Source organism: Macaca thibetana, chromosome 9, assembly GCF_024542745.1.
Source record: "Macaca thibetana thibetana isolate TM-01 chromosome 9, ASM2454274v1, whole genome shotgun sequence".
Classification (NCBI taxonomy): domain Eukaryota; kingdom Metazoa; phylum Chordata; class Mammalia; order Primates; family Cercopithecidae; genus Macaca; species Macaca thibetana.
In genome coordinates, this window is record NC_065586.1 from 80,795,354 (window position 1) to 80,867,442 (window position 72,089).

Sequence of the window (72,089 nt, forward strand, 5' to 3'; positions counted from 1 at the left end):
TATTGTTTCTGAAATCTAGCCATTATGCATGAACTGCATCAAGATCACCGTAAATATTGGCAAGTCGATCAAGACTGTTTTCTGAAGCAGGTATTGATGACATTGGTTGAGCTAAGAATATAAAATATATTCTGGCATAGATATTGATTGTATTAGTTGAATTCAGTGTTTACTTTTCATGAAGTTATAATAATGACTATGCTACTACAGCTGTTAAGAGAAAAAGATTCCGGTAAAATTTAATGAATAAATAGATGAGTAGTTTGCTAATTCATAGTTAATAAATAAGTTTTTTTTCTCCAAAATGGAAAATGATATTTCTCTGGATATTTTTTCATAACAGATTAGCTAGGGCTTCCTTGCCAATACAATACTTAAAAAGCAAAAGCTGAGTAAATCAAGGAAGTTTTTGGTATTTCATGACATCAAATAATAAGGTCAACTGATTTTTTTCACCAAAGTTACTAGTGTTAGACACAATCTACTTAAATTGAGTGGCAATTTAAACTGTACCTTCATAACACTAAAATAGCAGATCAACTCGACAAGAAAAGTATAATCAAGCAGACTAGACTCACACATATTTGACTGATTGATAGAACTTTTCACTTTTAGCCTTTCATTTCAATGTCTTAGAGTCTTGCCAACAACTCCTAAAACCCCAAAACCTGTACACAAAGAAAAGCGAATGTTCAACATGAGAAGATTTGACTTTTGCTCTATGATCACCCAGAGATTAAATGTACCATTGAAACCACTGGATGCAGCTTCTCCATTCCTGTCCTTCAAATTATATCTTTTTAATGGGCTCCGTCACACTCAACAGAGAGCCTGGCCAGCCCATGGTAGAGTTGGAAAACACACAAAGACATTTTTTAAGTATCCTCCAAATTCCTGATCAAGAGCCCATCACTTTTCTGATAACAACCCCCTTCCCTTCATATGTTGCCTTTCAGGTGACTAGTGGTGTCAGTGCCATACTCTGCTCAGCCCCGTATTTCTCAAAATTCAAGATCAAAATACTTTCTCAACCTTGAGAAATTCAGTGCTTTAAGTCATTATCACTTGTGAAAAATATATCAAACTATTTGAATCTATAAAGCTAAATTCTGCTAATGACTTACATTCTATACAACTGTTACACTTTATCCCAGGAGTCTTTGATACAAACCAGTGGCCAGTGAGAAGACATTCACATTACAATTAGGCTGAGAGAAAATTGTTTGTTGTGGAGACTAGGTCCTTTGAGCGCACTTAGTATATGGAGGGTTGACTCTGATTCTCGAATTAAAAATGTTACTCAAGGGTAAAAATTCTGCACCTCAGAATCGTCCACATACCTTTTCAAATATAGATATCCCAGGGATTCTGACTCTGTGTGGCTAGAGTAATAACCAGACACTTACTTTTCTTTTTCAAAAAAAGTACCAGAGATAATATTGAGGCACAGTAACACAATTGAGTACCACTTGGACAAGATTCTGGTTTTTAGATCATTTCTGAGGTCCATTCTTTAATTAGGTTTCTCTGCTATGAAGCAAATCATTCCTCTCAATCATAAGAGAGAAAAAATTGCAGTAAGCTATTTCTCTCAGTCTTTTCTTGGGCACCAAAATGCATATGCAGAGATTTTCAGTAGCAAACACAATGATCTGTCAGGGTTTAAATCCAGATTTCCTTTTTCCCCTAACACTCCCCATTAATGAATGGGCAGCAGAGCCCTAGATGACTCTGCTCCATTACTGAAATGAATAGGCAGGCCTCATAAAAAGCATCCTTGGCCAAGCCATTCATATTGTAAAAACTAGTTCCCTATGGACTGCAAAGTACATGTCCCTTTCGATTAGAGCATCCTGTGTGGCTTTCATGTGTATGGGTGACTAATTAAGAGAGCTCATCATTGCTGTCAATAAAACCGCTCTCCTTGACAACTCGGCAAATCTTAACAAGAACATTTCTGCCATCTAGTGTTCTAAGCCAGCAAACAATACTCTTAGCACCTGGAAGGGCATAGCTCTTATCTGTCAGGCCTAAATGAGTTTTTAGTTTCTGTTGCCAAGGTCAATTCAGAACTGCTTGGGGGAGGTAAGGAAAAATAATATTTCTGGGAAAAAAACCTTGTACAATATTACTCTCACTCACTCAATGAACTTGGACTCCAATGAAGTAGATCATTAACATCATGATCCATTTTTGTGACCCACATTCTGATTAAATTTGGCTTCATAAAATAAACTTCTAGAATATCAAATGTCCTTAGAGCCTCACCCATGCTGTCGGCAGCAGTATGTAATTTGCACATGAAGCTTGTAAACCCGAGAATCTTGGCTCTGCTTTGTAATGTAATGGAGGTTTCCCAGTAACAATAATTTGATTTAATGTTCAACAAGAGGTTAACAGTGAGGACTACAGTATTTTGGTGCTGAAATTCACATTTCACAAAATACAATTCACATCAAAATGCTCTTTCCATATAAAAAGCCTCTGGCTCACAGTTCAGGAGGCTGAACATCCCTATCTCTCCAAGAAATAATGACAAAAGCACTTAATCTCTCACCTTGGGTTCCCCAGCTGGAAAAATGATAAGCCTGAAGTTACTCTCAAATTCAAGGAAGTGGTGAGAAATAGTTCATACACAAAAATTTTGAATTAAAGAAGATATGCATGTATTGTGGGCTGTACCAATGCCCTTTCTCCAGCCAGAAGAAGAGTCATAAAACTGTTTATTATTATTATTATTATATTATTATTATACTTTAAGTTCTACAGTACATGTGCACAACGTGCAGGTTTGTTACATATGTATACATGTGCCATGTTGGTGTGCTGCACCCATTAAATCATCATTTACATTAGGTATATCTTCTAATGCTATCCCTCTCCCATGCCCCCACCCACTCAGTGCTGAAACTCCCATTGCAGAACCCTCCTGGACATTCCAAGTGACAGATTGCCTACCACCTCCAGAGACCACTGATCCCATTCTAGGATGCCTCTAATATTGAATAGCTTTAGCACCTAATGAGCTGAAATTATCCCTCCACCTAATACATGCACCCAATGCCTTCCAATATCGGGTGCAGGCCCTGGAGTGTGATGTTCCACTTCCTGCGTCCAAGTGTTCTCATTGTTCAATTCCCACCTATAAGTGAGAACATGCAGTGTTTGGTTTTCTGTCCTTACAATAGTTTGCTGAGAATGATGGCTTCCAGCCTCATCCATGTCCCTACAAAGGACATTAAGTCATCCTTTTTTATGGCTGCATAGTATTCCATGGTGTATATGTGCCACATTTTCTTAATCCAGTTTATCATTGATGGGCATTCGGGTTGGTTCCAAGTCTTTGCTATTGTGAATAGTGCTGCAATAAACATACATGTGCATGTGTCTTCATAGCAGCATGATTTATAATCTTTTGGGTATATACCCAGTAATGGGATGGCTGGGTCAAATGGTATTTCTAGTTCTAGATCCTTGAGTAATCACCACACTATCTTCCACAATGGTTGAACTAGTTTACAGTCCCACCAACAACATGAAAGTGTTCCTGTTTCTCCACATCCTCTCCAGCACCTGTTGTTTCCTGACCTTTTAATGATCGCCATTCTAACTGGTGTGAGATGGTTTCTCATGGTGGTTGTGATTTGCATTTCTCTGATGGCCAGTGATGATGAGCATTTTTTCATGTATCTGTTGGCTGCATAAATGTCTTCTTTTGAGAAGTGTCTGTTTATATCCTTCACCCACTTTTTGATGGGGTTGTTTGATTGTTTCTTGTAAATGTGTTTAAGTTCTTTCTAGATTCTGGATATTAGCCCTTTGTCAGATGGATAGATTGCAAAAATTTTCTCCTATTCTGTAGGTTGCCTGTTCACTCTGATGGTAATTTCTTTTGATGTGCAGAAGTTCTTTAATTAGATCCCTTTTGTCAATTTGGGTTTTGTTGCCATTGCTGCCATAAAACTGTTAATGGGAAGAGAGATCACGAGGTAATGAATTCAAAGCCAAAGGAGTCTAAGGGTGACAACCAGGGTTTCTCTTGATCCATACAATTTCACTTTTCTTTATTAGAGATTTGAAAAATAATAACTACAGCTAATGATTGTCATCATAAGAATTTGTTCAACCATTATTATGTGAGTATTCTATACCTGACCTTTGCACTTGAGATCATCATTTACCAAAAACGACAATAAAGCTAAATAACATCAATTGAGCATCTAGTATTTGCCAGGCATTGTGGCATACATACAAATCTCATTTATTACAATGATCTTGAGAAGCAGGCATAATTTCTTTTCATTTACTAATGAGGAATTTAACATTGATAGAAGTAGCTACATCAAGATAGCACAGCCAAAAAAATGATAGAGTCAAAATTAAAGTTAAGTTCTGTTCGATGCCAAAGATCCATTCCAAAATCCTGTAGTTTTCCAATATTCATGAGAGATGAAAAGAGCATCCAAAATCCTAGCTCCTTCCTCTCCTCTTAAATTCCATTCATTTTTTGCTCTATGAGCCAATTGTCTCTTTAGCTCTAGTTGCCAGAAAAAATGTTCATGAAGATTTCCAAGTTAAATAATAAGTCTCAAATATCAGACACGATTGATTTTATGTTGACAAAAAACAATACTTTCCTGATTTATACATATCATGACAAGAAAACATACAAAATATTTTCAATTAATGCTAAGATTTTATCAAAAGTTTTTCCTACATTATAACTTTCATACTTTGTCACTTTCATACATTATAACTTTCATACTTTTTCACTTTCATACATTATAACTTAGGCCAAATCAATTCTGCCCAAGACTAATTTTTTAAAATACTTATTTTATCTATCACTTAAAATGCTCCAAGACCTTCAAATTCAAACTGATTAAGCACTTGAGGTAATCCTCAAACCAATTCTTATTTGTTTTTGAGACAGAGTCTCGCTCTGTCACCAGACTCGAGTTCAGTAGTGCGATCTCGGCTCACTGCAACTTCCGACTCCCTGGTTCAAGCGATCTCCTGCCTCAGCCTCCCAAGCAGCTGAGATAACAGGCACGCACCACCGCACCCAGCTAATTATTGTATTTTTAGTAGAAACAAGTTTCACCATGTTGGCCAGGATGGTCTTGTTCTCCTGACCTTGTGGTCTGCCTGCCTCGACCTCCCAAAGTGCTGGGATTATAGGTGTGAGCCACCGCGCCTGGCCAAACCAATTCTTGTTTGCCAGGCAGCCATTGTTACTCTGTATTCCGTGAACTTTCCTTTCAAGTCAGCCTCATTTATTAACTTATCAGAACATATCTTGCTTACTCTTCTCCGCTACTTTGCTTAGGAAATTCCCCAGGTCTGGAATAACCTTCCCTATCTGGTACGTGTGTCCAGATGCTCCCAATATTTCTAGACCCAGCTTTAGCCCTATCTCTTTTGTGAGGGCTTCACCATCTTGTTAGTTCTCGATACTCACCCTGTACTATAATATCCCACAGCTCTTAGTTTCTTCCTACTCATATGTAGAGCATATTTTATGTGTATATATGTTTATTCCATTTTACTATAAGCAAAAATCTTATGCTTTGGGGCAAAGGTCCAATTCTGTTCCACACAGCATTATAGTTATTCAGCATCTACTCAGATATAGGCACAATTTAGAATACTTCGTGTTCTAATTTAAAGTATATTATCTGACAAAGGGCCTAAAGTAGGTGATTAGAAAATATTGGCAGAAGAAAGAAAACTTTTTTGAAGACATGCTATGATCTAGGCACTGCAGTAGACATTTTTATATAATTTATCTTATTTAATCCTAACCACAGCCCTAGAGGTAAAGTTGGGTTCTTTAAACTTTTGTAGATGATATTGATATTATAAAACTGTAAACAATTCTCCAAAGATTACATGTGTGCAGGAGTTAGTATCAAACCTATAGTTTCCATTTCTGAAATCTATGCTTTTTTTCTTCACTGTAGTAGAGTTTTCTTGTATTTAGTCTCAGAAAAACAATCTTTTGAGATTGTCATATGCCTGAAAAGGCCAGAAGAGAAATAATGTAGATTAGTAAGAGTTACCAAGAAAATCTCTTGTTGAGCAAAACTCAAGCTCTCTAAACAAATACTTGCTTTTAAAGAGTTTGTTTTTTTTTTTTTAATTTTTGCCACTAAACACTCCCCTAAATTATCAACAAGATTATAGTACTTTATTTTAATACAGTAATTTAAATTTAGTTGTAATTTTTTTCTTTAAATTTTAAGGATATATTCAGTGCTTAATCAACCATTTCCCATGGATTTACTTATATCAATTTTTTTACCCATATGAATTGGACAGTTTCTGTGCAACAGACACACCTCCAATGTAACATTAGATTAAATTCCAGTTTAGCTAAGGATTTAAAGCAGGATAAATACACAGGGCAGGAACGGCTATACCTTAGCCTAACGTAGCTTCCCTTAAATCCCAAGTCTCTATCTGAGCCACAAACAGGGGTCAATGACACTGCTAGTAGAATCTCAGCTGGATGAGAAGTTTATTTCTTGTTCATCTACCTGACTTGGTGCCCTATTTGGGCTGCTCCCTAACTCTCTGACTTCTTGTTGGGTCACTAATGGGAGGTGTTGGCAGGGAGGGGATCATAAAGTAGAAGGAAAAAGAAGGCGGCAATTTGGATATCATCACCACTCTGCCATCTCCTCCCACACAGCAGCATTCACTTCCTGCGCTCCTGCAGTTTGGCAGCAGCTGCTGGGGGGTCGGCTTCCATGGCTTTTTCTCTGTGTCTTTCAGCTTCCACTGTCTCTTTGCCCCTTCCTCCCTGGCTCCAGCAGCTGGGTGTCTCACTATGTCTTGTTCATTCCTTGAACCATGCTCACAGATCTGTAAATAGCTCCTTTTTTTTTTTTTTTTTTTGAGACGGAGTCTCGCTCTGTCGCCCAGGCTGGAGTGCAGTGGCCGGATCTCAGCTCACTGCAAGCTCCGCCTCCCGGGTTTACGCCATTCTCCTGCCTCAGCCTCCCGAATAGCTGGGACTGCAGGCGCCCGCCACCGCGCCCGGCTAGTTTTTTGTATTTTTAGTAGAGACGGGGTTTCACCGTGTTAGCCAGGATGGTCTCGATCTTCTGACCTCGTGATCCGCCCGTCTCGGCCTCCCAAAGTGCTGGGATTACAGGCTTGAGCTACCGCGCCCGGCCAATATCTCCTCTTTAATAAACCATTGTTAATTTAAATCTTCTCAGTTAACCCTCTTGCTTCCTACCAGGCCATTGATTTGATATATGTAATTAGAACAAATTATGAACTACAACCACTTTTATTTCACTTTTGGTTGTTTCTGTAGCTTCAAATTTATACCCAGAATCTGAAATGTAAACATTTATAATTCATGTTTTTACAACCAAATTATTTCCCAAATGCCACAAACTAACTATATTCTCAGTCCTGGCTCAGAATTACTCCAGTTCTTCATAAAAAATAGTTTCTTTCTTTCTACCTGTACATAAAGACCAACAAAACCCATCAAAATAAATATGTCTTTGAATTACAGATGCTCATATCTAAGTCAATCAAAAGAGAGATTTCTTGCATTTCCAGTTTGAAACAAAGACTAAAAGTATTACATGTTTTTTAGGAACTGAATATTTTCCTTTTCCCAGTTTTGTTCATTTTTGGCCTTCATCTTTATGGCTTCTTTGGAATTAGTTTCAAGTACACCTTGTATCGTATACACTGGCTAGATTAACTAGTTTGTTCCTCTGGACCAAAATAGTTTGGAGAGGGAGGAGGAGTAAGGGAGGTTGTGGTTAAGGATGGGAGAGGCTACATCAATAATTAATACAAAGCTAACACTTAGTGAAATACCTATTACTGTGTAATTACTAAGTAATTACCATTGCTTTCAAAACACTGTATATTTTTAAGTCATATAATCCTGAAACTAACATGAGATCTTGTTTTTGGCATCTTGCATCTGAGGTGAGAAAGACAGGAGAGGAAAAAGAACATTTTCCTAGGTCCGACAGCAATAAATAACACTGCTAGGACTTGAATTACACAGCCTGCAGGCAGGTCTAAAATCAAGGCTTTTAATCACAGCACTTAAATGCTATTCAGATATTAATGCTTATGTTCTCCCTTCTCTGCTTGCTCATTTCAGCAAAACAGAAAATAAAAATAAATACAGTCAACCCTCCACATCTGGGGGTTCCATGCCTGTGAATTCAACCAACCATGGATCAAAAATGCTCAGAAAAAAACTGCATCTGTACTGAACATGTACAAACATTTTCCTTGTTGTTGTTCCCAAAACAATACAGTAAAACAATGATTTGCATAGGATTTACATTTTATTAGGTATGATAAGTAATCTAGAGATAAGTTAAATTATATCAGAGGATAATGGTATGTTATATGCAAATACCAGGCCATTTTATATCAAGAGCTTGAGAATTCCTGAATTTTGGTATTCACGTGGCATCCTGGAATCAATCCTTCACGGATACCAAGGGACAACTGTAAATAAATGTATCTGATCATACTACCATTTAAACTGAAACAAAATAAAGCAGAAATACACCTCTGAAAAATAAAGCCATTTTAGAAATGTCTGACCTATTATCAGTGGTGGCATAAATGCTCCTGAAACCTAGTTCCTGAAAGCAGGCTCTTTGCTATGGTGAGAAAAAAAAAATCCCCAAATTATTTTTGGGTCACCATTTATGTTACAAGCCTAGGATGGCTGCCACGGCTTTAAATGTGTATACACCATTGTCTCTCAGACACAATATTTTTCCTGGTTATAAGATATGACCTACACCATTGTATAATAGTTGCAATTCCTTTCTACTAGTTAGGACAATATTTGTAACAATTTTGACAGTATTGGTATTTAGAGGTTGATTGCAACATTTATACACATTATACCATGCCAAGCAATTTAATGTAAAAGTTTAAAAAAACAATATGTACTAAGTGCTTAACCCAACATTTTCTTTGTTTTCAATTCATTTATAACGTACTTTTTAACCCATGTGGTTTCCCAGCAGACAAAATGTGTTCCTGCTACACGACACCCTTAAGGGAGCTTGAGGGTAACTGAGGAGCTCCAGGGTTTGGTCAGTGGTTCACACACCTGGCTAATCATCAGAACAATCTAGGCAGAGTTCCACAAATACAAGTTCCCAGGCTCTACCCTGGAGCTTCTGATTCTAGTTCTAATGAAGCTCCAAAAATTGCAATTTTTTATCTCCCTAAACAATTATGATGGTTTGTCAGTATGAAGATTTCACCTGTGAGAGGATATGAACAGTCTACGAACTTCCAATTAGCCTGGAAAATATTTATTTTTATGAAGTTCATTGATGAGATCATTGAAAGGACTTATATGATCTCACAGAGTATAGAAGCCAAAGGATAGCATGCAAGAGCAGGAAGATAATGCCGGCAAGCAACAGGGCCCTCAGATTCTCCCAGACATAGCTCTTCAGGGTCATCCTTATGCCCGCAAAGAAATACTTTGTCTTCAGATTAGGTGACAAGATTTGTACAAGAAACCTTGGTTTAGGGGGAGCTCCCTAACAATTTGCTTATATAGACAAGAAAGCTGTCTAGCTAATTATGCTGGTGAAAACCATCAATAATTCAGCTGGGCCTGAGTGCCACCTTAGGAGGTTCAAAGTTTAAATTACACTCTATAAATGATTATTTATTCCACTGCCCTGATCTTGGCCAAGAGTCAGCAGTTGATTTCCATGTTCCCCAGAGATAAGCACAGGGCTGTTCTAGTCCAACTGCAAATTAACTATATCCTATACAATTCTATAGATCCAATTCTCCCTACATGTGCAGCCCTGAAGTACAGGGTTGAGTGCAGTTAAAGGAGATCTGTACATGAGCCAGGGTCAATCTAGGGCTTTAGCAACAGGTGGACCCTAATATTTAATCCTAACTTGGTTCTTAGGTCTATTTATCATTGTCAAATTTCTGCTTACATTACCTCTGTTTTTACATAATGTCTACATTTTTTCCATTAGGACCCTTAAAATATGAATCACAGTTATTTTACCTTCCATCTCTAAGTCCAACATTTCTGTCATATCTGAGTCTGGTTTAATGCTTGCTTTGCATTTTCTGTGTTTTTCCTGCTTTTTAGCATACCTTGAATTTTTGTTGTTATTGAAAGCTATATACATATATTTGGAAAAGAGAACGAGACACGGTAGGCCTTTAGTGTGAGGTTGTATCTTAACCTGGCTAGGATTTGGGCTGTGTCCAGTGTTTTCGGTAGCTGTAGGTGTCGAGTTTTTCAATTATTTTAATGTCCTTGTTTTTGTCTCTGGTGTTGTCTTTAGGTTTCCCTAAGAACTCCTTCTTAAATAGAGTCTAAAGTTTGCAGGTCTTTTGGCTACAAATCTACTGTTATTATATTAGATCCCCATTGATTTGGTAGCAAGGAGTGGGAGAAAAGAGAATTCTGTAATCTTGTGATTAAATCTCAGTTTTTTAGCAGATCTTTCCATGAGGGCTGTGACTTTCACAGTTGCTTTTACCTTTTTTTTTCTCCTCACTTAGGTAAGACAGAAAGGCTGTGGGTGGCTGGAATTGGGTAATTGCCCTTCTGTCTACATAAGATAAGGCTCTGATAAGATCTTTTTCAGTGGAGCGTAGGACTTTGTTACAAGAAAAAAATGGTCATATTTCAAAGTGGTTACTTTTCTCCTCCCCTTGCCAAAGACTAGAGATGATTTTTCTCGCTTCTTCATGATGAGAACTTGTTGGGGTTCTTGGAGGTAAAAACCTCTGAATATGCTGAAACCCTGCTAAGACTGTGGCTCCAAGGAGTTTTTTATTCTTGAGCTATGTCACAATCAACTTACGGCAATTTATCTGAATTACCATTCAGGTGACCCATCCAGTTTTTAGTTCCGTGGTTCCTGCTCCAGGTAAGCTGATGTCAGTTGTACTCCGTATTCCTCTGTCTCCATATTTCAAAATGGTAGTTTGTCATGTGACTGCAGTTGTCTGATGGGTCCCAGAAAAGTTGTTGATTTTCAGTGTCTTTAGCTTTATTCCTGTTGTAAGGATAAGGCTGATGATTTCAAAACTCTTTACATGTTAGAATTGGAACCTAGAGTACAAAGATGTTTTTTATAAAGAACTTGTGACTCTATTTTGGAGTCAAAATTAGAGGAAGTAACAGCAAAATATTATACCAGCCATAAGTTACAATTCCTTTTGTATTGTAGATGATACATTTAGAACTTAGTTCATTGTTTTCCTGTCTATGTAAAAGCAGGTTTATAAAAAAAACACTAATAGTATTGACAAGATTATATGGTAATATTTTCTTAATTTAAAAAGTTTTAAAAAGACCTTTTAGAACCTTTTTGCTAAAAAAAAAAGATGCAAAAATACTAATTTATGACATACTAATATTAATGTCCTGTCATTTTCTAGAAGACAAGGACAAACTGATACATCATGAAAAGAATTTATTTAGCCAGAGTGAATATATTCTTCTTTATCCTCATTGTCTTTATAGAAACCTCCAAATGAGCAGCAGTGCGCATCTATAAAGGCTACATGGACAATTCAGAGAAAAAAAAAAAAGTGAACATGATTTGATAAGAATAGAGTACTATTCTAAAGTAGAGCAAATTTCTAAAATCTTTCACCTCTAACACTTTCCAAGTATTCATTTATATGAATTAAGTGTTGACTGGTGTTTCCACGAACTTACCTGTTTCTTCAGTGTAAACCATTTGGAGTCTTTGGATGCAAGTAAACACTATGAAGCATATTATTTTATTCACTTTTGCTATAAATTTACATTAGCTATTCCATTCAGTTCATCCACATTGTCTGAATTAATGGCATGAGGCTCTAATTGTTGAAGTCTGAATAATGTATCCAAAATATATTTTATAAAAGTTTTTTTGGCTGGGCGCAGTGGCTAATGCCTGTAATCCCAGCACTTTGGGAGCCTGAGGTGGGCAGATCACGAGATCAGGAGTTTGAGACCACCTTGGCCAATGTGGTGAAACCCCGTCTCTACTAAAAATACAAAAATTAGCTGGGTGTGTTGGCGGGCACCTGTAGTCCCAGCTACTTGGGAGGCTGAGGCAGGAGAATTGCTTGAACCCAGAAGCAGAGGTTGCAGTGAGCCAAGACTACGCCACTGCACTCTTGCCTAGGCAACACAGTGAGACTTTGTCTCAAAAAAAAAAAAAAAAAAAAAGTTTTTTTTTTTTAATAGTGGTATGAATTGTAACTATGTTCTTTTATATTTGTCTTTGACTAAGAGTGATGATAAAGTCTCTACCTTGCTCCTAACATTTGAAAATAAATTACTATGATGCATTTGGCAATACACATGTACATACAGACATATGGAAATAATATTTGTTTAGGATCACAAAGGATTTTATACTGCCATTTTTCATATACTTCACAACAAAGATAGTGATATTTCTTTCTTTTTTTTTTTTTTTTTTGAGACAGTCTCGCTCTGTCGCCCAGCTGGAGTGTAGTGGCGGGATCTCAGCTCACTGCTAGCTCTGCCTCCTGGGTTCACGCCATTCTCCTGCCTCAGCCTCCCAAGTCGCTGGGACCACAGGCGCCCACCACCGCGCCTAGCTAATTTTTTGAAGTTTTTAGTAGAGATAGAGTTTCACCGTGTTAGCCAGGATGGTCTTGATCTCCTGACCTTGTGATCCACCCACCTCGGCCTCCCAAAGTGCTGGGATTACAGGCGTGAGCCACCGCGTCTGGCCAGATAGTGCTATTTCTAAGTTTTCTGGCAGGATGATATGCCAAGCAAGGAATGATTCAATTACACATTCAGAAATCATTCAGTTTTACATATGTGTGACAGGGGAATACAGATTAGTTGGAAAAGAAAATGCATTGTCACCAAAAATAGCATTTATTTTATCATGCGGATGTTATTGCTGCAGTTATCTGTCAGGAATATCATGTTTGGCCCTTTGGGATTTCTTTTGTACTATAATTTCAAGAATTTGAAAGTCATATTCTTTCTGCATGTTACAAAGTTACTCTTTTTCATATCAAAAATTGATTCTTTTATGTGAGTTTCCCACTTCAGCATAAATTGTTTATTACTAAATGGCTTTGTAAGGTTGCAGGAAATACACTTACCTCTTTAATATCCTTTTAAACCAAAGTGGAATGGAATCCACAGGGAACATTTAGTTGTATTAGGAGACTGGAAAATTTGACTAACTTGCTATATTTTTTTGTGAAAGGGTTGATAAAGGAAATTTTCTAAGGTAGTTTGATCTTTATTAAATCTGTTTTTCTACAAAGAAAGCCAGTTTCTACAACAATTGCCAATGTTACTTGAAAGTAACGAGGCAAATGTGTCCTCTGTACTTTCTCTGCACAAAAGTAGAAAAAAACGAAAAGGAAAAGTTGAACTTTTTCTCTCATTATATAAAACTGTGATCATTCAGTAGTGTTGTGTGCAGTGATCTCTCTAGAAATTTGTTGAAACAAATAGTCATCCTCATCTGCTACTATAGATATAATTTTGATAAAGTACCATACCAAAACAATGTAAAAATAATTGTGACACATGTACTATCTTAAATTGCAAAGTATGCTAATGGTTGTTATAAGTCTGAAGTGGGTCTTGGAAATTCTCCTTCTAAATCACACCCACTTCCTCAATTTCACGGCTCAGGAAGGTTGGCTCTGGAAGGATACAAAAATAATAAAATAGTGCCTACAAGTCCATGTTTCCTGACTTTCAACCCCAATGCTCTTTCCAAGTCAAATATCCGTTAGCTTACCTAACTAGCCTGAGCATGGGATGGTATCCAGCTAATAGTTACTGAGTGTTTGACATGTTCAAGAAAGAGAGGAAACGTGTCACAGAGAGGGAGACATTGGCAAGACAAGCTAAGGAACAGGTCACCAAGAACCAAAAGCAGCAGAGAACACCTTATGCAGAAATAGAGGAATTAGCTAAGTACCCAGAAGGTGCAGTATTTATGAGCAATAGATGGGTACAATTTGAGGGGTTTCAGTTTCACCGAGTGGAGTACTCACATGGTAAGCGAGAAAGGAATTGGTCAGACCCATGGAGTGCATTCTGATAGTCTCTGAGAGGAAATAACAAGGAAAGTGAAAAATAATTGGCTGGAAAGGCAAAATGATAGCATTCTAATGATAAGTTTGACTTAGTGCTAGCAAACTTATGAATCCTTGCCCATAAATCTTCAGGCAGTTATCCATTCTCATTAATCTAGGGGGAACTGGGCTCTGTTTGGGCTCTGCATATCAAATATTGCTTTGGTATGTGGGCCACAGGAGCCCTGCTACTCCTGCCACACATAAACCAGAGGTTCCGTGGACAGTCATACTGGCTCATACATGCACTGAAATATTGATCCCTGTATGGCTCAGAGAAGCTGAGTGGAATCTGAAGCACTTGAAGCTGGATTAGCAAACAAGAAACATGCTATGAGAGAGAGAGTGGAAAATAGGAGGTAAGATGATAAAGGGAATATAAGGCAAGCATGCATTCATATTCTATAGTCACCATAAGAAGCTACACATGCAATAAGGATGCACAGACCCTCCGTAAACCAGTTCTGATAGCATTCTTCCTCCACTCTGATGTGATTGCGCAAAATTGAGGTGGCTCAGCTGAAGGGTAGCAAGCTGATCAGTGAGCACCAGTACAGATTTACAAATGCTCTAAGTAAATGACATTTGAATACCAGTCACTGGCTTTTTCAAACAAGGTCATTTATTATAAATAAAAATCTCCCAGGAGGGGCACAGTGGCTCGCTCCTGTAATTCCAACACTTTGGGAGGCCAAGGCGGGTGGATTACTTGAGGTCAGGAGTTCCAGACCAGCCTGGCCAACATGGTGAAACCCTATCTTTACTAAAAATACAACAAATTAGCCAGACTTGGTGGCACATGCCTGTAATCCCAGCTACTCGGGAGGCTGAGGCAGCAGAATCACTTGAACCTAGGAGGCAGAAGTTGCAGTGAGCTGAGATCATGCCACTGCACTCCAGCCTAGGTGACAGAGTGAAACTCTATCTCAATGAAGGGGTCCAGCCCCTCAACACCTGTGGGTGTTTCTCATCAGGTGGAATGAGAGACTGAGAAAAGAAAGAGACACAGAGACCCAGTATAGGGAAAGAAAAGTGGGCCCAGGGGACTGGAGCTTAGCATATGGAGGACCCATGCTGGCACCGGTCTCTGAGTACCCTCAGTATTTATTGATTATTATCGCTACCATCTTGGAAAGGGGTATGTGACAGAACAACAGGGTAATAGTGGGGAGAGGGTCAGCAGGAAAACATATGAACAAAGGTCTCTGTGTCATAAATAAGGTTAAGAAAAGGTGCTGTGCTTTGACGTGCATGGATACAAACATCTCAGTGCATTAAAGAGCAGTATTGCTGCCAGCCAGCACGTCTCACCTCCAGCCCTAAGGTGGTTTTCTCCAATCTCAGTAAATGGAACATACAATCGGGTTTTACACCGAGACATTCTATTGCCCAGGGACGAGCAGGAGACAGATGCCTTCCTCTTATCTCAACCACAAAAAGGCCTCCTTCCTCTTTTACTAATCCTCCTCAGCACAGACCCTTTACCCCTTTACAGGTGTCAGGCTGGGAGCCAGTCAGGTCTTTCCCTTCCCATGGGGCCATATCTCAGACTGTCACATAGGGAGAAACCTTGGACAATACCTGGTTTTCCTAGGCAGAGGTCCGTGTGTATTGTGTCCCTGGGTACTTGAGATTAGAGAGTGGTGATGACTTTTAACAAGCATACTGCCTTCAAGCACTTGTTTAACAAAGCACATCCTGCATAGCCCTAAATCCATTAAACCTTGAGTCAAGGCAGCACGTGTCTCTGCAAGCACAGGGTTGGGGCTAGGGTTACAGATTAACAGCATCTCAAGGCAGAAGAATTTTTCTTAATACAGAACAACATGGAGTCTCTTATGTTTACTTCTTTCTACATAGACACAGTAACAGTCTGATCTCTCTTTTCCCCACACTCAAACAAACAATCAAAAAAACAACTCCCATTGTCACATGGTTAATGGGTGTTCCTTCAACCTCCCAAACTCTCTATCAATATGAAAGTTGCATGGTGAGGGAAGTGACTCCCTCTCCTGGAGCACACCCCTAAGGTGTATCCAGTTGCACCAAGTCACCCGTTCTGTGATGGAGTTAGGAGACCAACTGTATGCATTCTGCTAACCTTTGCTTCCCCAGTAACCCTGATATTTATGCTTAAACCCTATGGCTTGACACTTTTTGAAAAGCCCAAGAGATAGGAAGTTTCTTCATTGTATGGTTATGCTCTGGCTTTAAACTAAAAATTGATTGCAGAGAGGCAGAATTGTGGGAAGGTAAACATTAGTCTTTGGAGTCACAGTTAATCTTCAGTTTAAACAGTGTCTCTGGCACTTAAAGATTGTGTGACCCCAGGCAATGTATATAATTTAGGATGTGGACACTGATAATACTAATGCCTGCCTAATAGATTCTTATAAGGACTAATAAAGAACTGTATGCAAAGCACTTAGTACTGTGTCTGGATCAAGGTAGGTACCCAATAAATACTGGCAGGCATGTAAGTATAATGTACATCATAAGTACTTCATAGAAGTTATTCCTGTCCTCCTTTTCTTTTCTTCCAATTCAACCTGCCAGCCTATTTTATTTTCTTCCTTTTTGTTTTTCTTTTCTTTTCTGAGACAAGGTCTTGCTCTGTCACCCGGGCTGCAGTGCAATGGTGCATTCTTTGGCTCATTGTAACCTCCTTCTCCTGGACTCAAGTGATCCTACCACCTCAGCCTCCTAAGTAACTAGGACTACAAGTGCCAGCCACTGTGCTGGGTTAATTTTTGTAATTTTTGTAGAGATGGGGTTTTGCCATGCTGCCCAGGCTGGTCTCAAACTCCTGGGCTCAATTAATCTGCCCACCTTGGTCTTGCAAATTGCTGGGATTATAGGCATGAGCCACCCCACCTAGCTAGCCTATTTTCTTTATTACCGGGTGGTCGCCTGACCTCTGAGTCACCCTAACGAAACACAATGCTGGGATTTTTGCTGAAAGCATGGGGAAGAAAACTTTTTCTAGTTAGGTTGCTAAACGGCAAGAATGTGTTCCTGGGGCTGCTGTTAGATATCTTGGCAATACAAAAGGAGGATAGTCTAAATCAAATAGAACAGTAGAAATAAAATTTTTATACAGAAATTTGGTCTATTAACTTTGGCTATTTATATAAATTAATTCATCCTTTATAAGATGAAGATTCATCACAACTAAGTATAAAACAACGAAGTACACAACTATATCAAAGCTTCAGTCTGTAAAGACAATTTTCAAGAAGCGTCTTTTGATTGAATTGAGAAATGTCAGAACCATTTATTGAAATGTTCTAAAAGAGAGAAAGATGTATCAATTGATAAATTCTATCTAACTTGAATACAATTAAATCAGTTATTAACAGTGGTCAATCGCCTCCTTCATTCTACTCCAATTTAATTTAGCAGATTTTTTTCTTCAAGAGATTGTGCTAAGCATTGTGTAAAGACAGACTGAATAATATACATTTGCTGTCCTACCTAAATAATGGGGTCATTTTGAGAATTTAAATAAGAAATGATGTATATGATATTTTGTAACTACCTACTTTTCAGAAATCTTTCTATTGCAAGTGAGTAAACCAACTTGATTAAACAAACACTTCTCAAGAATAGGGAGTGGGGTCTAGTGGTTCTAGTAATCAAAGTCCAGGACTGTCTCTTCAGGGGTGGCTAGATTCCGAGGCACAAGAAGATAATAAATAATCTGCTCCTGTTTTTTCTGATAGCTCTGTGTCAGTTCTATTTCCTGTATACTGACTTCCTGTTCAGGCTATTCTCCTTTTGTATTGCCAAGATGTCTAACATCAGCCTCAGGATCACATTCTCACAGTTTAGCAACCTAACTGGAAAGAAAAGTTCTCTTTGCCCTGCTTTCAGTCAGAATCGCAGCACTGTGTTTCATCAGGGTTACTCAGAGGCCAGGTGACCATCAGTGAGCCATTCATTGTCCAAGTAGATGGAATGCTTGAATTAGTCAGACTTGAATCAGTTATTCCTCCCTAGTTCTATGGGCTGGAATCAATCTTACCCAAGCTATCCGGACTGGAAATAGGAGAGAAAAATTAGGTGTTTCCTATTAAATGAGAAATGTATGTTGAACAAACAAAAACACTTAGACTACAAGGATATTGGTTAGAATTATGTTACATATAAATTACATAATAACTCAGTATAAGTTTATTTCTCTTTCAAATAATCTAAAAATTGTTAGTCTATAACTAATATGGATTCCATTCAGTAATGCAAGGGTCCGCAAACTATAGCCTGCAGGCCAATCTGGCCTGACACCTGCAATGTAGATAAAGTTTTATTGAAACATAACCATGTTTAATCATTATGTGCTACAACAGCAGAGTTGAGTTAGTTGGAACAGAGATCATTTGGGTCACAGAGCCTAAAGCATTTATTATCTAGACTGTTACAGAAAAATAAAAACTAAAAAATGTCAAAGAAAATGTCAAACCCTGCTCTAGGCAATAAAAGTAAACCCCAATACATTTCAAATGATGAAAATCACATAAAGTATGGCATATTACTACAACTGAAAGATCTGTCACAAAAATAAAATATAATCATCAAGTATTCCAAAAATTTAAAAAAACAATAAAAATCACTCATGGATAAAAGATGAAGTCATAATGATAACACAAATATTTTCAACTAAATGATAAGAAAAACCCAGTACATCATAATTTGGAGATGTAGCTAAAGAAGAAGTTAAAGGTTAATATAATTGATAAACACCTAGCAGTACAGAACTGATCAAAACAGAGAGAAGGAGAGAGACAAAGAGAAAAAGAGGGAGAGAGGAAGAAAGGAAAAGAAGGAGAGGAGGGGAGAAAGCATGTGAGAGAGAGTGAAAGACTGTAAAAAATGAAAAGGGGAACATCATAACAGATACTACAGCTAGCAAAAGGTGAAGGAATATTAGGAACAATTTTATGCCACTAAATTTGACAACTTAGATGAAATGGACAAACTGCTGTTTAAATTTCTTGAAAAACACAACTTACCAATTTGGACCCATGGAGAAATAGAAAATCTGTACAGTTCAAAATCCATTAAAGGAATTGTCATTAAAAGTCAGGTTATAAAGAAATCTTCTAGTACACAAGATATTGCTGGTGAACTGTAACATTTGAGAGAGAAATAATACCAATCTCACATGAACTCTTTCAGTAAGTAAGTGAAGAAAAAAAAAAAAAAAAAGTGGGAGGCAGGACATTCCCAACTTGCTTTAAGGTAGGCATATCATTGATATCAAAATCTTAGGGTTTACAGGAAATGCAGACTAATACTCCTGATGAAGCTACATGCAAAATAACTTAAAACATCAGCAAATGCAATCCAGTAGCACTCTCAAACTTATCAATATTGCCTTAAGAGAAGAAACACACCAAAAATAAAATCTTTATGTTGAGCATCTTGAGAAGATTATTGTTACAGGACCTCAGTGAACTTAAAGAATGGTCTGTTTTCATTTCTATGTCAATAAACCCTGACTATCACCCAAGTCCCTGGGAAAAAGAAACTTGATCTGTGATATGAAGTCATTAAACATTCTGGTGTGAGACACATGCCTTCCTGGAGGTCTTGACTTTTTCAGCTCCCTTGCAGGACTCTTTCTCCTGGCAAAAGGTCACCTGGGAGCACAGGACAGTGGTTCCTTCCCTTGTGCCTGCCTGTCCCATCCCCGCGTGCCGGGTGATCCTATCCAGGCTCAGCTTCGGCCCTGGCAGAGACATCACAGGGTAGAAGCACTGCTGGGAGGCGCAATGAAATACTGTATTTTTCCCAGGAAAGAAGAAAACTTTAAAGTTGCAAGCTCACACATAAGTCTGTGAGGAAACCAGAACTATCAGTTCAGAAAGTAGGGGCTTGATGGCGCTTTCACCAGCAGTGAGAAACAATCACCTGTCAGCACTACCACCAAATTCTAGGAAGAGCCTCCCGCTCCTCCGGTGAGCCTGGAGCTGACATCACAGCCGCCGGTCTCCGAGTTCACCCAGAAAACACAGGGCATGGGGAATCCTGTAGGTTCACACCACCAAAGGGCAAAACTCTTGCCTCTTTGGACAAAGGGACTGTTTAAAAGTCCGTTCCTTCAGGCACAAGGACAGAGTCACTTAAGGACTTAGGCGCAGGTCAACACCCGTGAAGCTCCTGGGCTTGGCACCAGGACTTCTGGCCCCAGGGATCTGCAGCATGCAGAGGGTGAGCTGACTCGGGAGGTGGTGACTGCTGACTCTGGTGTGGTGCTGAGGTTAGTAGATCCCCCAGAACCCACCATGGGCTACAGTGGAATGCTGGCATTTCTTCAAGAGCCAGAGCTACATTGAGAGGGGTCTAACCACGCTGCAGTAAATACCATCTGGGAGTTCACAGTGCTGTCATAAACATAATTTCATAGAATGAGAACTCTTAAGCTTCTGATGGGTAATGTAAACATGAAAATCAACTGAAAAAAATATGGGCAGAGGGTATTTGAATATGCAGAGTATTTCATTTCTTTGTGGATCTGATCTGGGATGTGGGCACTTGTGAGTGAATAGCACCATGGCTGAATTTTAAATTCACAGTTCTTTTGTGTAAAAGACACACGGGCAGAATTCCATTAATTTAGTGAATATGATTAAAGTAGATGCTCAAACTAGAGCAAAAATCAGAAAGACGTTTCTCTTTGTGTTGAACGCTGTGTAATCCAGTACTACTTGATAAAGGGAGTAACATCAAAGTTGAGACTCAGGTGCACATTCCTAGAGCAATTTGACATTGCCAGGACCTCCAAGTGTGATCAGTGGAACCCTCTAGTTGAGCAGGGTAGAGAACTGCTCTCTAACAATTAAGGTTTCCCGAGTCTGACCCCGGCATTCGTCATGCACAGTAGGACCACCTTACAATATGGCATATTTTAAGATTGGTTCTGCAATTGTAACCTCAAAGTCTAGCAAACCCTTAGTGCATTTCCTTTGGAAGATAATTTCAATATAACTATAACTTAAGAAGCTAACTTTTTGTAACTGTCATTGATGGAGCATTGAAATAAATATCCAGAGCTTAATAAAATTGCTTTAAAAATATCTGAGAGGTTTCTCTACTATAAGTATTATTAAAATAAATCATATAAACATATTACACATGCCCTGTGAGCCATGTTGTCACCCCTACTCAGTCCAGATCAGATTCAATTACTTCCACCTGCTGTCTCCCTTAGCATATGAGGATTATGGGGATTACAAATCAAGATGAGATTTGGGTGGGGACACAAAGCCTAACCATGTAACAAGCTGAGAATCAAATCAAGAACTCAACCCCTTTTACACTAACTGCAAAAAATTAAAATAAAATACTTCGGAATATGCCTAACTAAGGAGGTGAAAGGCCTCTACAAGGAAAACTACAAAACACTGCTGAAAGAAATCATAGATGACACAAACAAATGAAACACATCATGGATGTGTAGAATCATAAATTTCTGAATTTCATCTCATGGATGGGTAGAATCAATACGGTGAAAATGACCATACGGCCAAAAGCAATCTACAAATCCAATGCAATTCCCATCAAAATACCACCATCATTCTTCACAGAACTAGATAAAACAATCCTAAAATTCATATGGAACCAAAAAAGAGCCCGCATAGCCAAAGCAAGACTAAGCAAAAAGAACAAATCTGGAGCCATCACATTACCTATACTATAATATAATACAGTATAGTATATTCAAACCATATTATAAGGCCATAGTCACCAAAACAGCATGGTACTAGTATAAAAATAGGCACAGAGATCAATGGAAAATAATAGAGAACCCAGAAATAAAGCCAAATTCATACAGCCAACTGATCTTTGACGAAGCAAACAAAAACGTAAAGTGGGGAAAGGACACCCTGTTGAACATATGGTACTGGAATGATTGGCAAGCCACATGTAGGGGAATGAAACTGGATCATCATCTCTCACCTTATACAAAAATCAACTCAGGATGGATCAAAGACTTAAATCTAAGATGCAAAACCATAAAAATTCTAGAAGATAACATTGGAAAAACCCTTCTAAACATTGGCTTAGGCAAAGACTTCATGACCGAGAACCCAAAAGCAATGCAACAAAAACAAAGTTAAACTTAAAAGCTTCTGCACAGAAAAAAAAAAAAAAAAAAAAAAAAAAAAAAAAAAAAAAAAAAACACACACACTCAGCAGAGTAAACAAATAATGCACAGAGTGGGAGAAAATATTTTCAATCTATACATCTGACAAAAGACTACTATGCGGAATCTACAAGAAACTCAAATCAGCAAGAAAAATACAAACAATCCTATCAAAAAGTTGGCTAAGGATATAAATAGGCAATTCTCCAAAGAAGATATACAAATGATCAAAAAACATATGGAAAAATGCTCAACATCACTAATGATCAGGGAAATGCAAATCAAAACCACAAGGCAATACCATCTTATTCCTGCAAGAATGACCATTATCAAAATATCAAAAAAGAATAGATGTTGGTGAGGATGCAGTGAAAAGGGAACACTTTTACATTAATGCTGTGAATGTAAACTAGTACAACCACAATGCAAAACTATAGATATTCCTTAAAGAACTAAAAGTAGAACTACCATTTGATCCAGCAATCCCACTACTGGGTATCTACCCAAAGGAAAAGAAGTTATTATATGAATAAGATCCTTGCACACTCGTGTTTATAGCAACACAATTCACAATTGCAAAAATATGGAACCAGCCCAAATGCCCATTAATGAACAACTGGATAAAGAAACTGTGGTATATGTATATAAACATACCATGGAATACTACTTAGCCATAAATCACAACGAAATAATGGCATTTGCAACAGCTAGGATGGAACTGGAGATCATTATTCTAAGTGAAGTAACTCAGGAATGGAAAACCAAACATTGTGTATTCTCCTTTATAAATGAGAGTTAAGCTATGAGGCTACAAAGGCATAAGAAGGATACAATGGACTTTGGGGACTTGGGGAAAACGGTGGGAGGGGGGTGAAGGATAAAATATTACACATTGGGTACAGTGTACACTGCTCAGGTGATGGGTTCACCAAAATCTCAGGAATCACCACTAAATAACTTATTCATGTAACCAAGGAACACTCTTCCCCAAAAACCTATTAACTTTTTTTTAAAAAAACCAAAAAAGTATTTGCATAATTTCTTTGCAATAGAAAGTGATAAGCTATATAAGATCTATTTGCTGCAAATTGAAACGCACATTGCTTCAACAAAGTTACTTAAATAGGTAAAATACTACCTGCAAATCTAAAGATGTCAAATAGTGTTCTAATATTTACTAGATAAACATTTATCAAGTGATATTTGATGGGCCAGTAAGTTAAAAAGTTGGAATTAGTTCCTAGATAAGAAATAAAAATTTAGAAACTTTTTAAACACAGCATCTACATGTATTTCTCAGAATATAATATCCTTAATTTATACTTGTTTTCTGGAAACTACCTACATATTATAAAAGGCATTTAGTTTGTGACTTTAATTTTTAAGATACTTTCACCCTACACTTTTTTCTTGCTTTATTTGTTTTTCTGAAAGTTAATAATAAGAGCTTATATGTGTCAAGCACTTAAATGTTATAAATGTTATTTCATTTGAAACTCACAAATAATATGCAGAAGATATATTTACTATAATAATTTTGATAGGAGGATCAGAAAAAAAAAATTGTCAAGGTAGTACAATAGAAGGAGTTAGAGACTGGAAACTACCATGGATTTGCCATGTGGTTTATAATTATGTTATACTCCCTGCTAGAAGGCAGGAAAGAATTTCAAGAAGACAATATATGTAAAAGAAATTGGCAAACTGTGATTATTGTATTATTTTGAAACATTACGGAAAATGATAAGCAGCAAGACAGCAAGTTTCCACAGGTCTTTTCTGCTTCTTACTCAGATTGTGTGATACAAGCACAGTGCCATATCAAAGGCCATATATATCAATCATGGCTCAAAGAATGAAATGGAATTCAAATGTACAGTAGAAAAAATTTTAAATGACTTTTACTTGACTGACTAGCTTGTTAATAAGTACTTGCTATTCTTCTGTAAAATACTATGACTTACTATGACTGTTGCTCGTAACAATCTCAGTACTAGAACTAGGCATGCATGTCCCTATGAACATCCGCCCCATTACACAACCATCTTCCAGTTCATCTTTTGTCTGAGATTAGGGTTTTACTTATTAATAATACAAAAATCCACATAGATTCAGACTCAGTAAAACATAATCCATTTTTATTACAATTCTTCTTTCATTGGTAGCATTTTAAACAATAGAATAACCTGCTTGGTGAAACAATTTAAAGCACCAAGAGAGATTCTGTAATGCCTTTTAAGATAGATTTTGAGATTACTGCCTTGTTGAAAAAGACTTTCAATGATAATCATGGTTTATTTTCCACTGTTTTAGAAGTTTTTTCCAACAAGTTTTAGAAGTTGAATTTTTCATGAGAATATTAGTTCTATTAGAAAGGATCCTTGTCTATTCTGTTCACTGTTGGCTCCCTACTACATATCATAAAGCAGGCTTGTGATAAGAATTTGTTGAATAAATAAATAAATTCTAAGTATCCTTCACTATCATCATGCATTTCTTTTTAAGGGATAAGCCTTCAAATGAAATAATGCCTCTAAGGAAGCTCTGTAACCACAGAAAGAAAGATTCAGATTCTCATTAAATTCACATTTTAAAATTTGAAAATATATACAAACATATATATGCGATAGAAGAGGACAGAACATTTTTCTGATAGTCTGATCTATGAAGTTCTTACAATTTTAATTATATTTTCTTGGATAACTTCTAAGGTGCAGAACCTTAGAAGGATTATTGAATCTTGCTGACTGTTGATTTGTTTGTTTTGCTCTAATCTTGGGAGAAAATAAGGATTTTTTTCGTTTATGCCACATCAGAAGATTGATTCCCACGTAAGTTTTAGGACTTCTCTTGAGTAAAGAGGTTATTAACTCTACAATAGTATTCAAAGAGGATTCCTGGAAGCAGAAAGGTGATATAATTTTCACTTAGGTAGGTATCTTAGTCTTTTAAGAAAAGCCTCTTATTAGAATTATATTAGTTTAAAAATCTTTATCCTGGATCTTTCTGTTATTTAGGTCCTAAGCAGGTTTTGACCTTCCTTTTTATTTGAAACATTAAAAATAGCAAAATCACAGCTTTGATCAGAAAAATTTTAATTGCTAAGGTAATGTTAACTCTGGAAACACCAAAATAATTGTACTTGGGGAAAATATAGATAGAAGTTGATTTTTCAAAAACAAACTTGAAAACTGACAATATTCCTTCTCTTAAAATTGCTGTCTTCTAAGTAAGAATTCAAGGTGTCAGTCACCTTCTGTCATGTAGCATGCAAAAAGCTTACCTACCTATTCCTAGTTTGCTAAGATTTTTTTTCATCATGAAAGGGTGTTGGATTTTGTCAAATGCATTTTCTGTATGTGGTTTTTGTCCTTTATTGTATTAATCCTTTGTATTTTATTGATAGATTTTCATATGTGGGACCAGCCTTGCATTCCTGGGATGTATCCCACTTTGCCATGGTGTATCCATTCCTGTATGTTGCTGGATTTGTGTTGTTTATATTTTTGTGTCTATATTCATAAGACATATTGTTCTGAAATTTTATTTTTGTAACATTTTTGATTTTGGTACTAGGGTAATACTGACCTTATAGAATCAATTGGGAAGCATTTCTTCCTCCTCCATATTTTGGAGGAGTTTGTGAGGAAATGATAAATTCTTAAATATTTAAATATTTGGTAGAAGTCACCATGAAAGACCTCAAGACCTGATCTTTTTTATGTGGAAAGTTTTTAAAATTAAATCAATCACTTTACTTGTTACATGTCAATTCAGATATTTTTATTTCTCTGTGAGTTTGTTTCAACAATTGGTGTTATTTTAAGTTTCCCAATTTGTTGATATAAACTTCTTATTCATACTATGCCCTTAAAATCCTTTATTTCTATAAGTTCTGTACTACTGTCCTTTTATTCCTGATTTTAATATTTTGAGTATTCTTTTTTCTCGTTCATTTTAGCTAAAGGGTTGTTACCTCTGTTGGTCTTTTCACAGGAACAATTTTGATTTTGATTATTTTCTCTATTGTTTTTCTATTCTCTGTTTCATTTACTTCATTCTCTATTCTTTATTATCTATTTTTATTATCTAATCCTTATTTTTCCTTCCTTCTGCTTGTTTTGGTTTTATATTTTCTTATTTATCTAGTTTCTTAAGGTGAATGATTAGTTTGAGATCTTCGTCTTTTAAAACATATGTAGTCGTTTATAGCTATAAATGTCTCTCTAAGCACTACTTCAACTATACCTTAGAAGGTTTGGTATGTTGTATCTTTATCACTTCCATCAATAACAAAATATTCTAAACATTTTCCTTGAGATGCCACTTCACATCCACTGGGATGGCTATAATAAAGAAGACATATACAGTTGAGCCTCAAACAACACAGGCTTGAGCTGTGTGAGTACACTTATATATGGATTTTCTACCACATCTGCTATACCTGAGACAGTAAGATCAATCCTTCCTCCTCCTCCCGCTCCTCAGCCCATTCAACATGAAGACAGTGAGGATGGAGATCTTTATGGTGATCTACTTCCACTTAATGAGTAGTAAATATATTCTCTCTTCCTTATGATTTTTTTATATAACATTTTCACTTCTCTAGCTTACTTTATTGTAAGAATATATAATACATATAAAATACGTGTTAATCGACTGTGTAAATGGCAAGGCTTTTGGTCAAGAGTAGGTTTTTAGTAGTTAAGTTCCAAGGGAGTCAAAAGTTACATGTGAATTTTCAACTGCACAGGGGGTGGTGCCCCCAACCACCACATTGTTCAAGGGTCTACTGTATTAACAAGTGTTACTGAAGATACAAAGAAACTAGAATCCATATCTTGCTAGTGAGAATGTACAATGCCGTAGTCAATTTGGAAAACAATTTGAAAAGTTGCTCAAAATGTTAAACATAGGCCAGGTGCACTGGCTCACCTTTAATCCCAGCACTTTGGGAGGACAAGGCAGGAGGATTAGTCTGGGAAACATAGCAAGGCCTCATCTCTACAAAAATATAAATAAATCTTATCTGGGCATGGTGGTGTATACCGGCAGTCCAAGCTACTTGAGAGGCTGAGATAGGACAACAGCTTGAGCCCAGGAGTTGGAGGCTGCAGAGGGCCATGATTGCAACACTGCACTGTATCCTGGCAATAGGGTGAGACTCTCTCTGGAAAAAAAAAAAAAAAAAAAAATATTAAACATTGAATTACCACCATATGATACAGCAATTCAATTCCAAGGTACAGATTCAAGAGTATTGAAAACACACATCCACACAAAAACTTGTACACAAGTTTTCATAGCAATATTAATCATAATAGCCCATAGTGAAAACAACCCAAAAATCTATTAAGTGGAAAATGGAAAAACAAATGTAGTTTATCTATTCAGCCATTAGAAGGAATGAAGTATTGATTCATTCTACAACATGGTTGAATCTTGAAAACATAATCCTATGTGAAAGAAGTCAGCCAGAAAGAGCCAGATCGTATGTTATTATATTTGTATGAAATATCAAGAATAGGTAAATCAATAGAGATAGAAAGTAGATCAGTGGTTTGCCAAGGGCTGAGGAAAAGGATGAATGGGAATGACTGCTAATGGGTACAAGGTTTTTTTGAGGTGATAAAAATATGCTGGAATTAGATAGTGGTGATGACTGCATCATTTTATCAATATACTAAAAACAACAAAACTGTATGATACAAATAAAACATCTACATTTTGACTTTGGAGGAAAAATGAACGTGGAGAATCACATGTAAGTGGTATGTAATGGGCCAAGTCTGTAGGTGATACAAGACTCCAGTTCACGCTCCATTGACTAGAACAAAGTCACATGGCCATCTCTAACATCAAAGAGTGCTAGAAAATGCAGTTGAGTTCATGAACAGCAAAAAAGAATTAGGTTTTAAAAAGACCCGTCAGTTGGGCTCCGTGGCTCACATCTGTAATCCCAGCACTCTGGGAGGCTGAGGCGGGTAGATCATCGGAGGTCAGGAGTTCGAGACCAGCCTGGCCAACATGGTGAAACTCTGTTTCTACTAAAAATACAAAAATTAGCCGGGTGTGTTGGTATGTGCCTGTAATCCCAGCTTCTCAGGAGGCTGATGCAGGAGTATTGCTTGAACCTGGGAGGCAGAGGTTGCAGTGAGCTGAGATCATGGCACTGCACTCCAGCCTGAGCAACAAGAGCTAAACTCAGTTGCCCCTCCCTCCCCCCAAAAAACCCTGTCATTTTAGTGAGTCTCTGTCATAAGAATCAAACATTTCCTAATATTCTTACCAATTTTCCCAGACTGTTAGCTCCACAGTGTCAAAAGTAAAAGTGGTTTTTGTTCACAAAGAATAATATGACTGGGGCTCTATCTCATTTTCTGTCTCTCAGCTCTTATTCTACCTGTTGCCTTCATTCTCAAAAAGGCTTTTTCAAAGCAGCCAGAAAGATGGTCCTGTTAATCTCCAGCCTGCACTTTCCTTACAATCTCTTTCCCTGGGTCCATGTAATGAATACCAGGAAACACTCCCAAAATATACCCAATCACTAAAATAATCATGGTGATCTACGAGCAATATACAGGCTGGACATGAATGTATATCCTTCTTTCATGTGGTAAAAGGGGGAGTAAATCAGCTGAACCACATAAAAACAATTCACAGAAAAGAGGGATTCATTTACTAGAATCAGATGGAAAGAGACTCTGGAGAATCAAAGACATCCAATGCCCAGTACATGGAAATCTGAATGGACTGTCCTGCCAGGATGAATACTGATGGAGTTTATTTCAGAGTCACAATAAAAAAATAAGCAATAAAGAAGAGCAATTAATTTGGACTAGATTGTGGAAGAACTTGGGAATCATCATGCTTATATTTTGCACTGCTTTTTAAAGGAGTAATAACAGTGTGTGATCTAGTTTTGCTCTGTGTCCCCACCCAAATCTCATCTCGAATTATAATCTCCACATGTCAAGGGAGGAAGCTGGTGGGAGGTGATTAGATCATGAGGGCCATTTCCCCCATGCTGTTCTCATGATAGTGAATTCATTCTCATCAGATCTCATGGTTTAAGTGTTTGGCAGTTCCCCTCTCCCCTCACTCTCTGTGCTGCCACCATGTATGATGTACCTTGCTTCCCTTTTGCCTTCCACCATTATTGTAAGTTTCCTGAGAAAACTTTCAATTGACTTACAATTCCACAGTTACATGGAACTGTGAGTCAATTAAACCTTTTTTCTTTATAAATTCCCCAGTCTCAGGTAGTTCTTTATAGCAGTGTGAAAATGAACTAATAGAGCGTGCAAGGTCTACAATGGGCAGATTCATACAGCAGTGGAAGCAGAACAGATGGCAACAAGGACCAGTGAGGGAGGATGAGCAGATGTGTCAGGGGCTACTGCAGAAGTCTACAGGTGAAGTAACAATGCCTGAGAAGAGCTTATGGATCTACAAATAAAGCAACAAAAACATATGTGAGATGTCGCAAATGAAAAATCAACATGACTTTTTAACGTTTGGATAAAAGAAAGAAATAAGAAAAATATTGGTAGAGAGACTTTGAGAAAAGTAATCAGAACTAGGTTGAATTGAGTTATGGGGTGGGGGATTTTTAACTTTCCCCTTTTTATTAGGCACCTGAATGTTACCGTGATGTTACAAAATGAAGGGCCATCTAGGATGGGTAATTTTTATTTTTTTGTAATTCCAGTGAATAGCTCTATGATATTCCTGTTATATCCAGCAATTCCACATATATTCAGCTTCTGAAACTCCTGGTTGGTTTTATATGTGAATTTTTTGTAACTTGGTAAATTCAAAGCTCTGAGATACAAGAAATCTGGAAAGTCAGGCAATATTAGCAATATCTGAAAATAACTTAAGACACTGAAGGAAAAATATCAAAAGCCCTGGAATATTTTGGAATGTGGATTTATAGATTTACTTAAAAAGAGAAGAGCCTTGATAAGATTTATTATATATATGTATTATTTATATGATATAAATATTAAACAATGCTAGATTATATGTAACTACAACAACAGCAAGACAAAAAGCATTAAAAAATAAAATAAAACTTCATTTAGTAAAAGAAAGTACAGACCAAAATGTATACCTAATTTAGGCCACGTTCTACCCTGGGATGGGTCCTTCCTACCTTCAGGCCAATGTTGCAAATGCTGAGCCAGTCATGGCATCCCAACAGGACAGAAACTCCTTCCATGTAGGTGCTATTCAGATTCCCATGCAGCAGATGAGAAAACTGAGGCTCAGAGAAGTGAGGTCACTACTGAGGATGACCCATCTCGGGAAGGAGCAGTGCTGGCCAGGGGCAGGTGAGGTCACTTCTGGAGTTTCTGGAGGTCACTTCTGGACCCAGTTCCAGAGGAAGCAGACCCTGACATGACTCCCAAATTGGCCAAGGAAATGATGATCCAGTGGTTTCCATTTCACTCTTCCCTCACTCTCCACCTGTTTGGGGCCTTAAATCATCACTTTTGGCTCACACTTAGCTCCTCAGGGTCTTCCTAGCATCAGAAAGAACCCGGATTCCAGGGTCCATCTCTTACTCCAAAGTCACAATCAAAGAATCACACAATAAGGCTTGAGCCTACGATTCTAAAAGCACCTCCTAAGCTCAGAAGGCAGAGAGGATCTGCTCATCAGTGAACAGAACAGAGCCCACAACCTGCAGCCCACACTCCAGTAACCAGAGCTTGATCAAGGAACCTGCAAGGAGTGGATAAGATCAGGGGCCACAGCTAAACTCCCAGCTCCAACCTTTACATAGACCAAGGACAAAGCCCAGAAAAATAAGCTGACACCTTAAAACCCAGGGGTCAGCAGTCAGTGTCGAGCCAGTGCCCAGAGCCAGAAGGCTGAGCCTGAAGCACAGCTAGTGTCCAATGCAAAGGATCCCACATGCAGAGCCTGAACTCTCACTCCTGGGAACCAAGATCAGAGTCCAAGAATAATGCAGGGTCCATCCCAGAGGCGGCGAGTGGGACATCCTGTTACCACAGACATACGGGGACAGAGAATCAACTTGGGCTGTACAAAGCAAAGCCATGTTCACAGTTTCTCCTCCTATGGACAGTGGCTTTGGGCCCTGGGTTCTAGGAGCTGGGAGATGCCCTGCATTGTTAACAGGTGACTCCTTCTTGCTCTGTCATTTCTGGCTTTCTGCTAGTACCTGTTCTGTGCTAGGGCTGTACTGGCTGGGCACACTGATGAGCAGCACTCAGCCCTGTGCTGAGGAGTTCACAGTTTGGTAGAGTGAGACCTCATCACTAGATGAAAATGGCTATAGGTTTTCCCAGCAGCGCTCCCGGCAGATAATCACAACTGAACCTAGCATGAGTTTCCACAGAACTCTCCTCTTCTGTTGTGTCCACAAAGAAGCCCAGAGAGTGATCTGAGGAAACCTGGTTGACAGATAGCTACAGGCCGGGCCCTGTAAAGGAAGTTTAATCCTCTGGACTCCACCCAGGAGTCACTTAATTGGCCAGGAGGGAACTTCCCTCCCTGGCTGATCTGATAGGAACAGGGTAAGGTCTCATGGTGCCTCCATCTCAGGCCACCCTACTCCTCTATGTCCCCACTGTCAGTCCCCGTCCTGCTTGTCCCCATAGGCCCAGCTCAGCTCTGCATCCATGAGGAATCCTTACTATGAATGATGACCAGGCCGAGCACACGCGGGGGCCCATCCTCAACACATCACCTTTGTTGTAACATTCCAAGAACTCTGAGAGGCAATTTCCACGTTAAGGAAGCCACTTTACTGGACAGAATCTTGGTGCCCAATAAAGGAGTATCACTGACTCCAGGTGACCCAGCCTGAAAGTTCGGCAGCCCAGTGCAAATGTCAGTAGTTCCCACTCCACAGTGTACTCATTCAGAACAGCTTCCTTGACAACCCTAACCCTTTCATCTAATCAGAAATACTTCAGCCACTGCCCAAGGTCCTGGGACTGCTCAACTCGGTCCATCAAACTGTAAGGCAGGAGCCTCAAGACCTGGAAGCCTAGCAACTTCTTCCTCTCCCAAAGGCGAAGTTTCTCTACTGTCTTCCCAGTTCCTGTAATCATTCCTGAGGACAAGGTTATCTGCCTCACATGAGCATGTAGGCACCACAAAATCACATCACACGCTGTCACCTGGCTTCCAGACACCTAGGTGTTCAAATGACAGGTCTCAGCACATGCAGCCTGAGACAGCATTGTGAAGTGGGGGTGCCACTGGGAGAGGCCCACCAAGCCAGATGAAGAGCCTGGTGGCCCTAAGGGTCTGGTCCCCCTTATAAAGAAGGCAAAGCTGAGGAATCACAGCCAGAGCTACCTTCTGTGGCTTTCACAGCTAAGCCTCATCCAACCCCACTCAGGACTCTGCAAAGCCAGAGCATCCAGGGCACCAGACCTGGATGGGATTGGAGTTCTCTGGGCCCTCCTGGAGTCATCACTACACACACTTCTCCCTCTAGTGAATCCTGAAGGTTAAGTCATTGCTATGTACTGAACGTTTGTGTCTGCCTAAAATTCATATGTTGAAGCCTAAATTCCCAAGGTGATAGTATTAGGAGATGGGGCCTTTGGTAAGTAATTAGGTCATAAGGGTGGAGCCCTGATCAATGGGATTAGTGCCCTTATAAGAAGAGACAAGAAAGAGATCATCTCTTTCTGTCTCCACTATATGAGGATACAGTGACAAAATGGCCATCTGCAAACCAAGAGCAGTGCCCTCACCAAACATCAGATTGGCCGGTGCCTTGTTTTTAGACTTCCCAGCTCCAAGAACTGTGAGAGATAATTGTCTGTTGTTTAAGCCACCCAGTCTGTGGTTTTCTGTTATAGCAGCCTAGACTGCTTAAGACAGCCATTCTCTAAATCAACTAAAATGTATTGAGACAAACACCTTTCTTCTTTCTGAAAGGTAAAGTGAAGGTACAGGACATCCTGGAAGCTGAGCAGAGAAGCATGCAGCCGTTCCATCCCAGAGGAAGCAGCACCCCAAGCCTAGGGGCTGAGAAGCAAACACTCCCTGCCAAATGTTCCATCACAATCAACAGATACAAGAGGATCCACTGCTAGAAGCTGGAGTTGAATTTCTCTTTCCCTTATTCTTTACCTCAGATCTGCAACCTCCTGTCTGGTGAGGATAAGATTTTGTTCAGCCTCCCAAGCTCTCAACCAATTACCATTAGCTTTTAGTTCTAAGGACAGAATCTGTCCCTGAGAGGAAGAAATGCTATTTCCAGCTTTTGTTTGTTATCTTGCAATGTCTTCTGTAGCTCTCTAACTCATTTTTATGACTCATCAGGTCTTTGGCTTCAAAACTTCCCACCTCTTGCTGTTAGTCATAATCTACTCTGACAGTAATAACCGAGACACAGACTCCATTTCTTTCTGCTAACAGAGTCCACTCATTTCATTTCCTCTCTCCTCTAAGATGTGGATCTGACCTTTTGATTCAGGCTTCTTCAGTTTCAGCCCCTTTCAGAGGACTTGTCAGTTCCGCTTTTCTGTACTTTTCTTCAGCAATGTTGGCATAGAATTGAATTTTCCTCTATTTTCAATGTTTAAATGTCCATCTGCCTTACAAAACCCTTCAGTTTCCTCTAGGATCCTTTTCCTCTAGGATCCAGTTTCCTCTAGGATCCAGGTTATCAATGTGATGTCCATTCTCTGATTGGACATGATCACCAATGTTCTCCTCTCCCAGGGAGGTTGCCAGTTCCCTGGTTTTGAGCTAACAATCCTGCAGAAACTTGAACTTACTCTTCACATGAGTGCTGGATCTCTATATGGAAATGATGAGACGTTTTTCAGTTTTCTGTGATAGGTTCACATATATGTGTCTCGGCGTCTTCCACTTGTGTTGTGATGAATTGAATTTCTTTGTCTAGAGCCTGTATCTTTCTTTTAGGATCAGACACTGATTGTCCTTGGTCTGAACATTGAGGCTTCTCATATCCCATGGTTGACTAGGATGTGAATGCAATTCTATATTATTCACAGAGCTCAATTTGCCCAGAACACAAAGCACATCTGGATTTTCATATTCTCTGATCATAGGCTGACGTTTCATGGATACAGAGTGGTTGCCAGTCCTCAAGAGTTTACCTCTGGTGGAGGAATGCAAAATACTCACAAATCATCCACCTTTCTGAAATATGTGTCCTGTAGGAGGGGAAAGAAGCCATGAGAAAGAAGAAGGTATAGCATCCCAGGCAGTGGGCCAGACTGCACTGAGGCAGAAGGAGGAACAAAGTTTGCCATGTTGAAGAAGTGAAAGAACAAAGGCAGAGCAGTAGGCCTGGGAAGGAGGAAGCGGAGGTTTTCTGTAAGAAAAGGATGTGAGGGGAGTTTAGGAACTCACAGCAGACCAGTCACACTCTAGTGGTGACATAAAAAGGCAGGTGTTGGCAGTTGGAGCCACAGTTACACTGAATATTAATTGGGCTGAGGGGAAAATAATGGCTTTAAAAGCTAGCAGACTTTAGGTCCTATTTGCAGTTCTTCCCTCATCTGAGAAATGGGGATATTGACTCTGACCCCCACGGGATGCCTGGAGAGATTAAATGCCATGCAATGTGTAAAGTGCTTGGGTCTGACATCACAGGGAGATATCCAGTGCTAAGATTCATACAGATTCCCTAGGTCTTAAGCACTTTTGGTTAGCCTTGGTGGGTTTTTTCAAACCTTTAAACATTAATCTTCCCCAAATTTATCTTCTTTCCAGGTCCCCACAGGGTCCAGCCCTCCTTCTGTGATTTCCTCAAAATGACAACCTGGAGGCTATTGATGAGAGGACACCCAGTGGTGAGGAGACACTGGGTTCACAGTCCAAAGGCTGAGTACCAGTCATACTCAAGGTGAAGAAGAAAATGCACAGAGTACGCCCGAGACTATTATTTTTAGAGGCCTACTTGCAAGGTTGGCCTTTGGCTGAAGTCTGGGAGCTTGGATTTCTCAAGGGTTCCCATCATTCCCACAACTTATAAGAGTGGCTCACTGTACCTAACTATTCTACAAACAATATGATTTATGCTAAACGCTTCTTTTCCTTCTAAGAGTCTGGAATTTTGGTGCACGCTAGGCAGAAAATGCCTAACATCCAATAAAAACTTTGAACACTGAGTCTCTAATGAGCTTCCCTCATACATAATATCACACATATGTTGTCAGAGTCTGTTGCTGGAGGAATTAAGCATACGCTCTATGGCTCCATTGAAAGAGGACTCTTGGAAGCCTGCAATTGGCTTCCTCCAGACTTCACCTCCTGCACCTTTTTCCCTTGGCTGATTTTGCTTTGCACCTTTTCAGTATAATAAATTATAGCCAGGGCTAGGTGCGGTGACTCATGCCTGTAATCCCAGCACTTTGGAAGGCCAAGGTGGGTGGATCACCTGAGGTCAGGAGTCTGAGACCATCCTAGCCAACATGGTGAAGCCCCGTATCTACTAAAAATACAAAAAATAGCCAGGAGTGGCTATTTTTGTGGTGGCACATGTCTGTAATCCCAGCTACTTGTGAGGCTGAGGCAGGAGAATTGCTTGAACCTGGGAGGCAGAGGTTGCAGTGAGCCATGATTAAGCCACTGCACTCCAGCCTGGGCAAGAGAGTGAGACTCTGTCTCATATAAATAAATAAGTAAACAAATTATAACCACAGGCATGACTATAGGCTAAGTCCCAGGAGTCCTCCTAGTGAATCATGGAACCTGGGAAGGGCCTTGTCACCACGACACAGATGACATACTGTATGCCACCTCAAGGTGTTGTGTGAATTAAGTGAGGTATTACCTACAAAGCAACTAGCACACAGAAGCACACATTAGTTACTCAACAAATGCCTGTTCTGTCTCCCTCCCTTTGTCCTTCTACATCTTTCTAAGTTTTCTCTCATAGCTCATTACTCTTTTATTCATTAACAAATGTTTGCTATGGTCCCACATGTTCCAGGCAGTGTGAAAGATACAGGACAGAAAGACCACAGTGAGCCTGACCCTCTCTCCTCACCTCACAGTCCAATGTGTGAGGTTGTCTGTCTCCATTTCTGTGTTTGTATCTGGGCTGGCCTGAGACATCAGGGATGGGCAAGTTTCTGCACCTCTTCAAGATGTGCCTGTGGGTCCTCGATCCTCCCAGGACAAATCTTTGGCCAGACCCATGTTTCCTAGGGCAGTTTCTCAGGAGAAAGTGTCCAGGCAGGCCCAGCTCCCTGTGTATCTGCAAGAGCCTCTTTTATGCTTTACAAGATGCAAGACCTGCTGCCTTTGTTCCCAGCCTGGCATGAAGAATCTGGCTAAAATCCTAACCCTACAGCCAAGAGCAACAACCTCCAGAAGGAGTAACCTCAAATGAAGCACCAGCCAGCAGAGCACAGAGACACCTGACCTGGAGCAGATCCAGTGACTTGTTGTTCAGGGCTTACAATATAGACTCCTGCCTATCCAGAGGGTAGAGACCACAATGTCGAATGCAGCCCAGAGTTCATCCAAGTAGCACAAGCCCTGACCAAGGCCTTGGTGTCCTGATTCCCAAGGTCTAAGTTCAGAGATCAGAGCAAAGAGACCAGGAGCTCTGATCTCCTAACCTTCAGGCATGATATCAGAGAACCAAGCCCAAAGACAGATGGATTGAGCCTAGACAGTCAGGACAGGGACCAGACCCCAAATTTAGAACTCAAGTTTCAAAGAAAAAATTTAGGTCAAGGCCCTGGGGTCAGCCTAGAGAGCAGCTCCCAGAACGAGGAGACCAGAGTCCAGGCCCAGAATCTACATCCCAGAGTTCATATCTTGGAAAGGGAGGAGGGGAGATACAGTACTGCTGTTTGTGAGATGCCTGGCACCCTGAGAAGTTCAGGAGACCTGAGTCTGGATTTAGTCTTTCAAATGCCAAGATCTTTACTAATTTGCAATGCTTTTCTTTCTCCTTGAAATGTACTTCCTCCTACTTCCATACTTTGGGATCCTTCCTATTCCCCAGCGAGGTTTTTCCTGACCACACAATCTTCAGTGATCTCTCCATTATTATCTCTTTCAGTCCCTCATTTGTCATCTTTGTTGCAACAATTGTATTAATATACATTTGTGTCATCTTTCCCCATTATACTGGGAGCTCACAAAGGCAATTATGTTTTCTGTTGTCTCCCCAGGTTCCCTCCCAGAGCCTAACACATAGTAACTTTCCAGAATTAATGTGTAGAATGAGAAGACAGGTGTCAGGTGGCAAGGGGGCGGGTGGGGGACGGGCAACCCCTGATCTCTTAGGGTATCCCTTGGCCCCCTGCAGTCCTAAGCATGGCCACAAGATGGCAGGGCTGACCCATACTTTCCCTGCGGGACACAGCAAAGTTTGTTCTTCCCTCAAGTGCCTTGGGCCTTCAGGGCCCGGATAACCCCTATCCCTCAGCATGACCCTGGAAGCCATACAGAGCCGCCTGAGGGGAATAATCCTCCCTCTCCACCATTCTATCGCTGTTTAAACAGGGGAGTCAACTTGGGGCCAAGTATTTCCGGGTGAGTCTGACCTCGTTATTCTAGGTCTGCATGTGTCTGTCCGCACCTATCTCAGAAAGCAATCCGTCTTAGTTCTCTTTCGGTGACAAGAATTTTTTTTCTTGTTTTCTCAGTGGGTAGAGCTTCCCGATTAGCACTCTTACATATTTACCATTACTAAATGCTCTCCTTCCTCCCATTTACAGCTGAATAACTGAGGCTCAACAAGATGAGGGCATTTGTCTAAGTCACAATCCTCAGGTCAGTATGGAGTGGAATGAAAACGAGATATGTGTACATTTGTCTGTGATGCCTTCCTGACCCCCTCACTTGTGGGGTCTGGCGGCTGGGTACCCGACTGTATGCAGAGGGGAAAGGCAGCTAGTCTGTAGCCCAGCCAGCCCTGTGGAACCAGCCTTTCCTTGACCCTGCTGGTAGAGAAGGTCTTCCTTAACCCTCCCCGACCGTCCCCCCACCTCCAATTCAATAGGCAGTTCATTCTCAATCAGTGCAACTCACTCTCCTCCAGGATCTCTACTTTTCTGTCCAGGACAGACTCACCTGTAACTCCATCTTCCTATTCTGGAGAGGTGGTTGTGGGGATTGGTTGGGTTCCTCTGAGGTAAGTGGGTCTCTTAAAGCTGCACTGGGCTGGGGGCCAATGTGTTGTGCCTGGGGAGGGAGGGAAGGAGGGGAAGAGGGAGGGAAGGAGGGGAAGAGGGAGGGAAGGAGGGGAAGAGGGAGGGAAGGAGGGGAAGAGGGAGGGAAGGAGGGGAAGAGGGAGGGAAGGAGGGGAAGAGGGAGGGAAGGAGGGAAGAGGGAAGCAGGGAGTGGACAAGGGAGACGGGGATGGGAAGAGGGAGGCAGGGAGAGAGGGGAGAAGGTGAGAAGGGGCGGAGGGAGGCAGGGAGGGGAGGAGGAAAGGACAGAAGGAGGGAGGCAGGGAGGGAAGGAGGGAGAAGCAAGGAAGAAAGGAAGGAGGGAAAGAGGAAAGGAGGGAAGGAAGAAACAGGGAGCCCAGCCTCAAGCCTCGGGGCCCAGAGCCGGCAAGGCCCACCCTTCTGCCTTCCTTTGCTGCTCAGCTTTCCCGTGAGGCCGGGCTGGAGGGACTCTTCATGTTACATCTGCAGACAGAGGGAGCACACAGGGCCTGTGGACTTACCGTGCACACGACGATGCGGACACACCTACTGTGCCAGGGCATCAAAGGACTCTCAGCTCCCAATTTACCCTTTGAAACATGCTCTGTGATAAACCACAGAATTCCTTTCAGCGTTTTTCGAGTGAGCACGATGCAAAGCTTTTTCAGTAGAGGGCGCTAGAGAGACCTCTAGAAAGGTCTAGAGGTCTAGAAAGAGAAAGGGGGCTCCTGCAGTTTCGGGAGGCCCTCTCGGGGGTCGGCCTGGCGGATGAGAACATCTGGAGGCACCGCGGTTGGAACACACAGTCTGGCAGCGAATCCGGGAGCTTGCAGTAGCGCCCTGACCTCGCCACCAACCCCCTGCAGCCCTTGCGGCAGGGACTCCGGGACCGAAGCTTCCTGCTGCACCTCTGTTGTGCTGCCTCTGCTCGTCCCTCTTCCCCTAGGTGTGTCTCTCGCAATCTTAGGGAAGCAGTGGTCCCCCCGACGGGGTCGTCGCGCTTCGGGCCTTCTGCTGCACCTGCGCCCCACTACCGCTGCGCGACCACTGCGGCCACCACCTGCGGCTTGCCTGGCCCACCTGTGCTCCGGAGGAGGGCTGATGCCTGCATGTCCCAGAACTGCAGAGAAGCTCTGGTCCAAAAACCAGCACAGTCACCCAGTGGGTTCAAGTACCCTTTCTCCAGTGAGGTCTGAACCACAGAGAATGTCTTACATTCTATAGTTACTTTTTAATCAGGGTTTGATAATTATTTATATTAAACTACCCCTGTTTTGAACACTGTGTGATGTCTGTTTCCTGATTGGCTCCAGAGTGTTAAACCTTTTCATCCTCGCAAAGCTACAGGTGAGTTCATTTAGTCACAGGTGGGGAGACAGATTTAAGAAGTGGCACAGACTCACATTCAGATACTCCCCCCCACACACACATACACAAGTATGTGTACACAAGGGCCTGCACACGCACACACCTGGATGCGTAGAGGGTGAATTTTTGTCCGAGTGTACGGTGTGGGATATTAGGTAAACTAATGATGCAATTAATCCGTTAATAACGCAATTAATCTACCATTAATCTACAGCTGAGCTTTCTGTGTCTGGTCCCAGGGAGGTACAAAAGAGCAGGAAGGGTACCAGGAAAGCTGCCTCATGATATTGGAGGCTCTTTGGGGTCACTTACGGTTTTTTCCCGGTTGTACCTAGGCTTGGCTGTTACATGCAGCTGATCACAAGAGTCAAGTGAGATGGTGTTGGGAAGAAGAGTTTTTCTGCCCAACTCCCTACATTTCTGATACTGCCGTAAATACCTAGATTTTTAACTGTCACAGGGAAGGGGGTTTGGTTGTCTAATTGGTTAGAGCCCAAGCACTCACTGAGCCATGGCTTTCGGTGATCCTCAAAATGTGAGCACCTCTCTGGGGTATCCTCCCTGTGTCCCCCGTTTCCGGCCTGGGGAGCCGCCATCTCTGTCTCTTCCACTCCTCCTTTCTGGTGTCTGTGTGACTGGGTTGGTTTAGATGCAGGAGTACCATCTCTCCAACTCCGTTGTGTGTGTCAGAAAGCTTTGCTCATTTGTCTTTAATACTCCGAATCTCCCATTTCCAACCCCCTGACTTCCATGTCTCCAGTTTCCCAGTCCTGCAAGAGTCCTTTGCTCTGCTCTCCCAGTTCCTCGGTGTGTTCTTCAGCAATATCCACCCTGGTGGTTTGCACTTTCTATCGTGTTTATTATTCCAATGACTAATGTCCATGTTAATATTTCTACTTCATTGCTTTCCTACTGCCTCGTGCCTGTGTCATACGGGCAGTATCTTCACTGATTTCTCTATGGATATTGATTATACTTATTTTAAATTACTGGTATTCCTTTCCAATAATGTTGCAGCCAGTAGCGTGTGCTTCTGGTTCTTATCTTTCCATTGTGCTGACCGTGCCCCTCTCAGCCCTCTCCTTATCGCAGCAGTGAGAAACCTCCTTTTGGGGGTGTAACCTGTCTGGTCACCTCTGCCACATGCTGCTCTGGGTCGCCCACTGAGTCAAAGCAGAGGCAGAGAAAGGGCCTGGGCAAGAAGTGTCACTGCTTCCAGAAACCTGTAAATGAGGGTCACCCACCAGGAAATTCTTGGGTTTTTTTTTTAGACAGCAGCTGCCCCGGAGTGAGGACACTGGTGGAAGGAATATACCAGGCCTGGGAGTGAAGGGGCAGGAGGAAGAATGGGAGCAAGCAATGTCTGAGGAGACCCTGAGAGCCACATGTGTTCTGATTTCTGCAGCAAAAGAGCAGGTCTTTGCTATCTTAACTTCTAAGCTTCCCTTCACTGCAGCCACCCTGTGTTCAAGGCCATGTCACAGATAAGCATGTCTCTATCACATGGGCAGATATGACACCCTCGGACCACCCACACCGTGGCTGTAGGGGCTAAGGTAGTCCTTGCCAGATGCTGTGGTTCTGTGTATTTGTGTTGGTTAAATGAAGGCCTATGACATTTACACGTTCTCAGAGAATTCATGAGCAAAAACAAGCAAAGAAAAAACAGCGGGACTGGAACACAGGACAGTACAGGATGAAAAGTATGGAAAGGTCAGGCCTTAGAGTTACAAAGGACATTGCTGACAACCAGAAAGCAGCCTACAGCTGTCAGCTGTCTCTCACAGCCTGTCTCTCACGGCCAGACCATGGTATTCCCTGCTGACCATGAACACTTCCACAGAATACCGGTGTACAACAAAATTACTCTGTTGTAAGACCCCAAATCATTCCAAAATCATGCCTTCATACAGACAAAAGGTTTCTCTGTGAACCACAAAAACAAAAAACATGCCCCTCTCCTGCTTAACATAAACATTTGCCACTCTTTGACAAAATACAGCTTCGCCTTCCTCTGTTCTACTCATCTCCTAAATAAAAGATGCACAATCAGAATTGCCCAGCTTATGGACAGCACCCTATCCAGAAGAGATTCCTCCTTCGTAAACCCTTCCCCCAAAACCACCTAACACAAAACCAAGTCTTACAGAAATCCCCTCCCGACACCCTGTTACTGAGAAACCCTAGGGTACACCATTGTGCTCAATATTCCTGTAGAAACAAATGGAAAAAAAAAAAAAAAAAAAAAAATAATCAATCCATTTTATCTGACTATAAGCATATTTCTGATGGTCCTCGCTTGGAGAGCAGTAACATTCTCATTCCTAGTGTCCTACTCACAGCATCCCAGTGGGAAAGGGAATGGGGTTCAAAATCTGATTCGAAAGGTATAAAACTGAGGTTCAGCCAGAATATGGAGTCTAAGCTCACATTCATGAGTCAAAACGAAGCCTTCTGGTTCCGAATCTCAAACCATGCCTCCCACATGAAGCCACCCAAGAACGCTGCTTCCCACGCTGAGAAGACTCTTGAACAGTCACCCTGGAGGGAATGAAGGCCTTTCTTAAGCAGGCTGTCGTGGTGAGCAGTGTGCCATGCACTCTGATTGTGGACCAGTTAAGGATACACCAATCTACAGTCAAGGCAGCGGTGCCTGCTTTCCCAGACGAGGAAACTAAGGACATGAAGGCAGTGGAACTTGACTAAGGTCACACTGTTGGGAAGTGGGAGAGCTGGGATTTCACCCTAGTCTACAAAAAAGGGGATGTAGGGCACCAGGCAGTACTCCTGCAGATCAGAGAGGCAGTTGTCTCTGCAGCCTCTTTGGGGTGAGGTGGATTTCTTGTGGTGCTGCCAGAGTGGAAGCAGTGTTGGGAAGAGTTTTAAAGTCCAGAACAAATGCACACAGTGGCCTTGTGTACGGGATGGACTGCAGAGTGGGCATTGATGTGGAGAGAGACATTCAGGCTGCAGTATGTGGAGAGGGGCCTCTCCTGCTGGGAAAGGCCTTCTGGAGAGCAGGATGTAACTGGGCAACACTCCAATCTGTGGCTTAACTGCTAGATTGACTTTCCCTCAGATCCCCCCACCCTCTGAACCCAGTTCTAGGACATTTCAGGGTCTGGAGGGCAGTTTCCTAACCTCTGGACTAGGCAAACAATGAAAGCAAGCACTGTGATTAAAGCCAGCACCGCCGGTGACCTGGAGTCAACTACCTCGCCCCACCTGCTGCTACTGGAGCAGGAGCAGGGGAAGCTCTGGCTGCTAAAGAATAAGAAGGGAAACAAGTAATCTACTGTGTTCTTTAGGCCCTGGATCTCCTGATATCCATTGATGGCTTTAGGCATGTGGTTCTGTACCATCCTGGATTTTTCCAGGCACAGGGGACAGGTCAGCAGGAAATAAGGAAGCCAGTCCCTCCACAAGCCAAGAAGACTTCAATTAGAAGGGACCTGGCAGTGCATCTTACTCACATTTCTTCTGGTGTGTGGAGGCCTCCATAGTATCCCCACCACATGGCCTCGCAGCCTCTGAACTTCCCATGATGGCCTCCCCAACACCCCAAGCTACATGGCATTTTTCTGAAAGCTATATTGGAAATGTAGTTGAGAATCAAGTGAACTATGCTTCATAAAAGTATTCTCCCATCCCTTCTAGATTGTCCCCATTAATCACAGGAACATGGTTCAAGCCGTTAACACTCACGATACTGATGATCTTGTACTGCCAAGTGCTGTTCTTTTGCTTCTTATCTCAGCTGAGCGGCCCCTAGATAGTCAAGTCGTAAATGTGTGTGCCCATGAAAACTTCTTATTATCGCTCACTATTGTAGCTAATTCTCAAGTGCAATCAATACCTCCTGTTTCTCAAACGTGCCCACCTTCATAATCCAGCTGCCATTACTCCAACCCAGGCCACTGTCTTCTGCTACTTAGATCACGGCAAGCACTTCCTTTTAGATCTGCTTTTCTCCAGTCCTGTTCCCCTCAACACTATAGCCAGAAAGGTGCAAAATTCACATTGCAAAATTCAAATGTGATCATCTCTCCACTATTGCAGTTCCCCTAGTGACCCTTGGAAGGAAACCCAAAGTCTTTAACACAGTTTACAATTCTTATTGCAAGGATGAAACTTGAAGACATTGTGCTAAGTGAAATAAGCCAGATACAAAGGAGCTATTGTATGATTTCACATATATGAGGTACCCAGAATAGATGAATTCAGAGAGACAGAAAGTAAAACAGAAGTTACCAGTGGCTGTGGGTAGGGGTAAATGGAGAATTCTAGTTTAATGAGTTGAGAGTCTCAGTTTGGGATGATAAAAATTGTCCCATGATGTGGTGATGATAGCACAACAATGTGAATGTACTTAATGCTACTGAGTTGTATGCTTAATAATAATGGTCAAAATGGTATGTCTATTTTAGCACAATGAAAAAATGGAACAGTAAAGTCAATGACTATAATATCATAAAGTGTAAGTAGCATGAGAGAAAATAATTCAGGCTAAGAGGATAGAGACTGCTAGGTAGGACTATTTTAGAATAAGTGATCAAGGTACTTATTTCTCTGAAATTGGAATGTTTAAATAGAAGAGAAAGAGCTAGCTGCCAATGCCCGTAAGGGGTCCAGGCGTGGAGACATCAAGTGAAGAGTCTGAGGCAGGAATGACCTTAATGCATTAATGGCAGCAAGAGGTCTATATGCTTTCATGGATGGGTGTGTGCACGCATGCACGTGTCTGTGTGTGTAGTTGGTGGGCATGAGCATATGTCTGCATTTGTGAGTATCCTTGTTTTCCTGTTGGAAACAAGGAACTCAACATGACTAACCAGGTGAACCTAGTTATGGTAGTTCAGCAAGGAGATTTCCCAAAATGGATGGCAATTGAAAGAGAAATTTTACTGTATTGAAGCACACAGCTGCCGAGCACTGTGCTGGAGGCTCCTAAATTTCTCCTAGTCCCGAGAAGAGTTGTTTATTAATCTGGAGTTGAAGGCCAGGCCCGGGCTATCCTTGTTCACAAGGTTGATTGGGCCCTACATTGCTGAGCCTAGCCTCCTCCCTCAATCTGAGGCATCTGCCAGAGCCCCAGGCTAGAGGGCCAGCGTCCTTGTCATTGAGTCCCTGCTCTGCAGAAACACCAGTACGTCATTTCTGGTGAATAAATCTGGGTTCCCGGATCAAGGGTTTGGTGAGTTGACATGGCCCTGGAGGTACGGAGGAGTCTTTCTAGGGGTGGGGGAAGTGGGATGAAAGGCAGAAATCAGGTTGAGGATGTTTCTTTTTCTGCTTCTGCTGGAGCACCTGTGACTTTCCTCAATTATCTGTTCATCTGCAGTGGAAACTATCTTTGTTTCCAAAGGGAGCCTCGAGGACCTAGACCTATGGGGCTGGGCTGCTGAGGATTCTTAGTGGGGTAATAGCTGGAAGAAAGCTCTGAAGAACAAATGAAAGGTTAAGATTGAGCAATGGGAGGGGGATTCAAGGCAAGTTGTCTAATTGCCAGTGGTTTTGACTCACAGAACGGGGGAATTCCTGCCAGAAAGTAGAGAGGGATTTAGCACTCTGCCAGGTCCAACACAGTAAGAAATTTTCAGAGAAAATGCTTACCCAGGCAAACCTGTCTAAAACACCAAGGGGAAGCAAACTCAAGTTAATTCTGGGCTGGGCTGGTGACTAAGATTGAGGTTGATCTGAGGTTGAGACCTTCCTCATTGGATCACCAACCTGTAGCCTAGGGCCTGCCACTGAGTAAATGATAGTTAACAGGCCCTGGAGAGGAATCAGCTGCCCAGATACAAAGATAGGATTCAGGTGGCAGATGGACTCAAAGGGGATGTGGAGAGAAAGAGGAAGCTCCTACAGACACCTGGGTTTCCACGCATTCTTATTCCCTAAGCTAACGGGCATGAGCGAGGTGTCAATGCACAGTCCCATTTGTTCTCACTGCCATGGAAAGTATGTTTATAGTCTTTCAGCGGCAACACCAGGGGCCTAGGCACAGAAGAACCCCTCCTTAGGATCCCCACTGCTCATCACAGTGCCTACCTTTGTTAAAGTACTAGTCACGCAATGTCACAAGGATGTTTACTTTTCCAAATCCCCAACTAGAGTCCAGGGATGGGTCATCTATTTCTATATAGCCTGTACCCAGGTTGTAGAACAGAGGGCATGTTCAATACATATATGTTGATTAACTGAGATAATCTTCCCTGATTTTTCTCACACCAAGGGGAGGACCATGTCCCTGTTTCCATCACTCACTCTCCTTCTCCTGAGTGTGGTGGCAACATCTTACTCAGAAACTGTGACCTGTGAGGATTCCCAAAAGATCTGCCCTGCGGTGATTGCCTGTAACTCCCCAGGCATCAACGGCTTCCCAGGCAAAGATGGGCGTGATGGCACCAAGGGAGAAAAGGGGGAACCAGGTACAGGTTGGGCTGTTCTGTCTCTGCAATTCTTTACCTTCTAGAGAAAACTGCCTGGGGATATGAGGAGACTGATGTCCTATTTGAGTATATTTTTCTCAACTATACTGTAACTCAAAACAGAGATTCAGCTCTCATTCTCTGGCATCTCAGACTTCCACACAGCAGTTTGTGACTAACAGTTGTCTTGCCTGCCCAGAAAAGTGGCCCACAGGTCAGGCCATCGCATGGGACACAGGATGAATTTTTCTTCTCTGGGTCATAGTTATTGTCATGTCAGACCCCTATTCACTTCAATAGGGACGGCACCAGGTTCAAGAGGCCAAAGTAGAGACCTGGAGCCAGCAAACATAGGTTTTACTGGGGGAATCTATTTACAGGGAGATCCAGCAGCAGTGGGCCGGACAGGAGAACCACAACTATTTGTAAAAAACATGCAGTTAATTTTCACTTTGCACCCTCCCTGCAGCAACCTCCATATGGCAACTCTATTTCTTAAGTTATTGCTCTCAGGTGCATACCATACAGTTATTGAGAGCAGTGCTCAGAAAGGTCAGTCCTGCGTCAAGGTCTCCTTTCTCCTGAGAAGGGACTGGGCATCCAACCCTTGAAGAGAAAGAACATAGATATTAAGTCACATTTCCTTTTTCTTCCAACAGGCCAAGGGCTCAGAGGTTTACAGGGCCCTCCTGGAAAGTTGGGGCCTCCAGGAAATCCAGGGTCTTCTGGGTCACCAGGACCAAAGGGCCAAAAAGGAGACCCTGGAGAGAGTCCAGGTAAGGACTCCAGCAAGGTCCGAGCTGAATGCACCCAGGGTTCTGAGACCTTGAGTACCTGGTGTGCCCCTTCTCCTGTTCCTTCAAAGGAAGATACCCAAATTTGCTTTCTGACCCAGTGCCCTCAGCCCTCTTTTCATTCTTAGAGCCTTAGGGAATTCCTATAAGTGCCTGAGTACAGACTTACAAACTTTTCAAGACAACTCCCTCATCAGGCACTCCCTGTAGGAGCTGAGCCTGGGTTCTCCATCAGTTGAAATAGTTCAATGTGAGGCCCTGGTCCTAGAGGGAAAAAATAGACCATTTAAGTGTGGGCTTATTATGTCTATTTTTACAAAAGCATGTAACCATGGTATGTCATATTTTACTTCATAAGAAACCAAGCCAAAGCTTAATAGCTTAAAAACATAGCCGTCAATTTAAATCACAAGTCTGTGGGTCAGCCATGTGATTTGTCTGCTGGTTTAAGCTGGGCTCACTCATATATGTCTGTGGTCAGCTGATGGCCAATAGTCTCACTCATGTGTCTGGCTGTTGTTTGAATGTTAGCTGGAGTGATGAGGGTAATTGAACCACGTCTCTCATCATCCAACAGGCTAGCCAGGGCTTCTTCACATAGCAGTGACTACAGGATTCCCAAGAGTAGAAATAAGAAAGGCTTTAGGCTTCTTGAAGACTCAGAGCACATTATCATTTCTGCCAGACTGTATTGGTCAAAACAAGTCACAAGGCCAGCCCAGATTCAACGAGTACTGAAATAGACTCGTGTCTCAATGAGAGGAGCTACACCCTATTGAGGCCATTTTTGCCATCTACTACAACAAGTGGTTTGCTCTTGCCCTCCCCACTTGGATAATGGGCAACTCACAAAAATCTTGGTTTCCTGACTAATAGAACAAACCTGGGAAAAACAAAAACAAAATAAAAGACAACAAAAGCAAAACCTCTCCAAAGACAAAAACCCTGTAATCTTTTTAGTCACTCTTCACCAGGTCATAATAGAGTAATGCCTCAAGAGATTTCTTTTTAGTTTTGATAGAACAATTTGTTTGGAAAGAAATAATCTGTGAAGAACCTGGCCTATGGATTGCTAAGTAATCAGGGAGTATATGTGTGCATGTGATATGTACGTGTACTTTGGGATACAGTAAACAGACAAAGAGTGACGTTTGGGGTTGGATGAAAATAGAGATTTTTCATTCTTTTGACTTTTAAGTATTTTTTATTTTCCTTTGAAGTGTAAACATCAATGTAAAATAAGCTTCTTTTTCAATTTGAAAAAGATACTCTACTCTCGTGTATATGCACAGTTCCGAGGTTCCTTCTCAACAATGCTTCTTTACTTTGTTCTAATTTTCTAGATTGTGAGAGTAGCCTGGCTGCCTCAGAAAGAAAAGCTCTGCAAACAGAAATGGCTCGTATCAAAAAATGTAAGCCTTTTCTCTTACTCTCCAGGCAGCTTGAAATTTGGGAAAAATAGAATGCTACAAATATTTATAGAATGCAAAAAATATTTATTGAATGCATACAATTTTCTGTACCCTGATAGGCATTTCTCATATTCTGACCTCATGGAATTCTCACAACATTTTGGTAGAAATGGGGGCAAAGGGAAGTTAAATTACTTGCTCAAATGCACAGAGCTAATAAATGGCAGGGGTGCTTTATAGATGGAAGTCAGTCTAACTCGAGAGACCCTAATATTTTACCCTCTGATATTGCTCACTGAAAATGGGACTTATATCCCTTTGTTGCACTGGTATTGAGACCTGGACATGGGGTCTAACCTGCCTCGGGCAAATATTTTCAGACATTTTTTGTTTGGTCTCAAGTTAATAATTTATAATTTGGAAGTCCAAATTATATATCTTTTAGAATTCTGATCTGAAAGCACAGAGAGGCCTTTGTACCAGTCTGTCTGTTCACATTTGGGTTGCCATATTTAACAAAGAAAAAGACAAAGCACCAATTAAATTGGATTTCAGCTTAAAAACATTCTTAGTATAAATATGTCTGAAAAATTATATAGGAGATATACTAAAATATTCATTGTTTGTCTGAAATTCAAGTTTAACTGGACATGCTATATTTTATCTGGCAACTCTACTCTAGAAGACTTTTTCTTGAGAAATACCTTGAGTTGGGCTTAAAGATAAGCCAATTTCACCCACTTTTTCACATTTTAGGGCTGACCTTCTCTCTGGGCAGACAAGTTGGGAACAAGTTCTTCCTGACTAATGGTGAAATGATGACCTTTGACAAAGTGAAGGCCCTGTGTGCCGAGTTTCAGGCCTCTGTGGCCACCCCCAGGAATGCTGCAGAGAACAGAGCCATCCAGAATCTCATCAAGGAGGAAGCCTTCCTGGGCATCACTGATGAGAACACAGAAGGGGAGTTTGTAGATCTGACAGGAAATAAACTGACCTACACAAACTGGAACGATGGTGAGCCCAACAATGCTGGTTCTAATGAAGACTGTGTATTGTTACTGAAAAATGGCAAGTGGAATGACATCCCCTGCTCCTCTTCCCATCTGGCCCTCTGCGAGTTCCCTATCTGAAGGGTCACATCACTCAGGCCCTCCTTGTCTTTTTACTGCAACCCGCAGGCCCACAGTCTGCTTGAAAAGATAAATTATATCAATTTCCCCTTATCCAGTATTGTTCCTTTTGTGGCAGTCACTAAAAATGATCACTAACAGCACCAACAAAGTAATAATAATAGTAGTAGTAGTTAGTAGCAGCAGTAGTAGTCATGCTAATTATATAACAATATATTTTTAATATATATCACAAGACCCTATCTTTTGCATCCTACATTAATTATCTAGTTTAACTAAGCTGCAATACTTTCAGTAGCATTAACTTGCTGCAATATGAACATAAGAGGGATTTATTTTTCCATTTACAACAAACACCTGTGCTCTGTTGAGCCTTCCTTTCTCTTTGGGTAGAGGGCTCCCCTAATGACATCACCACAGTTTAATACCATAGCTTTTTAACAAGTTTCAGGTATTAATAAAATCTATTTTGTAACTTTATGAACTCTGTTTTCTTTTTGATGAGATATTAAACCATGTAAAGAACATAAGTAACAAATCTCAAGCAAACAGATTCACAAATTCTCACTCACATACATACCTATATACTCACTTTCTAGATTAAAATATGGGATGTTTTTGACTTCCTAGAAGCCCCTTTATAAGTCCTTCTAGTGTTAACTTCTAGGAAAATACTGTTCTGACCTCCATGACTGCCCAGTAATTTTGTCTGTTTATAAACATTGTGTAGTTGGAATCATACTGTGTGTAATGTTGTCTGTCTTGTTTACTCAGAATTCAATCTGTGAGATTCATTCATGTCATATGTACAGAAGTTTCATCCTTTTCACTGCCATGTAGGGTTCCCTTATATTAATATTCCTCAGTTCATCCATTCTATTGTTAATAGGCATTTAAGTGGCTTCCAATTTTTGGCCATGAAGAAGAGAACCCATGAACATTCCTGGACTTGTCTTCTGGTGGACATGGTGCATGAATTTACCTATCCAGGAGTGGAACTAGTAGAGAATGAGGAAAGCATGTATTTAGTTTCAGTAGATACTGCTGGTTTTCCTAAGTGATTGTATGAATTTATGCTCCTACCAGCAATGTGTGGCAGTCCTAGATGCTCTATGTGCTTGTAAAAAGTCAATGTTTTCAGTTCTCTTAATTTTAATTATTACTGTGGATGTAAAGTGATATTTCTCCATGGTTTTAATCTGTATTTCCTCAACATGTAATAAGGTTGAACACTTTTTTATCTGCTGATTGGGTACTTGGGTATCTTCTTTTATGAAGTACCCATTCATGTCTTTTGTATTTTGTTTAAATTACTTAGCCAATATTTTTCTTACTGACTTTTAAGCTATTTTTACATTCTGAATATGTCCTTTGTAATGTGTATTACAAATATTTTGCTAGTTTTTGACTTGCTCCTAATGTTGAATTTTTATGAACAAAATTTCCTAATTTTGAGAAAGTCTTATTTCTTCATATTTTCTTCCAAAATTAGTGCTTTTTGTGTCATGTTTAAGAAATTTTTGCCCATCCCAAAATCATGAAGATATTTTTCCATTTTTTTCTAATAGTTTTATTAATAAACATTCTATCTATTCCTGGTAGAATAGGTATCCACTTGATACAGCACTATTTGTGGAAAGACCATTTTTCCTCCATTGAATTAGGGTGGTGCATTTTTGTACGTTAGGTAACTGTATGTGTGTGTGTCTGTTTCTGGGCTGTCTATTCTACTAGTCTATTTGTTGATGCTTGTGTCAAACAGTACCCTGTTTTAATTACTGTACATTTATAATTGTAACTATAGTCCAGCTTTGTTCTTCTTCAAGTCAAGATTTCCATATAAATATTAGAAACAGCTTCTCAATTTCTGCAAAAGCCTGATGAGGTTTCCATTGGGACCACACTGACTTGATGAATCAACTTATGCAGAACTGACAACTTACTACTGAATCTCTAATCGATGTTCATCGTGTATCTCTTCATTTAACTAGAATTTATTTAACTTTATTAATATGTTTTGGCATTTTTAGTTTAAAAACCTTATATATCTTGTTTTGGTGGTTTTAGGGATTTTAAAAATATATTTTTATTATTTTTTCTTTTCTATTGTTGTAGACAGAAATACAGTTAAGTGTTGTATGTAGTCTTATGATGTTTAGTAACTTCAGTAAGTTTATTTCTTAACTCTAGTAATTTGTAGATTCTTCTGGATTTTGTATGTGCATAGTCTTGTAAGCTGAAAATATGGCAATACTTATTTCTTCCCAATTGCTTTACTTTTTTTCTTACCTTATTGCACTGGTTAGCAACCCCAATACAGAGACCTCCAGAACAGGCATAGACTCCTGAAAGACAATATAATGAAGTGCTCCAGTCAGGCCTATCTAAACTGGATTCACAGCTCTGTCACTTAATTGCTACATGATCTGGAGCCAGTTACTTAAACACTCTGTGTTTCAGCCATGTATTTGCAGCTGGGAGAAAATAATGATTCCTATTTCATGAAAATTGTGGGGACAATGAAATAAGTTAACACCTTTAAAGTGTGTAGTAAAGTATCAGGATACTATATTTTAGGTCTTAATACACACAGTCATGCCACTAGATATAAGCTTTTTAATGAGATAATGTGATATTATAAATAACATGCATTGATTTTTACAAATTAAGTCAACCTTACTTTGATGGAATAAACTCCATTTAATCACATTTAATCTTGTGTATATATTATTGGAGTGGAGTTATTAATAGTTTGTTTAGCACATTTGCACCTATGTTCATGACAGATACCGGCTTTTTTTCCCCTTCTTAATGCACTTGCTAGGTTTTGGTGTCAAGGTTATGTAAGCCTCATTAAAATGAGCTGTGATGTGCCCTCATGCTCCCATTATCTAAAATAATTTGTGTAAAATTATACTTTAATGTTAGATAAATTCACCAGTGAAGCCATCTTGGAATGGTGTTTTCTATTGGGAAATGATTTTAATTTCAGATTTAATTTCTCATGATCTAAACTTGTTCATGTTTTCTGTCTTTTGTTCAGTTTCAGTGAGTTATATTTTTCAATGAATGTGTCAATTTCCTCTGAATATATATGTATTGCCATAAAATTGTTAAAATACCTTCATATTTCTTTTCAATATAAGTAGGATCTATAGCAGTGCCTATGTATCTGTTATAATTATTTGTATTTTATCTCTTTTTTTCTTTTTTTTTTTTTTTTTGAGACAGAGTCTCACTCTGTCACCTAGGCAGGAGTGGCTGGAGTGCAGTGGCACGATCTTGGCTCACTGCAACCTCTGCCTCCTGGGTTTAAGAGATTTTCCTGCCTCAGCCTCCCAAGTAGCTGAGATTACAGATGCCCACCACCATGCCCAGCTAATTTCTGTATTTTTAGTGGAGACAAGGTTCCACCATGTTGGCTAGGCTGGTCTCAAACTCCTGACCTGCGGTGATCTGCCTGCCTCAACCTCCCAAAGTGCTGGGATTACAGGCGTGAGCCACTGTGCTTGGCCTGTCTCTTTTTTTCTTAATCAATCTTGCAAAGGATTTGTCAATTTTATTAATTTTTTCCAAAAGCTTCTTTTTGGTGTTTTCTCTGCTAACCTCTATGATTACATGTATTTATATCTGTTCCTATCTTTATCATTTTCTTGTATCTATCTTCCGTGGGTTTAATTTGCCATTCTTTTTCTAGCTTCTTTTAATTGACATTTAGAGAACTGATTTTCTTCCTTCCTTCTTTGCTAATACAATCATTTAAAGTTATAATTTGTATTTAAGAACTATTTCAGTTGCATAACACATGTTTGGATGTGTATCTTTTGTCATGAATTCAAAATATGTTTTTCATATCCAATTCACATTATTTTATAATTATCATTGTGACTTCTTTGACTTATGGTTTATTTATAAGTGTATTGTTTAATTCCTAAATATTTGAGCATTTTAAAAAGCTATATTCCTGTAAGTGATTTCTAGTTTAATTCCACTGTATCCAGAATTCTATGAGTTCAATCTTTTGAAATTTGTTAAGATTTTATGATCTAGGTTATGATTTAGAATGGTAAATGTATTATGTGCACAAGAAATAATGTGGTTTTTACAGTTGATTAGTATATCATTAGGTCTTGTTCATATTTTCTATATTCTCACTAATATTTTGCCCTTTTGGAAGGAAATAACAAAGATCAGAACAGAAATGAATGATATAGAGAGTAGAAAAGCAAATAGGTCAATGAAACTCAAAATTAATTTTTGTGAAATGATACAATTTCCAAACTTTAGCTAAAATAAGAAAAATACAGAGAAGACTCAAAATCAGAAAAAAGAGAGGAGACATGATAACTGATAACATACAAGTACAAAGGATCATAAGAGCTACATTCCTTTCTGTTACATTGTTTTCTATTTACATTCTGGCTATCTCTTGCTAGCTCACTCTCTTAAAGTTTTATTTCATAAGAGCTAAAAACATCTAGGTTTAAAATGTACAGATATACTTTGTAACTTAGCATTAGGCAAAATTGTCTTAGAGAACTCAATTATTATTCAAGTAAAAATGATAAATTGAATTTCATCAAAATTAAAGATTAACTCAGTTTGTTAAACATTAGGAAGACAGGCAAACCATGACTGGGAGAAAAAATATTTGCAAATATTGGCCTGTATCTGTCAAAGGATACAAAGGATACAGAAACAACTGCTATAAGCCAGTAATAAAAGACAAAACTGGGAAGGGATGGCCAGGGACCAGAGGAGAAAGGAAACACATGACAGACCACCTTCAATGTCCTTGATCAGGCATTCCCATTCCTTAATGTGTACTAAATAGTGTCGCAAAAAAAAAAAAAAAAAAAAAAAAAAAAATCTATGCAAGTCCTAACCACCAAGACTTATGACTGCACCCTTATATGGAATTAGGATCTTTATAGTTATGATAAAGACAAGATGAGGCCACACTAGATTCGAGCTGGCCCTAATCCACTGACTGGTATCCTTATAAGAAGAGGGAAATTTGGACACACAATTACACAAGGAGAATGCTGTGTGGAAGGAGGCAGAGATTGGAGTGACACATCTTTAAGACAAAGAATGCCAAAGATTGTGGACAATACTGGTATCAGAAACTTCCGCCAGCTTCTTCTGAAACATCTGCCTACAAACTTGGTTTCTACTAAAATCTTCCGTTCCATGAGAAAACACAGAATATGATGAACCATTCAGCCAGGAAACTGCTGCTAATTCCTCAGGGCTGTTTACCTACAATGGCCTATATCAGAAGCTGGGAGTGAGGTATAGAAGAATATTCCTCAGAGCCTCCAGTAGGAACCAACCCTGGTGACACCTTGATCTCAGACTTCTAGCCTCCAGCACTGTGTGAGAATAAATTTATGTTGTTTTAAGTCACCCAGTTTGTGGTAGTTTATTATGGAAGCCCTAGAAAATGAATACACTTAGCAACAGGGACTCCTGTTGTGTATACTACAGTAGACTGAATTGTTCCCTAGAAAACATCCTTCTGAGCTTCAGTTTTATGAGGGGGAAGACAAAAACAGAGAGAGAGAGAGAGAGAGAGAGAGAGAATGAATGAATGAATGAATGAATGAATGAATGAATGAATTGAGATATTCTCATGTGCTTGCCAGGACCTCCATAAAAAATCACTCCTGGGTCTGGGCTCACATCCCCAATGGGGGATTCATGACGAGGGACTGGGCTACTGTGGTGTGTGTGATTCAAGGACTGGGGCCTGCCTGCACTCATGAGAATAATGATGGCTTCGATGTTGACCTCACAGGAAGGTGTCTTCACAGTACTGAAGGCCAATCTGGGCAAGGAGCTGCAGGCCACCCTCAGGCAGACACCAGGCTTTTAGCTAAGGGTGAGGGGGAACTTTGGGGCCCAGTGAGCCCATGTAACCCACAGCAGGACTTTGTCACTGCAACCTAAGTGAGTATCGGGGAGCTGGCTGGGAGAGGACCAGGAGTGAGCTAGGTATGTGCACAGGTTGGGTGCCATGTGATTTAAATCTTTACAGGAGAATCAGTGGAATAAGAGGTGAAGAAAAACTTGTAGAAGGGGTTTCTGAGTACCTGTTATGTGCCACTTAGAAACTTTGCACCATGACCTCATAAAACATCATTTTACAAATGAGGAAAAGAGAACCTAAGATGTTGGGATACTTGCAGCAAGCTCACAGTTCATGTGAGGTAGCTTTAGAAAGTTGAAAATTCACAACTATCTCACTCCAAACTCATGTCATCAAGCATATTCTCCATGTGTTAATCCATACTCCAGGTCATAAATAGGTTCAAGCCATTCCTCTTGTTCTTCTCTCCCAGTTTCTGGCCAGTGTTATGTAACCTAGCTTTTACTTTCAGACTTGTCTCCCCTTAACATCCCACCTGATGAGGCATCACTTACAGACGAAACTGCCGAGGACAGTCAAAAGAAGAAACTGCTGAGGACAGGCAACCACTTTCACAATGAAGGACAGAATTATACATAAAAAAAGATGATGAGGCAGTACCATACCCCTCCTTACACACACACAAGCATGCATACCACAAACACCCAAGAGACACACAAAATAAACACTTATACAGCAAACATACAAACACTTATAGATGCATAGAAGCCAGACTCTACTCAAAGGTCTGACTGTGATCCCTCTCTTCTCCAGCTCTGACCTTGCAGGAATCCATCATCACAGAGGGAAATAGGGCCTTTGCCAGCAACAGGCAGTCATTTGGCCGCCCATTGAGAACTCTGTGTCCATGAGTCCATCACCACCCTCATGGACCTGAAGAACACAGGCCTAGTATGTCTCATGAGGAAAGTAACACACCTACCTGGGCCTAAGGGAGGCCCCAGACCCAGGAAATTCCCCTACCTGAATGAGACCCCTGTAACTGTACATTTGCTACCCAGAAGGGCCTGATGGATGAGACAGAGGAAAGTGCGGGGAGATGAACCGGATGGGAAATGGAATAACATAAACTTTGTGCAGTCCTATCTCACTATGTGAGTTCTGCATGCATCAACAGGAAAGTCAGGAAGATTAATGCTTGATCAGGAAAAGGGATTGCTCCCTTAGAGCACCCTTCTGGGCACCAATATCTGAATAGTAATGGTTAGTTTGGGCTTACCAGTTTGACCAATTTTATATGAAAAGTACTGTTAGCTGAAAGGTAACCTCTAATGATACATTCATATCCTAATCTCTAGGACCTGTGAATATTACTTTACAGGGAAAAATAGTGCATACTATCTTATATGTTATATGATTGAGGATCTTGAGAGGAGGAATTACCCTGGATTATTTGGTTGGGCCCTTTTTTAGCCATTTCAGTTTGCTATAACAAAGTATTGTAGACTGGGTGACTTATAAATAGCAAATTTATTTCTCACAGTCCTGGAAGATGTAAGTCCAAGATCAGCATGCTAGCATGGCCAGGTTCTGGTGAGGTTCTGGACCTCTTCCGGGTTCTAGACAGCTGACTGCTCCTTGTGTTCCCACATGGTAGAAAGAGACTGATAGAGCTCTCTGGAGTCACAGACTCCAATAATGGCACAGACCCTATTTAGCAGGGCTCCACCCTCATGACCTAATCACCTCCAAAGGCCACAACTTCTAATACCATCATATTGAGGGTTAAGATTTCAAGATAGGAATTTTGAGAGGACACAAACATTCAGTCCATTGCAGGCCCTAAATAAAATCACATGTATCAAGATGGGCAGGGGAGTTTGGAGACAGATGTCCAGAAGAAGAAGAGGAAGGAATGAGGAAGCAGAGATTGAAGCAATGCAGCCACAAGCAAAGAAACATCTGCAAACACTGAAGGAAGTAAAAAGAAAGCCGAGGCTGAAAGAGGCAAGAAAAAGATTCTCCCCTAGAGTGTCTGAAGGGAGTGTAGCACTGCCAATACTTTGATTTCAGACTTCTGGACTCCAGAAACTGGAGCAAATGAATTTCTGTTGTTTTAATCCACCTAGCTTGTGTTAATGTACTACAGCCATCCTAGGAAACTAAAACAAGTATGCATGGAGGTTTTTCCTCAAGACTCATGAAAAACCACAGGCTCCTGAAGGAGTCATGAACCTGTAATTTGGACAATCTCTATGCTGTGGCCACCACCAACAGTAACACCCTTCTCCTGTAAAGGGTGTCTGCAGGTAATGAGGCAAACTCCAGTCACTCCTCTTTCAGGATTCATGGGGTCACCTTTTCATGGAGAATGAAGAATGTCTTGAACTCATGAGCAACAGAATTCTGTCATTCCTGGAGGCCCCTGAAAGGCTGATTCTTCTCTGTGTCCTTTGATATATTTGTCCGACTCCTGTCTGCTCTAAGATGTGGTCTTTTTTAGTGCTGGCCCCTTAAACTCTGCAGCTGTGGATGTCCATGCCCAATTCTAAGTCTTTCGTAACAGCATCCTTATCAACTACACGCACCAAGAGTCTGTTTCCCATTCTTGTCTGCAATCAGTTTATTCCAACCTCCCTCCCACCAAGAGTGGCTTCTCTCCCCACATTTGTTAACCCAGGATCTCAGTGGGTCTCTCTGCTCCTATCCATGATGTGGTCTGTGTCAGAAGTCTCAGCTGGAGAGTGGCCATGGGAAGAATGACAGGAAGTACTCATGAATGATGAGATAACTTGTGGAGTGGGGCTGGAAATGGATATATGAGCCCTGTCCCACACACACACATTCACAACCACACACACACACCCCTCCCACACTACGTTTGGCAGATAGATAGTCCAGTTGAAGCTTCTTGCATAATATTAAGCTCCCCTTCCTGCTTCTGACCCCTCACATTAGAAGGAATATTTTAGAATGCAACCACTAGCAGCAGAGGCAAGGCACAATTTCCAGTACATCCCAAAGCTGACACCCAGGCAATGACGCTGTGGAGAGTGGAGTATCCTGCCTCTGGGTGCTGAGCTCCCTGACGCTGTCAGCATGCAGGAGGTTCAGGAGCATCTTCTACGTGACAGCTACAGAGCAGTGGATGTTTCTACTTGGCAAAATTAAAGACAATTTTATTTCAATCAAAATCTTACATGGAACACAAATACACAGAAGAGGTTAAAGAACAATTTTATCAAAAAGTAATTGTTTAATTCAAATTTATTCCCTTACATGAGACAGAGTGCTCTAATAAACATAAAAGTTTTGAAAATCCAGTCATTGATGATAACTATAGTCTCATGTAAACCCCAGAATTCAGTTTACCTTTTCATATCGAGTTTGGGTTGCGTTAGAATACTGAGTGACGTGCGTATATGCTTACAAATGACAGCCAGGTACAATGTGCACTCTGCCATCTTCTTAGTACAACTATGCATTTAGACTCGTCATAGGCCACACTTAGTCCTGGATTTAGAAGGATAGAAAGATAGGAAAAGGAACACAGCCTGCCATCAGGACAGCACCAAACATTGTTCTGCAGTGAGAGGAGGCCTGACAGGAGTCACACAGCAGTCTAGGGGCTGCTCTCTGCCCCTCCAGGGAGACTTCAGGTGTGACCGAGTTAGACCTACACAAGTAGGTACAGTAATGGGTGAGAACTGACCCTGGCTTGAAAGCCCCTTATTCCTGATAGGAGCCAATATACGTTATGACAATAGCTCCATAGGCAAAGTTTCCAGGTCTCCACAAGGGACATATGTGACACAAGAAGCACCGCACTTCAGAAAGTCCAAAACTGTGGTTCAGAAACTGATATTTTTATTCCATTCTGTCCTCCCAGTTTGAAGTAGTTCATGATCCGATCACAGGTCATTTCTGTAAGCAATATTGCTCATTAACACTGCTGGATTTCCACCCTGATCAGGGTTCCAGGCAAACAGAACTAGAAAGTTAACCCAAGGTCAAATTTCATAAATGGGAGAAAGGGTTTTGCTAACACTTTATTCACACAGTGTCATTTCCAAAACTCTTCTGTATCAAGCTATTCTACAAAAGAACAATCCAAGCTTACAATAAATTGAAAATGACATATGACACAATATAAACATGCTTCTAATGTTATGGTTTCACTTGACTATTAGGATCATGACAAATACAGGCACTGGCAAGCATGGAATGGACTTTCCACAACCTTGTGTAGTATTTAAGTGAGCTCAGCCTGAGTTCATAGTACTGAACTGACTTGAACCACAGATAGGGAATGGAATTTACCATGCTGAATTTATAAAGTCACCAGTGTAATGATGAACTTTCTGGTACCCTTTTTTGAAAATTGAAGTGCACGGATAAATCTGTGGGGACAATTTTGTTCTCCTCACCTCATTTCTTTCTGGAACCAGACAACAGTACTTCTTGAACTTCCTAGGACCATGTAACCCTTGAGCCAATCATCGTGTCACTGCCCCTCACTATCCTCTTGTCCTCACTTTCCTCCTGCACACTTAGGTGGCAAGGCTAATTATTATAATCACTCTTTTGCAATTTCCACTTCCTTTAATAATTCCCTCCCTCTTTTAAGTGTCTTGGGGGACAACAATTTCAACCATGTCAAAATTCTACTCTCCATTTACTCTTTACCCGCGCCTGCAAAGCTGACCTTGGTTGTAGAAAAATATACAATCATGATGCCTCTCTCCCTGTAAATTAATGACTTCTAACATCAAGTAACCCCAAGTGCCACCCAGTAATCCTGCTGCATTTTCTCTCCCTTACTCTGCCATGCCTCCAGATACTAACTAACTTTAAACCTTATCCTCTTTTCTTAAGCCTGCCACACTTTCCAGTCTTTACTCTTGCCTAAAGATCTTGCTTTTTACTTCGCTGCAAAATCGAAAATGATCAGAAAATAACTTCCTTTCTCACAACCAAATGTCCCAATGTGCCTCCATCAGTGACCACAAACTCTGGCCTCCCTCCTCTTATCATGGATGAACTGTCTGTGTTCTCCTCTAAGGCCAAACAAGTTACTTATGTTCTCAACCTCACCCTCCTCTCAGTGACTCAAGGATATCTCTCCAGCAAGTAACCCAATTTGCTTTACTGGTTGTCTTTCTCTATTTCATCCTTCTCAGCTGGATGCAGACATGGTATAAGATATCTCATCTGAAAAATAATTTACCCTCCACCCAGTACCTCTTCAGCTATCCTCCATTTCTATGATCGCTGTCCCCAAAGAGCAAAACCCCCTGAGTGGTATCTTCTCATACACTATGGCAGAAATGGGGCTTCATTTCCAGCACCATTTCCTTTCCTTGGGAGCACAGGAAGCAGTATTTCCCAGAATCCCTTGCAGTTGGGTTGGGTTGAGAGCAAGTGATCTGGCTATAGAAATGCAAATGTGATCAAAAGTGATGTAACACATTCAATCCATGGTGCTTAGGTATCTCTAGTGCCTAATCCTTCCTTTTTTATCTCCCTCCTGAGTGTAAGAACCACATGTGTGAAAGCGGAACTATCAGATAGGTTTGCCCTAGCAGGATCTGTGGAGGAGAAAAAGTCATAGAGAAAGGCTTTTCATCAGTCATGGATCTAAAAGCACGCTCGGTAATGGTGGACTTCAGACAGAGATAGAGAGATCCCAGATAAGCCATCCTGGGATGCAGGATGCAGTTCAATTTTGATTTTCCTTAGATTCTATCCCCATGAATCCCTCCCCTCCTCACCCTTTTAGCTTTGATGATGCTTCTTTTGTTCTGAGAATGCTTGGCTGCCTGCTCCATTCCTACTCATCAGTAGAAGCTTGTCTTAGTGTTTCATTTTCAAGGACTTCTTGATATAAACTACTGTCTGAAGGACATTCTGTTCCTAAGTGGGACAGGCGCAGAGCCTGGGCTGCCATGACTCAGTTATTCCTGAGAACTACAAGTGAGAAAGGCTGGAAAATTGGGTCAGTTCAAGGTCTCTAAAAGAACCATCCTGCAGCTATCAGGAGGTATGTCTGTCCGTCTCTTAAGTAGAGAAGGCAGAAATTAAAAATTAAAAAGGATTGGAACAACAAAGATATAGAGGAAAATAATTTTGGAACCTACCTTTGTTAAATCTGTAGAAAGATGTAGAGAAGAGGAGCTGGTAACAGCCATGTCTGGACTCCCAGTCACACTATTACCACAATCTGTTACCCCGACCCATCACCTCTTGGCTTCACATAAGAAGCCAAGTTCATGCTAGCCTAGAAGCCCATTTCCTCCAAGAAAATTTCCATCAAGGCCAGCCAGGTGGCTCAGCCCAGACTGAAGCACGGAGGATGTGCAGTGTGACAAAGCACAGACTGAGATGATCATGCAGAAAAGATTTTGTATAAGAAGGCTGGGGGCCACCCTTGTAGCCTTGTTTTTATAATACTTTCCTGTGTCAAAAAAATTAATGAAGTTAATTTAGAATGAGAAATGATAGATAATGCCTATAGTTATCTCCAAGAAGATTGCTGCAAAGACTAAGAGGATCACAGATCTTTCTTCTGGAATGTTCCTGTTCCTATCTGTAGGATGAATGAGTGAATGAGTGAATCAGTGACTCAAACAAAGCCACTGTTGCATAACTGTATGCATGCACAGTGAACTCTGCAGACTCTGTGGATGGTTCCTGTAAATACAGCTTAAAACCGCAGTGGAAAAGCCACATGCTCCTGATACACTTGTGGGGACATAAAGGGAAACCCACACACCCAAGGAGGCGGACTCTGGCCATGCAAGGCTAAAGGCCCAGTGTACTGATATGGAAACTGAAGCTCAGAGAGAAGAGGCGATGTTGCTTTCTTAACCACTGGATTTGCAGTGCTGTGGTTCTCAGGAGAGGCCAGGACAGGTTAACCTACTCACTTGGGAGGCAGGTACCCACATTTCTCTCTAGCTGTTACCTCTAACCCTTAGTTCCACCAGTCAAAGAAGATATTTTGTTTTGCCGTGTCCTTTGCTAAAGTGGTGGTACTTGTTTACTTTCTCTCTGACAGAAAATGGCAGTTCTGGTTGCTCCCTCCTCCTGCCAATTCCTGTTGTTTTTAGTCATTTTAATTTTAGCCTTCTTCTTGAAGGTGTGAGTGGTATCTCAGCATGATTTCCTATTTCTCTCACGAAAAATGATGCCAAATGCTTTAGAGTTTCTTCTTCAAACTTTTATGTTTCTTCCTTTGTACGTTTTCTATTCAAGACCTATGCCTACTTTAAAAAATTTCTTTACAATTTTATTGATAAGTTGTAAGCATTTCTATATAAACTAGAGGCAAGGTTTTTTCAGTTGAATGTTATGAATATTTTTGAATAGTACCCTCATTTTATCACTGGTGTCTTTTGAGGAACAGAGTTTTCATGTTTGATGAAAAGTAATCTATACTTTTTTTTCTTTTTTCATTAGCATTTTAATTTGCTACCAAAACATTCTTGACTACTCCTATTTCATGAAGCTATTCTTCTGTTTTCTTGTAAATGACTCAGCATTTCACATTTTGACTTAGCTTTTACATTTCTTGAGTTAGCTTTTACATTATGCTCTTATATTAGTAGTGAGTTAACTTGCATTGATGGTGTGTGGCAGTATTCAATACAGATTTTCTCTTTTAATAAATCTACAGTGATTTAAGCAATATTTGTTCAAAAGTCTTTCCAGTCTCCATTAAAGATCATTTATATCTATATGGAAGTTTAAAAGACCACTTATATGTACAAATGTATGTATGAATTATCTATTCTATTCCATCTGTTTATTGATGCATTCCATTCCAATTCAACACTGTTTTAATTGCTGTGCCTTATAGTTTGTCTTGAAAATACGAAGTATAATTCCTCAGATAATACACGCTATATCAATTGTAGAATAAGCTGGATATTTTCTCTGGAATTTTGATTAAAATGGAGTTGACTCTAGAGATCATGGTGTTGAGAATTGACATTGTATAATACTGATTCATCTATGTTCCAATGAACTGTTGCTAAAAGTATAGAAATAAAAATGAATGTGTATATTCCCCTTAAATGTAAAACCATGCTAATCACATTCATTAGTTCCACAGGTCTAAAAATACATTCATTTAAATGTTTTCATATCAATTAATGTCTTTGGTAAATAAGGAAGTGCTACTATTTTCTTCGCAACATTCTGCCTGTTTTCTCTTTTGTTTGCCATGTTGCATTTGCTAAATATTCTATCTAAAGTTGAAGAGAATGATGAGAGCTGATATTCTTGCCTTGTTCTCAATCACAGGGAGAAATGATTTCCACGTCTCACACATTATATTAGGTTAATTTTCTTCATTGATGTACCTTATCATGTGGAGAAAATTCCCATCTATTTCAAATTTGCTGGGATTTTTAAACAAAATAAATAGGTGATGAAATTTGTGAATTAATGTTTCAAATGTATTGAAGTGACACAACTATGTCTCCCTGATTTAATTATTCCATTGTGCATTTCAAAGTTACACACTGAAGTATGAACTTGCAATTCTGAATAAATGTCACTTGGCCATGATGTCCTATATTTGTCATACGTTATTGGTTTGACATGTTTATATTTTATAATCAATTTTGTGAGCAAGATGATAGGCTATATTCATCTGTCATTTTATTCTGGACACTGTTTTCTATTATGGGTAGCAGAGTATTGCTGGTATCTCACAATTTCACATCAAGTGTTTCTTCTTCCTGTATGTTCTGATGGAGTTTCCATAAGTTTGTTTCTTCCTTGGAGTTGATAGAATTCACCAAGAAAGCCATTTGAACTTGAGATGGACTCTATGTGAGTAAGTTCATTTTGTCATACAAATGTGGGACTTTTCAGATTTTCTGTTTGAGCCTGTGTCATTGTGGTGAAGTTCAATATTCACTGAGCATCAGGGCTTGCCCTTGTCTGAAAAGCTGCACACTTAGAGACCACATCTCCAGCAGTTCCTCTTCCTTCACACATTTGTCCTCCAGAATCTGCCTGATTTAGTTGACTCTTCAGCACATTCTATGAGGTGCTTTCTCAGAAATCATTTGCCCATACTGAATCATTGGTGTCTGTGGGAAGGTGACACTGATCAGCCTCCTCCACAACGACCAGAAGGTGGAACTCCCCAGCACCCCATGGCAGAGAAAGGAAAAGGCCCCCCCTTCTCCTCTCCAAGCCCACAGCTTCTGCCCCAGAGTGAGGAGCAGTTGCAGGGCTAGACTGCTGGTGCATCATGATTTCAATCCCGAGCCAATCTCCTGATCTCAGTTGGCAAAACTTGCAGACCACGAAAAAGTGAGGCATGCAGCAGGACCACACTAGAAGGTGATGGAGGTGAAGTGTCTCACAAGTCCTTTATTCCTCACCACCTGCCCTTGATCACCTGGCCAGTTCTCAGATTTCTTCTACTAGCAACAAAGTTTCAGATACATGTCTGGAAGAGAAGAAAGCCCTACCTATCTTGGATGTCTATGATGTTGGCACATACACACACAGACATGGAGGCCAGGGTTTGATAGAGTGTGCAGTGAGCCATCCTGGCCTACCATGCCCATCACCTGCAGACATCCTGCACAAGGCCAGGCTCTCACAGGGCCTAGAGACCACCTTTATCGAATGTATTCAAATAGCAATGAAGAAAGAAAAATGGCAAGACACGTGTTAAGGAAAAGAGAGAGGAAGAAAGGCAAGAAGGGCAAAGAAGCCAGGGGCAGTGAGCTGTCCAATGTCCTAATGACTTCTGCCAAGCAGAGGACAGTTCTATGAGGGGCATTCAGGACAGGCTTTTTTGGGCACCTGGTGATTCCCCTGGCAGACCATATTCAGAGCAAATGGTCATGATTGCCCACAACAGTGTGGTCATCTCAAAATCAGGGAACAGAGGATCAGGAGGCAAGGCACATCGGGCAATGGCTAGGTCAAGAAAAGAGCCCAGGCCCACGCCCTTCCCTATACCTTGGTTTCTCCAGCAGCTCTGTTGACTCTTGACCTTCACCTAGACCTTCCAAGAAGCTGAAGGACAGTGAAAAAGAAGTGGACACCTGTGAGCCACACTGCTTATAGGTTGGCTTACTGATAGGACACATGGATGCTGGTCAGCCCAGTGTCAACCCCCACACGGCCACAGGGCACGTGGTACAGCTTCGCCATCATCCTCACAGCTCTCATGATCATGTTTCATGGCCCAGAGCCAAGGGATAAATCTGTAGCCACAGCTCACTAGGTACCTAGATCAGAAGGTTGGAACACAAGGCCTGTGACCTGCCCAAGGATGATTTGAAACTAGAGATGAATGTCTCTGCCTCACAGATAGAAACAGCCAAATCAGACAAGAACAAGGACATGAGAATGACAGGAACTAAAACAAAGCCTAGAGTCCCTATCCTGCGATGGAGAGGAGAGCAGAACAGTTCCCCTCCTCCAGTCAATGCTTTTGACCAGAGTTGACTCTGAAGGGTGCTCTCTAAGTGTGGGCTCTCAGGTAGAAATACATCTATAGGGTGTGCGGGTACAAGACCCGCTTCAATCCTGGGCCTCCAAGTCTGAGTCCCCCTGAATCCCTGCTCCTACCCAAATTCTCTGTTTCCTTCACCGGATGATCTGATCAATACAGAATGAGTCAGCACTCATGATGGTTCCTGGCTTCTGAGAATGCCTTGGTACTTGTCCCATGCCTTTTTGCCACTGAGGCCTGGCTCACAATTGCATCCTTGGGGAAGTCTTAGTAGTAACTTCTGTCTATTCCTGGGTATGTGCTGGGGGTGAGGGATCAGGGAGATCCATGACTCCTATTGGAATCTTTCAAGGACTTTTCGTAGGCAGTCGTGAATGTTGGACCCACGTAGAGCAAGAAAGCCTGAGACTTGGTGGTAGTCAGACAGCCTGCAGGTACCGGAACTCTGTTACACACCTTGGTCACACTGACACCACAGATCTAGGACATGACTCTGTTGAAGACTCTGACAGATGCTTTACCAAGTAGAGCTGTGACTCTGAACCAGGATCTAAGTGAGCAAAGCCTTTCCTGTTTTTCTGTGTGGTAGGATTTGCTTGGGCTGAGACCCAAAACTCTTGGTCTAAGAACCCCACAGCTGTACTCTTGTACCGACACTGACATTCTCCACTGTCAAACTTGAATACATTCTTGACCTCTGTCAAATCGACTGCTGGTCAGATCTGTTCCATAGGCCATATTTTCAGACAACCAAGCATTTGGCACATGATGCCATCCAGGACATTAACATAGGAACATGTAAATGGTATTGTCAAGAGGGGTTGATATGGGCATAGGTTCTTCCATCTACATGAAGAGTTTGAAGGCTGCAGTGGCCCAGGTCTCCTAGGGGTATGGGATAAAGGTGAGGAGTTATAGGCTGGCCCACCACCCTCTTCACTGAGTCTCTAGCCCTGAGTCTAGCCCCTTTCGGAGACCTATAGTACCAGAAGGCAATAGTTATGAACAGGTCCAGCCCTACTGGACTCCCCACATCACAGACTGCCCTTTCCACTAAATGAAAAGAGGGGAGCCAATCTTAAATTCAAGTCTAACGTATTGAAACTCAGAAGTAAAGTTCACCATTCTCTTTTACCCTGCTAGACTGAAACATTAAAATGGAGAAAAGTTTTTCTCTTTCAAATGTCTCTTCAAGCTAAAGTGCTCAAAAATCATATTGTGTTTTTCAAAGAAAAGCAGGCTGACTCATACAATAAAAACCTACTGGAGGGCAAGATGCAGTGGCTTATGCCTGTAATCCCAGCACTTCGGGAGGCTGAGGCAGGCAGATCACCTGAGGTCTGGAGTTCAAGACCAGCCTGACCAACATGACAAAACCCCATCTCTACTAAAAATACAAAAATTAGCTGGGTGTGGTGGTAGGTGCCTGTAATCCCAACTACTTTGGAGGCTGAGGCAGGAGAATTGCTTGAACCCGGGGGACAGAGGCTGCAGTCAGCTGGGATCATGCCATTGCACTCCAGCCTGGGCAACAGAGCAAGACTCCATCTCAAAAAAAGAAAAAAATAAAACCTACTGGAAACATATTTTTCTAGACTATATTATCATAAGAATAACTTCCAATAATCTCTATTTTCTAAATTTATCCTGAAATCTATATGACTATCAAGATTCTACCAAAAAAAAAAAAAAAAAAAAAAAAAAACTTGTGTAAAAAACTCTACCATAAATATAAATATAGAGGGAGAACAGAAAGACATTTTGAGGATCAAATATGAAAACTCATGACTGAAGACCACTGTGTGGTTTCAGAATTTGGAGGACAGAGGTCCCATGGAGGTTGAATGAAACTGAGAGATAACACACAACCATTTTCTAAATTAGAATGTCCAGGGGAAAAAACAGGCTATGGCAGATGCAAAGGAGGAGAACCCTACTTTTGGGACGAAGAAGCCTGGCACGAGTGCAACAAGCCTTCTTGAAGGAGGTAGCAGAAGAAGATAGCTTCTTGCCAGAAACTCCCTATTAAGACTCAGTAACATCTTATTGGGGAAAAGGAAAGAGGAAAGAAAAAGTGAAGGTAATAGAGACAGAGGAGGGGGAGTGAGGAGAGGGTTAGTAAGGGAAGTGTCTGAGTAGAAGGGCCAGAGACTCTGCTATCTCTGAGAAAGTACCACTTCATGGCCAGGTATCAGGGCAGAAACCCTAATCTCAACCACATGCTCCACTGGGATGATCAAGTCCATGAAGATACATGTGCAGAAGCTGGAGCTGAATGGCTCTTTCCCTTCTTCTTTGTCCTAGGTCTGCAACTTCCTGTCTGGTGATAATGATGTTTCCTTCAACCTCCTGAGCTCTCAGCCAGTCATTGGGAGCTTGACACCTGATTAACAGAATCTGCCACGGCCTAGAAAAAAATGGTTCCTTCCAGCTGTCATGTCAGATCAGGAAATAGCTCTCGGGAATTCTCCAACTCTTTATTTCATGGCTCATCAGGTCATTGGCTTCAGAACTTTCTACCACATGCTGTAAGTCAAGACCTACCTTGACAGGTAGCACCCCCACACACTCCACTTCTTTTAGACTGATGTCATTTAATCATTTCATTTTCTCTCTCCTCAAGATGTCAATCTGCTCCTTCCATGGAGGCTTCTAGATGCTCTTGTGTTGACCTCTTAGTGAGCTTTCTTCTTTTCTTTGGTAATAGTGACGTGAAATTGGTTCTTTCTCTTTCTCTTGAATATTGAAATGGGCATGTGACCTGAGAGCATCCTTCAATCTTTTCCTGGATCCTTCTGACTTCTTAGGAATATGATCACCATTCCTTGGTTCTCCTAATCCCAATTTCTCACTCAAGTCCTTTTCTCAGGGACAAGCTGCCGCTTCATTGATCTTGAGTCTGTCTTCCTGCCAAGACATGGCCTGATTCTTCATAGAAGACACAAATGTCGCTCTGGTCAGCTTGAATCTTTTTTCAGTTTCTCCTGTTAGTTTGAAGTGTGCTTTAGCTTCTTGCATGTATGGCTCAATGGCTTTTTGTGCCTGGTGTAAAGACTGCATCTTTCTTGCTGTCTCAGACATCAGCCGTTTTTGTTCTGAACAATGAGGGTTTACTTTTCCCGTGTCTCACCACAGTGCATATGAAGTTCCTCTTCACAGGCTTGAACCCATCCAAGTCATCAGTTACTTCTGACTCTTCCTTTTCCTCCACCCCAGGATGAAACTTGCCGAGATCATTACATTTGACTACTGCTAGTGCTAAATTGCTACTGGCAGGTCCCTTGTCTCTTGATCAAGAAAGACTTCTTTGAATTACTAAACAATTTTGCCTACAAACAAGAGAACTAGGAATACCTGGACTATCAAAATACACTCTTCCATCTCCCACTGATATACAGGGACAGTGAGATTTGCTCTCACATCATCAGGGACTTCTGCGATGAAATCCTCCAGTGTCTCATGGGTTGGACAAGAGTACACATCCCAGCAGAATGAAGCTTCTCCATAGTGGCCCAGTCTGATGCAGAGGTACCTAGGGCCACCCCGGCCAGTAGGCCCATACCACACCATGAAAATGATGCTTCTGGTTTTCACTCAGAATCAAACCTGCACTGGGCAACCAGGGCAAACCATGTCTGCTGACGGTGGGTGGGCAGGCCCAAAGCAATCAAGAACTCTCATATCCTCCCTCATATCCTTGGCTCTTTCTTTCATTACTTCAACTTCTTTATCTGGAGCTTAACAAGGACTCTAATATATTATGCACACTGTTTACTCAGTCTGGAAAGCTGCTCATAACATTTGTCCTATGTGGGGCACATCCCTGTCTTGTGACCACAGTTCTCTCACTCCAGCGACTCCAGTGGCCTCGGTTGGGCCTGGCCGTGATGAGCTGCACAGTACTCCATGCGTATTTGTGGACGGAATCGGTGAACAAGCATTAGAATCAATGGAAGAAGGCCAGAGTTATCCCTTGCCTTCTCTGGAAAGTCACACCTAATGCTCTGCAGACCCAGCAAACAGTTTACTAGAAAAATTGCATTCCGATGGAGGCAAACAGAGTAACGTATTTGAAAAGCATGAACTAATGGTGAACATCAGAAAACCACAAGCAACTGCTGCTTCTCTACTAATTATAGCTTTAGCCCTCTTTGGTCCTCTCCAGTTCTAGAAAAAGAAAATGGCATTCAATCCTATTATCCCTGCTTCCTGACAGCACCCAGACCAGATCAGACTTACACTTTCTTCAGTGCCCACCTAACCAAAATCACAAAGCACAAGCCCAAATTCCATACAAGTTCCCTCCTAACTTAACTATGACTGTGTGGTCCCGTGGTTCCTCCTGTGGTATAGTCTGCCTTGATGCAAGTACCAGGAAAATAAACTTTGCTTCATGACAGGTGTGTTCACAACTGAAGGTGTTTGATTGATGGTCCCATTTTCACTGTCTTTATCTTCCTCACAACATTTCTGGGGAAGCAGCATGGAGCTAGAAAACCTATTTTATGCCAGTACAAGTGGTTTGTTCAAATTCACATAGATACCAAATTCACAGTTATGAATCAAAATCTCTCAATCTCCAGTTGTTTCTTCAAGATGGGTCAGTCCATGAAGGCTGCATCCCAGAGAAAAAGGAAGTAGAGATAATTGCAGCTGAGACCAGCAGACTCAGAATGGAGTGGGGACCATGAAAATCCTGCAAGAAAGGGTTGTGGGAGGGGAGCAGAAACAGGCCAGGTTGTGAAAAATGGGCCATAGGATGAACAGGTAATCATCTTGTAGGTTGGAGAGGCAATTGATTCTGTAGGGAGGTGGATAAGTTATATGGGGTGGATGTCTGGGAGGAAGAAGCAGTGGGCAAGGTTTAAGGTCCTAGAAGCCCTGACAATGACTATAGGGGTGGTGTGAAGGTGCTCAGAGAAGATAAATGACAACGAGTTAGCAGAGTCTGTTTGTTGTAATTGTTAGGAGCTCACCATTGTGACTATGAGCATTCAGATGACCATTGCTCAGCATTTTAATAATTACAGCACCAGAAGTCAACATTTTCTGGAAAGAAATTGGTACTTGCTTCTTGAAATGCAAAGTTCACAATTGCTTGGTGGGGGCTTTTGGGTTAGAGGTACTAACAAGATGGAAAAGAGTTTTGTGCTCTTAGGCCTGTCGGGTGGGGTGGGTTGCCCTGGTCTGAGGATAGCAGGAGGGCCAGGTCAGTATATGCTGAATGGGTCAAGGTGGGAGGGAAGGATGGGGTTGAGAAAGTTTATTTCTACCCTTGGCCATCAGAGAGCAGGGCTCCTCTCTTTGGCCCTGATTGGTGGGGAGCATTCTCCAGATTGTTTTCAGGAGTCCTCACTAGATGGCTCTGGGACTCAGAAGCCTGGGAGGAGTCTCCATCTTTCAGACAGAGTTGCAAATGCTGAACCAGTCATGGCTTCTCAATTGGACCGGAATTCCTTCTGTGTGTGTTATTTAGATCCCCATGTCATTAATAGGGAAACTGAAGCTATGACAAATAAGGTTAGGGTTAGGGCTAGGGTCAGCTCTAAAAAGGAATAAGATCATGTCCTTTGCAGGGACATGAATGGAGCTGAAAGCCATTATCCACAGCAAACTAACACAGGAACAGAAAAACAAACACCACATGTTCTCACTCACAAGAGGGAGCTGAACAACAAGAACACATCGACACAGGAAGGGGAACAACACACACTGGGGCCTGTCAAGGGGGTGAGAAGAGGGAGAGCATCAGGATAAATAGCTAATGCATGCAGTGCTTAATACCTAGGCGATGGGTTGATAGGTGCAGCAAATCACCATGGCACATGTTTACCTATGTAGCAAACCTGCACATTCTCTCTATGTATTCTGGAACTTAAAATTAAATTAAATAATAGTATTAAAAAAAAAGAGTAGACTTTCAAAGTTATTCTAAGAGGAGAAAAAAAGAAAGTGGGAGTCTGATCTGGTGTGGGTGCTGTCAGGGAATAGGAGTAATACTACTGGATGTGCTAAAGAAAATTTCAGCTGAATTAAATTCAAAGGAGTTTAATTGCGCAATGAATGATTCATGAATGGAGCAGCCCCCAGAAACACAGCAGATTCAGAGATTCTGGGAATGCCTCATGGTTAGAACAAATTTAATGACAAAAAAAGGAAGTGTTGTACAGAAAT

General features: G+C 40.9%; 1 protein-coding gene and 2 long non-coding RNA genes across 6 annotated transcripts; all 3 read left to right on the forward strand.

Moving 5' to 3' along the window:
• The first annotated feature begins 10,658 nt into the window (after window positions 1-10,658).
• LOC126962128 (uncharacterized) lies at window positions 10,659-39,656 on the forward strand. 2 transcript variants are annotated; one of them, XR_007728601.1, is made up of 6 exons: window positions 10,659-10,938; window positions 33,224-33,431; window positions 35,022-35,154; window positions 37,988-38,042; window positions 38,311-38,403; window positions 38,864-39,656. It is a non-coding gene; the product is annotated as an uncharacterized LOC126962128 (long non-coding RNA). The 2 variants fall into 2 exon arrangements; XR_007728600.1 differs by having other exon boundaries at window positions 10,659-10,928; window positions 33,213-33,431.
• Window positions 39,657-44,830: 5,174 nt separating this feature from the next.
• Window positions 44,831-50,296, forward strand: MBL2 (mannose binding lectin 2). Of its 3 annotated transcripts, none has more exons than XM_050803003.1 (5): window positions 44,831-44,936; window positions 46,026-46,221; window positions 46,881-46,997; window positions 48,359-48,427; window positions 49,184-50,296. In XM_050803003.1, exons 2-5 carry the CDS (start codon window positions 46,035-46,037, stop codon window positions 49,555-49,557), a joined length of 747 nt encoding a protein of 248 aa, XP_050658960.1. In that variant the 5' UTR covers window positions 44,831-44,936; window positions 46,026-46,034; the 3' UTR covers window positions 49,558-50,296. The 3 variants fall into 3 exon arrangements, with proteins under 3 accessions (XP_050658960.1, XP_050658959.1, XP_050658961.1); XM_050803002.1 differs by having other exon boundaries at window positions 44,849-45,006; XM_050803004.1 differs by having other exon boundaries at window positions 44,849-44,950.
• Window positions 50,297-62,190: 11,894 nt separating this feature from the next.
• LOC126962129 (uncharacterized) lies at window positions 62,191-69,838 on the forward strand. Its single transcript, XR_007728602.1, has 3 exons — window positions 62,191-62,366; window positions 68,220-68,443; window positions 69,770-69,838. It is a non-coding gene; the product is annotated as an uncharacterized LOC126962129 (long non-coding RNA).
• Window positions 69,839-72,089: the final 2,251 nt, after the last annotated feature.

Coding starts and splice junctions, on each gene's coding strand:
- MBL2 (XM_050803002.1), top strand. Junction 46,998..48,358: donor AGACCCTGGAGAGAGTCCAG/GTAAGGACTCCA, acceptor CTAATTTTCTAG/ATTGTGAGAGTAGCCTGGCT. Junction 48,428..49,183: donor AATGGCTCGTATCAAAAAAT/GTAAGCCTTTTC, acceptor TTCACATTTTAG/GGCTGACCTTCTCTCTGGGC.